The sequence below is a fragment of the Cyphomyrmex costatus genome, unplaced genomic scaffold (genome assembly GCF_001594065.2).
Source record: "Cyphomyrmex costatus isolate MS0001 unplaced genomic scaffold, Ccosl1.0 scaffold398, whole genome shotgun sequence".
NCBI lineage: Eukaryota > Metazoa > Arthropoda > Insecta > Hymenoptera > Formicidae > Cyphomyrmex > Cyphomyrmex costatus.
The window spans coordinates 1,614,938-1,672,908 of record NW_017278185.1 but is presented as its reverse complement, the minus strand read 5'-3'; the positions used below and the strand labels follow the sequence as shown (position 1 = coordinate 1,672,908).

At 32.9% G+C, this 57,971-nt stretch overlaps 1 protein-coding gene across 1 annotated transcript; it reads right to left on the bottom strand.

Annotated features, from left to right (window-relative positions):
• Positions 1-8,960: 8,960 nt before the first annotated feature.
• On the bottom strand, positions 8,961-24,864 carry LOC108776944 (WD repeat-containing protein 63). The gene is made up of 13 exons (XM_018543699.1): positions 24,687-24,864; positions 22,931-23,127; positions 22,207-22,638; positions 20,595-20,918; positions 20,064-20,312; positions 19,073-19,231; positions 16,061-16,392; positions 13,329-13,663; positions 12,890-13,118; positions 11,502-11,802; positions 10,485-10,661; positions 9,948-10,237; positions 8,961-9,261 (listed from the first exon to the last, which is right to left on the bottom strand). Exons 1-13 carry the CDS (start codon positions 24,862-24,864, stop codon positions 8,961-8,963), a joined length of 3,504 nt encoding a protein of 1,167 aa, XP_018399201.1.
• Positions 24,865-57,971: the final 33,107 nt, after the last annotated feature.

Genomic DNA, 57,971 nt, shown 5'->3' with positions numbered 1-57,971 from the left:
GTGCGTGCGTGCGTGCGTGCGTGCGTGTGTGTGTGTAAAATATCAAGTAATAGACTCATAATCGTTATATAACGAATGGAACACACACACACACGGGCGGGTGCAAGGAGGTGGCCTTCGGCCAACCCCCCGCACCCACACCGTCACAGAGGTCTGCCCCGACAGTACTATCATAGCAACAGTACAATCGTAGAAGTCGTGTGCCCCTGTGCAGGGGAGGGGGGTGAAGGTTACTTCGCGTGGAAAGTTTAACGTTTCTGAACAGGGAAAGGTGTAGAATAGTACTTGATATTATACGTATATAGCAGAAATGAAACGTATATTTTAGAACTATGATTGTTAATAACTTTTTAACGAAGGACAAGCGACGGCTAAAACCTGTAAGAGGTTACTCAGGGTTATGACCTTGACAGCATATGTCAAGGTCAAGGTCATCGGAGGGTGGTTCCCTTTTGTAAAGGTTTACCCAATATTGTTTTGACATAATTGAATTTCTCGCATTTCAACGATCAAATTCTTTTTGGATTGCAATATGACAAACTGGATTGAGGAGACTGAATTTGAATTGAAAAGAAGAAAAACATCTAAAGAAGATTGTAAAATCAAGATCTTAATTTAAAAAATTATACTGATGTTGTTGTTTCCATGAAAAATTAACGATTATAAATTATTGTTCTACACTGATGAAGGCTCTGTGAAGCCGAAACGTTTCAGTTTTTACTAATGTATTATACAATTTTTGTTTTATGGATTAAATTAGATCTAATTATTGATTGTATAATTGATTAAATTATTAATTTCAACTTTTTATGCTCGTTGGTCGTATACTTAATGTTTTGTTTTTCAATATTATTTTGTCTATCTTTTATATATATAGCAAACACACACACGCATACACGCAATTTTCTTTTTAAAAATGTGTTGTTTTCTTCATTCATCTTCTACCGATTTTATAATTTCTTCAACATAACTGTTTACGTGCAGTAAACACATACCGCAACACCTACATTAAAAATGGCATCGTAAAAGTTAACAATTTATCCCGGTGACAATCTGCTTCGCATTGTCGACTGTAAGACAAATGTGCAAACTGATTGTATTTAAGAGAATTATGGAAATCCGCAGGCAGAAGGGTGCGACCGAGCTCTTAATCTTTTCCATGGTCGATTGCGCGGAGGAGTGGAGCCAGTGCAATTCCTTCATCCCTCTTCATTAATTATAGAGCTCGTTTGGGGAGTTAATTGCTTCTACGATACGTGTGAAATGTTAATGATCTGGGTAAGGTGACAACGATACCGAGGTTAATATCAAGCTTTTATGTCAACACCGTGCAGCAACGCTCAAATTACAGTCTGACCTTAAATAAAATTCCCTACTTAAAATAATTGACACATAAAACAATATTTTTATAATATAAGAACACGTTGAAAGCTAAAAAGGAAGATTAATATTTTTAATGTTATCTATTTTAAATTTTACAATAATTTGGTAATTTAAAATATATCACATATTTTTATATATACACTACTCAACAAAATTAAAGGATCACTTGTTCCACCCTGCAAAAATAGGCAAACTTTGAGATAAAATAACTTCGTCAAAAATCATCGAGATGTTTAAAAAAGCATTTTAAAGCTTGAAATCTCTACTTTTCAGACCTGTACTTCAAAAAACGGTCTTACTGATATTTCGTGAAGTTGCACAATCATAAATAAAAGTGTATCAAACCTGAAAATTTTATACGAAATTTAAGAAGTTCCACGGAGCCAAATAAAAATTGTGCACAAATGCGGTTTACAGCTTTCGAAAGAGTAAATCTTTACCTTCAATTTGCCTTTTTGTTGAGCTCTGTACGATTTTTTTTCACCGAGTTATTCAAAATTGAAATAAAAAGGCTATTTTTACTTAAACGTTAAATAACTCGGTGAAAAAAAATCGTACAGAGCTCAACAAAAAAACAAATTGAAGGTAAAGATTCACTCTTTCGAAAGCTGTAAACCACATATTGTGCATAATTTTTTCTTGGCTCAGTGAAACTTGGCAAATTTTGTAAAAAATTTTTAGGTTTGACACACTTTTATTTATAATGGTGCAACTTCACGAAATATCAGTAAGACCGTTTTTCGAAGTACAGGTTTGAAAAGTAGAGATTTCAAGCTTTAAAATGCTTTTTTAAACATCTCGATACGATGATTTTTGACGAACTTATTTTATCTCAAAGTTTGCATATTTTAGCAGGATGGAACAAATGATCCTTTAATTTTGTTGAGTAGTGTAGTATAACTGTATAAATATGTACTTTACACACACACACACACACACACACGCACGCACGCACGCACGCACGCACGCACGCACACACACACACACACACACACACACACACCACACAAATTATTAATCTTTTCTAGACTGATTGAAAAGTTAGCAGAAAAAAATTAGATTTTTGTTAATTTATTGAACAGAATAATATGGTAAAACCAGTGAAATACAAGAACAAAGTATAAAAACAGTGATTTTCTTTTAAATGTATAAGATTACATTTTCAAATTACATTTTCAAATAATTATTGGCAACATGAATTTTAATTCTTTTGTCAGCAATAGAGATTTTCGGAAAATAAGACATTTTTTATTCCGAATTATATGTATAAAAGCTGAAAAATTCTGATATACTTATCATAGTTTTAACAATGAGGTTTTACCACCATCTCTCTCTCTCTCTCTCTCTCTCTCTCTCTCTCTCTCTCTCTCTCTCTCTCCCCCCTCCCCCTCTCTCCCTCTCTCAAAGTCGGATTGTATTTCACTTTATATTTTATTTTATTTTTTAGATGTTTTATCTATTAAAATTTACAGTCAAAATATGGATGATGCCCTACTTGCTAAACGAGGGTTAAATCATAGATGTTATTTATTTATAAATAAAATTGAACGGACAACAAGCGTGTTAAGTACCAAAAGAAAGCATGTCATAGCGCAATCTTTTGCAAGGATGCTGCCACAATATTTTCGCGGGAAATTTCAATTGTCGCAATAGAGATAGTAAAATATCGGAAGAAGAGGATCGATGTAATCGTTTGAAATAATCGATGATATCCTTTTTTTTTCTTCTTGTGACGAACTACATCTCTCGTTACCGATTCGCGAAGGGTATTGTTAAAAATTGATCCGCCGAAGTAAATACCGGACGAAGTGAACAGAATGGTCGACGGTTTTTATACTGGATTTTGGTATCGGGCAAATCCCAGCTGCGTCAATAATCGACGCGCCCATCGTTCACCGTAGCAATTTTACGAGCCTCGTTATCACTCGCGCGTACCGGCGCGACGGTATCGCCGAAAAGCCTCCTCCTCTCGCACGCTCCCGCCCATGGACAGCTGTGGTTCCCGAATCGGGACTAATTCATGGATTCGAGAGAGATTAATTGGCAGAGAATTAAAAGTGCCTCGCGCCTGTCGCACTGTCAGCGTCGATATTACGGCGCGACGGAAAAGAAACCGCTCTTTTTTTTCCACATCCATCACCCGTGTTTTTATACACGAAGAGATCATTTTTGGATCGAAAGATAGTAGACTTGCGTATTTATATTTATGATAAAGAACGTATAATGGCTTAATATCTATAAAAATCGGATAATATTTTTTGCATTCCCGCGTTAAAAATATAAAACGCTGCTGTTTCACGATAAAATTAAATGTATTACAGGGTAGATTCATAAAACAGTAAGTTAATATGACACTAATTCTATTTTTTTATTTCCCTTTTATAGCGTTAATCAAAATAGTAATTCTATCTTTAAACTATCGCACTATGTTGAGTAATTCAAAATCAATATGTTAGATTTTTTATATTTAGATAAGAATGTCAAATTTTGAATAATATTTGAAAATTGAAAGATTTTTCACAAAAATTAAATTAGTTCATTTTATTGTAATCTGAGCTATAATATGACATTAAATCGTTTTCCATCGTTACATTATAAATTTGCTCTAGCAAAGATCACAAATAGAAAATTGAAAATAAAAGAATTGAATATTTACAAAGAATGCTTTTGTTAAGAAGATTTGTAAGACACTTTTACGAAGTACACGAGTTGCTGCAAATAATAGAAATACACGCAAGTGGATAAGTAACATGACACTCAAAGAAATGGAACAAACGCATCTTCTTACATAATCAATCCAAGAGTGTGATGCATCGGCCGATTTATCATCGTATACATCACGCTGATCGTGTAATAGAAGAATTTTTACTACCACATATGCGGCTTTTCTTGCCAATTCTTCTCCGATTTACTTTCCCGATGCAGTAGAATATCATAGTATATGTACGTAACATCCGGTTGTTTAATCGCCCAATGGATTATACGAACGTGAGATTTGAACTAATGCCCGAATGTTCCGTATTGTCGATGATTTTCAGTTGGATAAACGGACCGAATGCTCGAGGGCGGAAGGAAGCGACGCGGGAGAAAAGTTGCGAAAACGATTGTCCCGCACGGCGCATACTGTTCATGACCGGCCCGGGGAAAACTTTGATCGTTCGGGACAAAGCGAATTCCAAAAAAGGAAGAGTATAAGAAGTAGAAAAGAGAGGAGGAGAAGGAAGCAAGCGTAGAGCCCGTGTCGCGAGAAAAATAGAGAAACACTTGTACGCAGGAACGAACGTGACCCACCCTCTGGGATGTTCCGAACTTAGGCAATAAGGCGACAGTCAGTTGCAGAAGGTCGTGCGGATAGTTTCGGAAACTTGCCGCGTGCCCGGCAGCCGTGTTCCGATTCCTACGTTTCGGTAATAATCCGTTGCTATTTATTAACCTATTCTCCTGATTCGCGTTCCATTCTTTCCGTCTCGCTCGTTTTCCTCACCTTCATCTAGTGAAGAGAAAACTCAATCCTAGGTGCACTAACTTCCCGAGTTATTATAAAGTTTATATGCACATAAAGGTGATTAAAAATCTGAACTGTTTCTATTCTCTTATCCCCTTTGGTTATATATTGAGAATACATAGCAAAAAAACATTTTGTTTTTATATTAAAAGTTTTGTGTTAAATTTTAGTATTAGTTTAACAAGATATGATTGTTTTTTTTTTATTTGAATATTTAATATTTTTTAATATTAACATAATATATGATATGAGTAAGTAAATAAGTTGGCAATACAACAATAATGTACTTTTATTATAAAACGTAAATTAATAATACGTTAATTAATTATTGTTTAACATTTAACATTTAACACATTTTAAATGTTTATTTCACTGTGTAAGAAATATTTCATAATTTATTTTTTTTTAAATGATACTTTTTATTTAATATTTACATAATATTTGTATTACTTTCTAATACAGACATCTCGTGTTAAATTAATATAAAAATTTGGACCTTCAAGCTGTGTAATAAACAAATATAATTTTTGAATATTTATAGTATTTAAAATTGTACGGCAAAGTTATGTGCTTCAAGTTCTTTTAATAAACATTTTAAATTAATTGATTTATTATTATAAATTAATCTCTATGAAATAAAATAAATTAATAGAAGGCTCAACAAGTATAAAATAAATTGATTAAAAATAAGATCTCTATGAATTATATATATATATTTTTTTAAATACTTTTAATATATTTTTATAATTTTTTAATAATGCTTTGAGATGTGATTCTTAATAGATATCCGTGAAGCACCATTGCGTGAATGTAAATGGAGGGGATTTTTACTTCTTGTTGGATCAGACTCTTTTTGTTGCTCTTTGTTTTTAACCCGCGTGGCGTAATTTTTATACGGTCATTATTGCCATTACGGAAGCACGTGCAGACTCACCTTTCAACTCTCAGAATTACGCAGGGGTGGAAGGGTTGGGCGAAACGAGAGTCGGCATCCCGCGACGTCTGACACGCGGATTAGAACAAAGCACCGCTATTTCGAATAATTACAACTTGTTCTCATCCATACAAAACTATTTTCGACCTCGGTCGAAAACCGCTTTCGTTCTTTAGCCTCTCGTCCCGTCGCGTCGTTACAATGTTTCAAATATTGCACATAGCTGCTCTGCTGCTAAATCCAGCTATCTTGTATATCGGTACAAATCTAGAAAAACAATATATAGATATAGATAAAATATTGAAAAAAAAGTATCGCAACATTGATAATCGGGAACATTTTTTTACAATGTGTGCTCACATGTCTGTTTTATTTAGAGCTGCACCAACTTTTTAAGTAATAACGTTGTATAAGCTTTTACATAGTGTAGGTACAGTTGAACAATAGTGATGTACCATAAGCTTTTACACTGCGTGGAAGTTTATTTTATTCACAATTATAAATATTTTGTTAGAGTACATTCTGTGCTTTCCTGATTGACTATCTAATTCCAATTGTCAGGTAATTTTCAAAAGTCTCACTTTTGATTCCTATCTGTATGGAAAGAATAATTTTGCTGAAGTATCTAAAAGCTAGATACAGATTGAAAATAATTATGTAGAACGTTCGAGTGTAATAAGTAATATTACAAAAAATTTTGGATCTTCTATGTGGATGAGTAAATAAACAGTATTTTCCGTTATCTAGATAAAATTATCTAAATAATCATCTAGATGAAGAAATGGCTTTATCTTATCTTTATCTAGATTATTAAGAATATATACTATCTTTATCTTATCTTAGATTAAAAAAAAAAATTATCTTTTTCAATTTATCTAAGATTGTAGAAGAGTATTGTAAGAAATTTTTATGTAAACAGTCAACCTCCAGTAGTAGTAGTGATGAAGATTTTTTTCGCGATATAGACAAAAAATTGGGTAGTTCGACACCAATCATTCAAAGCGACATTGAAGTACTTTCATATTTAGAAAACAAATTAAAAGAGTTAGATATTCTGAATTTATATCCACACATTAAACAAATTTTTAAAAAATATAATACATTATTGTGCCATCATCAGCACCAGTAGAACGTCTTTTTAGTTGCGGATAACAAATATTAATTCCATGTAGAAACCGTTTATTAGATGATATATTCGAAAAACTTTTATTTAAAAAAGATACAAGATTTATAAAATATGATATTTATAAAATATTTATGAAATATTTATAAAAATAATGAATTTTTTTGTATCCTAAATCGTTTTACTACCAAATAATTACTTAAAAACAAAATTATCTTTATAAAAATTATCTAGATAAAAATTTTTTTAATTTCATCTTTTATCTAAATTAGTATAAAATGAATCATCTTCATCTTATTTAAAATACATTTTTGTGTCATTTATCTTATCTATATCTAGATAATTTTGAATTATCTAAGCGCAACACTGTCAATATATATAATCTTAATCGTACACCTTTATTTAAGAGAGCAAAGTTAAGATTACTTATTGATTTATCATAGCAATTAGAATCTTAAACATCCTACACAATTATTCTGATGGTCAATCATATTATTTTTAAATCTTTATCTAGCTAAATTTTTAGATATTCTAGCAAAACTGTTCTTTTTGTATGTGCTTGAACATTGAAAGTATCATTCGTGTCAAAGGAGTAGGCAGTAAATTAAATCGGAGAAGTGTGTTACTCCGGGGAAATAAAAGCAGATAAACCCGCCATACAAGTTGCGCCACGGTAACCACGGTCCCTCGCAGATCCGTTTATGATGGGAAAGAATGACAAAAGGAGAGCGGGAACGCGACGGAGAAGCGAAGGCGAGCGTACCTAGTTTGAAATTTCAAATTCATTTACGGTCCCGCTGCTGAGTTTTAATCCGCTTTAATTATGAAAAATCGTCGAGTGCTGCCGACTCGCCTCCTACTTTTCATCCTTTCGTCCTCTCTGCTCCCAGACATTCCTTTACGTCACTTTTATCGCCGAAGCGAAGATCGTCAGTCACCGTTAACTGCCGCATTTTCCCTTTTACCCGCGCGATGTCTCATTACTGTAATTATTATTGTAATTCGTAAATATTGATTACAGTGTATGATCAGAGATTGTCACAAATAAACTAGAAAAATATAAATGATATATATATATACTTAAAATTAATACAATTAGCATTTATATAATTTCCTCTCTTATAATCGCTTTAAGATTGATGATATATGAAGTTGAATTTCCATATATAATAACCTAAGATCCCTAACTGAAAATATTACAGTCTTTTATCTTATCCAGTCGTTCTATTTTCTTTGCTATCATGTACGAGTATGCCTTCTATTTATATAGATATTTAATTATCGTAACAACGTGTACATTAGATTCTGCAACACTTCGAAGGCATATAAAAATACGTATTCTTTTTCCTTTCAGATAGAGTGATAAAAGAATTATCCGTAATACTTTGTTCTTTTCTTATATGGTACTTTTATTCGGTAAACTCACAAAATCAGGTTATATTTGCAGACTCTGGGCTTTCCTTGTTTCAAAGGTAGCCATTACAGTTGCAAGTAGTGTAGCGGTACTGATTAAAGGGATTAAAAGGAACCCCTAAGAGTATAAACTTGCATGACACTCACGAGGATACGTGGTTTCATTTTCCGACAATACTATTACATTAGGACATACATTATCAGAAATACAATCAAAATTATGAATGTAATTTTAGAGTCACAAAGGTATTTCTAGAAAGAAAAATGGCTGTAGCTCTGTTAAAATGTATTACGACGGTAGATTCATGGAACAACGCTACAGAATTATGATACATCGCATGTAGTTACCTAAACTTATCAAAAATTGTTGTTGCACGTTCGAACTTTTAGCATCGTGCAACTGGAAAATAAATTGATACAGAAATTGCTATGTCATGCTGTTTAGCACATCAAATTAATCTTCTGTCCAGAGAATTCTCTTCGTAAATATAACGAGCACAATAAAACAAATTCACATAAATCTGAGTTGCAAATCTGGTATCTCAGGAATGAAAAAAAACACAAATCAAAATGTAAAATAGAGCTGTATCTTCGTACACGTTTTATACGTTGCCGGCAAGACGTGATGCATCGTTTACAGCATCGTCCACTTTGCACGTCTTCTTCAGCCTGTTTAACTTCTTGAGTTCGATGTCCATCGATCTTCTCCTAGACTTCCCTTGTGCGAGTACTTTGCGCCAGTCGAACGTGCGTTCGAAAGGCGTGCTCTTTAATTTGACCAGAACCTCGGCTTGTACTTCCAGAAAATTGTATATAATTTCTTCCTCAGGATCGGCAAAAACATCCTTTTTACAGAAGAAATAATTAGCGTCTAATATTGTTCGCACACTTATGTTTGAAGATAAATATTTTGATACATACAATTTTTATGTAATAGAGAGTGCGAGTTAAAGACATTTAGACATATTATAATATCTTTCATTTATACATTATTCTTTCTTGCTCATATATTTTGACGTTTTCATTTTTATATATATTTATTGTTAAAATGTTAAATATCTTTATAAAATAGAAAGATTCGTAATATGTTTTTTTATATATACTTTTTTAAAACATTAAAGTTATAAATTATAAAATAAAATTTTTTTATTAAAGTTATAATTAATTTTTTTATTTCAATGATATATTAAACAGTTGTTTAAACATACAGAATCTTCTTTAGCAGAAAAATAAATAAATAAAAAATAAAAATACAAATAAATATAAACCAATTAGCGAAACAACGATACATAAACGTAAAAATGACAAACAAAAGGACATAAATAATATAAAACATATTTTTCGTTTTACAGAGTCTCTGAAATGTCATTATAATATATTTAATTGTTTCTGCGCAATCACATCGATATTTTACGTCGTAATGTACATTCTATTTGAGCGTGTGTTTTTTATATTATTTATGGAGCACAATACCGTGCTAATTATTTGCAAAGGATGGCCGTAAGATTAATTGTTTCCCTTGACGTACTTCTTTTCGAAGAGCGGTTTCTTCCTTAATGAACTCGTCGATCGTTAAGCGTCTGTCGGCCGCAGAGACTGGCAAAGGCGGCAACAAAGTTTCTCTGCGCTCCTGATGCTGCTCCGGGAAGAGGAACACGACGGTTTCCTCAAAGATTCTGTCCTGCAGACTCAGGATCTCGCGTATCTTACGCTTCTTTGTCCTCGCCTCCTGTCGCAATCTAAGAACCGGCGCGCGCTGCCTCTCGAGGACGTCCTTTCTGAGCCCTTTTTTTTCCAGGATCAGTCGTTGCATGCGCTTTACTTCCATTGACATCCATCGTTCTCTGGCTTCCTCGATGAATTGCCAGGGCTTCCGACGCTATGAATAGTACGAAATTAACTTAGCAAAAGAAAGAGAGATCGGTTTCCTTTTCTCTGCTCTGGATGTGCAGAGACTGAACCGACCAGGGATTCACGAGAGGCATCGCCGTTATTTACGCGGCTGTAAACGTTCGATTCGCTCAGGTGCGATAACGTAGTGCGAACTGCCGCTTGAAGCGGCGCTATGAATGGAACGAAAATCATTGAATTATTTATCGATGTGGAATATTAGGTTGATCGCATACCGCAGGCCTCGTAGGTGTAGTTACACGAACCGCCACATCAACCGTGTCAGCTTTAATCTTCTCTTCAGCCTCCAGAAGCTTTTTCTCCTCTTTCATTTTTCTCAATTTCTTCTTCATCTCAATGTCCTCGATATTTGATTCGCGCCACGTCTTCTGCCAGTCTCGAAACTCGCTTATCTGATCATATGTGCGGAAATAGACAATTATACACGGATGCAATGTATGAACAAATTTTTATTGCCGTTAGCAATAAAATTTATGGTGAGTTCATATAAAAATAACACAACAAAGAAAGAAGAATCTTTTTACGAATGATAAGTTCAGGTACATTTTCGTCTTGTATGTAGAAGCATATAGTTTTGTGAAGCGGGTAAATACAAATACGTGTTGAGATTCACATCTCAGTAAACACCAACTAGAGACAACATAACGTCAACGTTATAATTCACACTCAATAACATAAATGTAATGTAACACGTGTTGTACGTAATGTTGTGAAATTATGGGATTCATGCTGTGTGAAATGACTTTCTCGTACGATATCTCAAATGAAAATACATCATTGCTAGACGGAAAAAATGATTTTACTGAAGTATCTAAAAAATTTAAGTATAGATACAGGTCTGAGTATATTTTTCTTGAATTATCAAAATAATTTTGTAGGATGCTTAAACAGGTTATCAGTCAAAACTTTTGCAGCATTGCTCATCAAGTATGAATTTCCTACATTATTATTTTCATGGTCCAATAAAATTATTTTCAGATCCGTATCTATCTAAATTTTTGAATACTTCAGCAAAATTTTCTTTTTGTATACAATAAAACTCAGATAATTATTCCGTTACGGAATCATTGGATTTGATAACTGGTATGATAACTATCTTTTTAATATGTAATACGATACTTTTTATTTAATAAGACACTTTGCTTTTGATATTATAAGCTTCAAGTTACTTCGTACAGACGTTTAATCGATATCATTCTGGATATATCGCTGTCACACTTCTTTTATCTCACCCTTTGAACCTGTCGGTCGATGAACTTTTTCATCCACTCGACGTCGCCCACGTCGTACGTCAATAAGACACGCGGTGCTGTGAACGTCCTTAAGGAGCCATTAAAGTCGCAAAATCCGATACACTGCGGCTCCAGCGGTAGCTCGTGAGTATAGATGCCCGTAATTATTCGTCCAGACAAACTCTGCATGAAGCTCGGCTCGTGACTCTTGGTTTCGAGATCCCAAATTTCTATAGTACCGTCCATTCGTCCCAAGATCAAAACGGTCGGACGTATAATTCCCCATGAGCACGCCGAATAGCTGCATTTAATAAAAGACGACGTGAATCAGCATTAATCCAATGTTGTTTCCCGCTCTTTAATCCAATGTTGTTTACGTTAATAAAGCGAGCCTATATGAAAGCTCAGCTGGTTATTTAATTGAATGTTAATTATACTATAATATATTTCTTGGTATTTAACAAAACATAACTATAATGATAGTTCAGAATTTACTTTTTATAAATACACACGTTTCTAATAATTTGATTAAATACAAAACTATAACTAAATTTTTTGTTATCCTGTGTATTGACAGCTGATTTTTTTTAGATAATTTTAAATGGAAGATATTTGTCGTTGTCTCTCCAAAATTACGAAAAATTTATAGAGTTAACGAGATGAAATAGACCTCGGAAATATCTGTTGAGTGTTAGAATTGTGAGAACGTGGGCATACTTGACAACATCCGATAATGACTGTTGGGTCAACCGTGCGCGACTGAAAATACTTCGACAATAGCTGTTATTAATGAAATAGTAAAGCGCGAGAGCTTTCATTAACGGAATAGCAAAGCGCGCAGGCTGTAAATGTAACTTATAATCATATTGTCACACAGATCATACCGAAAGTTCGACTTTCGCCAAAACGCTATGTGCGACGCGTGAAACGAGCGAACAAAACGGGCGTCAATGCTTGTACGTCGGGTAATACCAAATGCTATCGTCGCAATTACACGCTGTACACCGCGGCAATTTATTGCGCGCGCTCGTGCTCGTTATTTTTATTCCGAATGAAACGCGAGCGGAACCTGCGCGAGAGCCGTGTGTTCATGCCGCGCGTTCATGTATATTCATGATCTATGTTTCGTTAACTCTCGCGATATTGACGTTTCTTCTTGAGTAGTAATTTCGCTCCGCGAGCAATTTCGCGCGGTCTCGCCCGTGTCCGCGGTTATTTCAAGACGAACAACTCTCTTCTACTTCTTTCCCATTTTTATCATCATTGCCATTCTCTCTTCTCCGTGCATGACAAGAATCACTTAGCGCTCGGACGTATACTCTATGACGTGGAAGCGAAGGTTCAGTTTGCTCTAGTCGGACGATGCCGCGCGAATTTCTTTTTCCTACCCGACGTTGGATTTTTTCCAAATGAGCGGCTCGCCGAAGTCGTCCCGCCACACGGCGAAGATCTTGCCGCCTATCGTGACCACCACCTGATGGTAGTAATTGGATCTGACCGTGTGCGTAACCGGTCCGTCGTGCATCTTCTTCATCCAGAGCCACCGTGCCATTTCGCGATTCATGCCCACGTCGGTGGCGAATTCGTAGCCGGTCCACGTTACGCAACCAAAATCACCTGTTGCCGTCGTTTACGCTTTAATCCACTTTACTGTCGTTAATATCAAATTAGATCAATCTTGTTTAGGGCGATTTAAGTATAATTAATTGTGTTTATCGCATCTGAATCGCATTAACATTAATGAACTCGGGTATAGTCGTGTCGTGTCTCTCAACTTGCCAACGAAAATTTCAGTTGTAAGAAAACGTTAAATAAGTCACTTTTTACCTTCGACAGTACCGATGAGGATCTTTGGCTCCATGACGTAGTTCGCTTTCTCGATTATAGGTCTGTAGTACTTTCTAATTGTGGGGTCGTCTCTTGTCATCGGGAACGGTTCGACTTGTTCCTTGCGAAACTTCGGATTGTACATGCTGAGAGTCGTTATCACGAGCTGCCGACTCTCGTCCGGATATTGAATCACGAGGATGTAGTGGGGAGTGAAGACATGATCGAGAATTTTGAAGGGTGACGTCGGCTGCGCCATGGATTTCTGTATACGTGGATGAATCTTCTTCTTTTCTTTACGAGCTTGCTGAATGTCCTTCTCCGTAGGTCGCCACCTTTCAAATCAACGTTCCTTTCGTCAGGAAAAAAATATTTCTATGCGTTATCTCGTAAATAAAAACGAGATATTATTAAAATGAAGGTACACAGTAAACACATTTTATATTTGTGTTACAAACTAATTAAGTTAAATTAAAAAATTTAGATAGATTGTTTGAAACAAGTGAAACGTATTAAATGTAACATTGTAATTTAACAAATTTTCCATCTATACAGTTACTAGAACTAGAAGATTATAGCACTTGTTTTATATGTACACGGAATAAAATAGATTCGATGATAAAAGCTATAGCTTACTGCGCGAATTCCAACATCTATAACTAAGAAGATTTGATGGTTTAACAAGTCGCTAATATTATTCAGCTACCAACTTTATTACTTCAACATAGAAAACTGACTGTTCGTATATTACGATGGTAGGTTTGCTCAATCAGTGAAGTTTTTAGCTATTTTTTTCTGTGTATACTTTTTATTTAAATATCTTGTAGAAAAAAAAAACAGAAAAACGAAATTTTATAATCGACTATTAAATTTATATCTATTACAAGATTTGTTTTATTAATTACTATTTGTTCGAAAATTTATCTCTGTCGGTGTAATTTCGCGCAAACATGCTCATTTCTCTCAGCAAGACGTAGAATGCGGTGTAATCTCGTAAATATCGCACCAATTTCGAATCAAGTGAGGAAACAATTCACTAGTATTGGAACATCTACATAGTCATTGTGGCACAGCCGAAATGAAGAGCGACTCTCCCTCTCACCCTACTAAGCGTGCACAGAGATCGACGAGGCCAAGGAGTGCTTGGGAGTTAGTAGGTCCGGAGGACTACTACTCTGGACTACGGCAAGGGACGCGGGAAGGGTTAGAAGCGAGCGAGGACTGAATACCGATCAACGATTATGGAGGGATGGTCTATCCATTTTCGGACCATATAAACGCCAACTTCGGAGAATCGAGGAGCGACGGTGAGTCAAGTCGCAGGACCATTACGGTTCCGGGAGAGTTTCTCGAGAAGGATGGATGGACGGGGTGTGGGGAGAAAACGGAAGGCGGTTCGTCGTCCCGCGTCCGGAGCGAAGGACTTGAAAGGCAAGAGACGGAGCTCGGCTCTTTAACGTTTCGCTTGCGACAAGTTTCGCGCCCGTCGAACATTCGAAGTCGCTAACTTCCAGTCTCGGGAGATACGACGGCTCCGGACCTTGGTTACCAATTGCTGGGTTCAGGTCGAGACCAGCCCGACCGTCATACGCCAGCCGATGTTTTTGCATTTTTAAGAAAAAATGACGTAGCATTTTTACTGACACCAGGACGCAGAGTATTGCGAAAATGAAAGATAAAGAGAACAATCGTCTTCCACTATTCTCTTGAATATTTTATTTCTTATTCTTCTGAGTCGAATGGCGCCGTAGTTCATAAGAAAATTCGTTCGATGAATCGACATCGATTCGATGCGACTCCTCGGGGGTCACGTTTAGTTTAATCCTCAACCAATGGAACTGTTCGCGTAATGCGACAGAATATCAATAATGTTAATATCTGCCCTAATTCTTACGGAACCACTAATAATACTGTCAAACCTCAATATTAAAAATAAGTAATAATATATTAAATATTTTACTTATAAGGAATACTGTCCAATATGTATACACCGGTTTGATGAAACTTCTATTGTTAAAAGTATTTGCAAAATGATAAACAACGACATTCATTTCATCGCCAATAGTTAATATTTAATAGGAAAAATTAGTAGAATGTTTATAGAAAACTGAGTAGACAAAAGTAAAAAATATGAGTATGTTACATGGTCTAATTTCGTTTTGCAACATGTGAATATGGATAATTATATCCGACATATTTTTGCTTAATGAACACGAATTTTATGAAAATTTGATATGATTTTTCGAGATATAGCAATTTGAAAATAATTCTTTCCTCATATAATACATGAAAAAAGCATTTTCCATCTTAATAATGCTTTATGTGAAAAATAAATGCTTTTTTGTACTTATATAATTATAATCGGATCTCTTAATCAAAAAGGAATACGAAATTGACAAAATACAAAGTGGCAGGAAGATTATGATCTTTATTTTATAATCTTCCTATCATGTTATATTTTGTCAATTTCATATTCCTTCTTGATTTAATATCCGATTATATTATGTAAATACAAAAGCACTTACTTTCTACATAATGCAGCATTAAGAAGAAATAAAATGCTTTTTCCACGTATTACATGAGAAATTGTTTTATTATACATTGAATATTATTCTCATCAGTAAATTAAGACTTGTTAACAATTTTAAAAAGGTTATATTATACATGAAAAATAAGAGCATCTGTTAAATAATAAATACGTTAAAAGGTCGACAGGCAAAGACGATGCTTACTTAAGATCCCAAAAAGCGACGGTGCCGTCCTTGCTGGCGGTTACGAACTGATAGCTTAGATTGTCCAGGGACGCGTCTTCCGGCAAGGACGAGATCCGGCCGTTTTTGTCGACCTTGTGATGCGAGGGCACCCAGACTATCTGGGTGATGCCCGCCTTCTGGCTGTACTTGAGGGCGGACATCGCCGTTGGACTGATCAACGACGTCGCCGTCGTCTCGCGCATCCATGTCATCAAGCTCTTCATCGCGATGCTGTACTTCACTTGGTCGCTCGTCTGTGTCACCACCGTCTCCACCTGCTCGATTTTGCCGGGAATGTGCCAGATGGCGATCTACGGCAAGGATATGGATGGATTTTATCGTCGTTCGCTCATCCTCTCTCCTCTCGTCTCGTTTTACTGTAGTCTAGACTTTTGAGTTTCACGGTTACAGCTTGCAACGAGATGTTTTCCCATACATTTTCCCAGACACGCTCCCCTTCTTGTTCAAAATTTGCTAATTTCAGCTCACAAATAGTGTTAGGTAATTAAGAAAATTCGCGCAGTTTTCAATTTAGACAGTAGAGTGTTGATAAAAATTAGAGAAATATGAAACAATACTGGCTAACAAACTTACAATAAAAATAAATTTTTTTGCAATAAAAGAAAATGAAATTTTACTTTTTTCGATAATAGAAGTAAGCCTGAATAAAACTGATCGAACTTTATGTTGTTACAATATCTTCGTGCAACAATCTATTTGAAAAAGTATATGAAAAGTTTAATATTTCGGACATTCGCCGTTCCTTTTACTTGATTTTTACGAACAGGAATGCGTTTCTCGGCATTGTTCACATTCGTCGCGCATTTTCGACGCATTTCACAATATTTAATTGTCCGATCAATGAGCGTCTCGGGTCATCTGGTATCCAGAACATCGAGAGGAGCAACGAGAGAATCGTCGCGATGAATTAATGGAAATAGGAGATCCCGCTTGCATACGATATTCACGTTACGTTTGTTGTTCGCGTTCGCCATGATTGCCGACGCACTTTTCGAATTTTCACGTCTGAAACGGGAACGGCACGCAGTGACAAGCTGGGAACACCCGGTGGATCCACGGCACCATCGCGATGTGTTTTTCGATATACGTGATTGATACCGATCGTGTTCCATCGGATTGCCGTGTCCATCGGAAGAATTTGTTTACGAACACACGCGTGTCGCGTTATTCATTCGCGGGGATGACATGTCAAGCGAATGCGAATGCTTCGGGGTACATCGCAGTAACGGGTTAATCGATATTGGTGGATAGCCATTGATCGTTTGTGAAATGAGAAAAATATTAAATTCATACGTGTTTTTGCTACCAAATTATTTTCCGATTTTTTTCCAATTTTCTTAACCTCCGAAAAAGATGTATCCTGTTAAATTCATGATATCAATCTATACTCAATTTGAGTTATTTTTAACCATTTCTATAGATCGCTACTGCTCTTATTCAATATGTCGTTAATTTAATTAAATAATGTGTGTGTGGAATTATAAAATTTAACTGAAGAAATGTATTAGATTCATCTAATTAAATAAGAGAATTCTTATATTTAGTCTGAAATTGGATATCAGTACTTAAATATAGTATTAATTATAAAATAGATATTAAATTTAGTTTAATGATTAACACAAAAGCGCACACACATTAATATGAATGTGCTTTAAAATTAAGAAATTTTAACACAAAAATAGATTGATTAGTTTGATTTTTACGTGTACTGTATTAAAATTTTGATACATTTAAAAGATCAAAATAACAAAATATATTATTTAACTTAAGAAATCGATTTAAATTTGATTGAATATTTAAAAGTATTGCAACTGCATCATTTTTTATCAATAGGGGAGAGTGGTCTAAATCGGATCTATTTGCAGTTTTCGTTTCCTATAAGGTGTAAATAAAGTCCGATCATAAAATCAATGGTGACGTTCGAAAGATCATTTAATTGCCTTCAATTTTGCTTGAGACCATTTTAACGTATCTCTACCTGTGTCGAACTACAATGGAAAATGTAAAAATGCATTTTCTGATCCGATTTGGAACTATGAGTTCCAAATCGGATCTCTCCTATTTTTATGGACTTTTAGATAGAATTTTTAAATATTTCAATTAATTTTTGTTAGTATCGAGTGGAAACGAGCAATTTAAGACTCAAAGATAAAAATACAGTTTATATTATTAGAATTAAAATCAATAAAAAATTTCATCAATCTGAGTCTGATGACACATATGATATTTTATTGATTTAGTGTTCCTTAGACCAGATCTGATCGGTCGATTACCAGTACTACAACCAGGCGAACCTTCTTTTTTCGATGAATTAGCTAACTTACTCGTCTTTTTAGTGTTTTTTGTATGGGTCCGATTTGGACACCTAAAAAGAGGTCCGATTTGGACACGGGTTCTTTCGGATGATTGGAACAAATTTTACAATAAACCGTAAAAGTAATCACAAAACTCTGATATTTTTGAATTCGACACTCTTTAATTATCTTAAATGAATTATCGTTCAAATTTTTGACATCCTTTAAACAAGAATTTTCTTTTTTAAAAAAATGTTCGCATGATAGCCGAAAATATACACCATATTGCGTCTATTTTATGAACGTCATGACAGAGTACTGCCAAACCATGCTGTCACATGTTCGCTGTCTTATAAAGACTTTACATTATAAATAGCACGCAAATCTGCTTAACTGTATTTATTTAAATTAAAAGGTCCGATTTAGGACATTCTCTCCTACTCTATCTAATAATCAAAAAGCCATTCAAAATATATGAAGCAAACAGTAAAAAAGTAGTAGTTTTAAAGTTTTATACTTTTTACACCCTTGCAATGCGAAGGATGTGTACGAATAATCTTCGAAGACTAATGAATAGCCATTTGGTTTCAAGTAATTCAGCTATCAGTCAAAGATTTATTTCCCCCTCAAAAAAACATATGATAAAATAAGAAAAAAGAAAATTTATTTTTATCACCTGGCCATTTATGCAGCCACCTATGATGATGCTACTATCGATAGGACAGACAGAAACGGATGTCACTTCTCGTGGACATTCAAGAATTAGTTTAGGTGACAAGCAGTCGTTGAAAGACCATATTAGTACTTTATTGTTTCCCTCGCAGGCTAAGGATACCTGTTCATGAGAACGTACGATTTTCAGCAGGGTTGACAACGTTACCTCATAAAAATAACTAGTTACCGTTACCGTTCTTTTTCCTGAAAAGTAATTCGTTACCGTACACTCGTTACTGATTTGCAAAAGTAATTAGTTACCGTTCCTCTACTAAAAAATATAACGAGTCGTTATTTTTTTCGTTACTTTTTTTATACTTACACAATATTATATGCAGATTTTTGCAGTACATATTAAAATTTAACAGAGATTTCTATCTTTTAGTAGAAGATTAAAGGTCAAAAACTGAAATGTATATATATAAATTCCCAAATAAATTATTTACAAAATCATTACTCACAAATCAAATAATGCAGAATATTGCGTCTTATAAAATCGTATCAACTGTCATTACATGATACGTAATATGTACTCGTATCGCAAACTACAAACAGCAGCAGAAAGCTACAATAAAGCAAAGAACCTACCTAACTTACATAAAGTAACGATAAAAGTAACTAGTGAAATCGTTACCATCACCTCAAAAATGTAACTGCGTTACCAAAAACGTTACTCAGAAGAAAATATAACGCCGTTATCCATTCGTTACCGAAAAAAGTAACTTGTAACGGTAACGACGTTACAAATAACGCGTTACTTGCCAATCCTGCGATTTTGTATACATTATATTTTATTATGATTATAATACACATGTGTGTTTTTGTCAATAGAAAAATATATTCTGCATTAACAATAAATTTTTCTTTGAGATTGAAAATATCAGTTTATATCAATGTTATGAATAAAATAAATACAATTTTTTTAGAAGTATAATAATTTGCATTTGCCAAACCTCATCGTAAGTTTTGGGACCTGTTAAATGCTCGCCCTTCGCATGCTGAGTATAAGTAGCTATCGTTATTCCGGTCCAAAATGGATGCCAGCAGAGATCATTGATAACTTTATCCAGAATGATCTTTCCATCGTAGTAGCTTTGATGTTCTTCATAGCCTATAGGCATAGGTGTCTGCGTGTCCTTTTCACTGCGCACCAAATTTGCATAATCATTCGTATATATATCCCACGTAGAATTCATTAAAACCTATATGACAAAATAATTAATAAATTAGAAATATCATTATCTCTTGAGCTCTCATAAAAAAAAATTAAATATTTTAATAATTAATCTTGTAATTAAATTATGATAACATATATTATATTTCAATTATAATTATAATTATATTTTATTATATTTTGACTGTATTTTAATTATACGTTATTTAAAGTGTGGTATAAATAAGTCAATAAATTTATATTATAACGTATTATATTTTAATTATATATTATCTAAAAAACTATAAAATTAATGAATTTGTAATATTACCTGATCGCATATGTCATCAGTGTAGCGTTCCAGGAAATCTTTCAAGGACTCTATCTTCTCTTCGGTATAAGTAGACAAATCGACTGTCTCGTATTCGTACAGATATTGGTACCAAGAATTGACAGATATCGATGGTGCCGTTTGCGCCTCGTTGTGTCGTACGATCGGCGTCACTTGCGTATACCTGCTTACCAATTTACGCTGTACATTCTCAAATATTTGCCGGCTGTTCGGTAGCAGCTCAATGTATCCGTCCCTCTGATCATCCGCCTTCCTGTCCGTTAGATTTATCGACACGTTCAGCAAATCAGCGGTAGACGTAACCTGATCGTATAATTAAATACGAAAGATATGAATCGCCCGGTGCATCATCGACGGTGCGGGCTATACGATATATCTCCCATACAGTACCTCTCATAAATACGATTAAACAATCGCGAGCATTGTGGGATTTATAAACTGCTTCTTGCCTGATTGAAATCAGGATAAAATGATTAATAAATAATTTATTGCGATTTGTGAACACCGCTGCAATATTATTGTTGAATCACTGAGGCTAATATTTATAGAGGCGAGATTAATAGAAATTTACGATAATCGCTGTAATACTGCGTTTCAGTGTTAGTGAATGCGAACTATATCAACGCTTGCATAATACGGGCTGTCGAGACGTAATAAAAATTTTGAAAAAATTGCGGATTGTGTTGCTTGATGCTTGAACATGAAATCAAATTGATATGCAAGTCGCAGAAAGATATGCAGAAAATGTTGACAATGGCGCAATGAAAGTTGCGATGCATCGTTTGACGAAAATTACAAGAACACTCATGTCAGAATTCGCTAATGCGATATGCAACATGCTCTGTCAATTTTTATTAACAACTGAGGAATTTAGTATAGTATTTTTCAATTCACTTATTTTATAAAAAGTTCATTCAAGTTTAATTTCTGGAAAAAGCTTTAATTTTTTCAAGTTCTCAAAATATTAAATTATTGTAGATATTATTGTACTTAATCCTCTAATTATTTATTAGATTATTTTATCTTTTGTAAATTAATAAATGATGTTTTATATCAATTTTTATTCTTTGGGAATAGTAGATTGACCAGATTGTGATTCTTTAATTTCAAACCGCAAATGTAATTTTTAATGTGTCCAAACCAAAACTATGACTGTTTAATGAATTAGATTATGAGTTTTTAATGCTTTGTATCGAGAAAAAGGTATTTATAACTGATAAAATAATTACGATCAAAAGTTGTATTTTTATAGTTATTGCTTTAATGTGAATAATAATAATATTTATAATGAGGGTTTTAACACTTTATTTGCGCTAAATTGTGTACACAAAGAAAAGGATATTTCGCACGTTATATAAAGTAAAACGCAAGACGCACATAAAAAAAAAGGCAGGGAAGAAGAAGTGGCGAGCGCCAACAAAAATCAAAAGGAAAGGTACAGCGAGTGTTACCAACCTACGCCATACTTACAAGGGCGCCAAATATAAAACTAACATATAATTCTACCAAAAAAAGTGTAATTGGTACTGAAAAAAACTATAAATTACAGTTAAATTATGATAATTAAAATTTTTTTTTTCTGTACGCAAACCTCAATCTCGAATAGCGGCCTTGTGTTCTTAGCGACATTGGCATCAACGTCGGCACCGCTTCCCAAGTCGCGCCATTGGCCAGGAGACTTGTAAATTGCATTTTTTACGCGATTTTCATGTTCCTCCCTTTGCTCATGTATATGTCTCACTACAGCGTCCCTGCCTTCCTCGGTGAGGACAATGTAGAATTGGCCCTCTTCAATTAGGGACGGTGCGTAGCCGATGAAAATCTTATCGTCAGGAAACGCATGAACCTCGTCCTTTACCGGCAAAAAGTCACTGCTCTCAGAGTGTAAGTCTATGTTGTCCTCTATGATATCCTTTCTAACGCGCATCCAAGGAAATTCCGTGGTAACATCTTCCCCAATGATACAACCCACGATCTTCTGTGTCAACGATGACAGATCGATTCTTGCGAGCCCCGGTATTCCCTAATTGTAAGTTTAATTCAACAGAAATTTAATTTTATACATTAATATTCTTTTTTCTCTCCTAAAGTGATGCCTCTTTTGTCGAAATATTGTAAAAATATAAATAAATATTATATATATCTGATACATTATAGAGATGTGTTTAAAATTAATAACGTCTTATCTCTTATCCAGATATAATTCTGTAGAATCTTTGTCGTGAATACTTTTAAAATCTTACGTTTGACAGAACAATTCAATAACCCGAAAGTTTTGAAAATAGAATAAATCGCTTGCACGCTGAAATATTCACCATCGACACGGAATATCGAATTTTCTTTGATGGCTCTGTGGTTATCTGCGTCGTGTTAGATTTCCAAATGTCGCTCACGGACGGTCGGGAAGAGGAGTAAGCATTGAGATCATAGACAGTTCTCCGTCTTCCCATTGACGGATCATCCATTTCTATACGAATTTTCTTCTTCGCTTCTCTTTCCCAATCTTGTACAGCTGACAGAACAATGAAACAAATAAAATAATTCACGACTACTCTTTAGACAGTAAGAAAATTATAGTAAACAGTTTCCTGCGATTTTTTTAATTTTTAAGATAACATAGCAAGGTTTTATTTATTAGACAAATTAATTATGCTATTATAAAATATTAAAAATTTTCTGATTAATAGACTTATATATATATATAAAATGTATATGAAATCTTGTATAATAATTGCTTTAAAACCTTTATAGTTGTTGCTGCTATGTTTTTTTCTGAGCGCGGTCAACATTTTTATCGAATTCGCATGATTCACATTTAAATAAGTCAAAATCAATAATGTTTTTCATTATTTTTGCCAACTCTGTGCTTTAAATCGCGTCATTCATATTTGAACATATTTACGGTCGGCTAAGTTTACGTTTCATTGTTAACACTATGCGTACTTCCACCCGACACACGTATCCGATACGCATCATCGATCTTCGTCCGACACATAATTTTAACCCATTCGTTACAAAGTTTCAATATTTCTACATTTGACGTTATTGACGTTGTTTCTTCGAACGTGCTTGTTGTATGCTTTAACAGAATGTATTTCTATTAAAAAGTACTTGTTTTGTTTTTGAGTTAACAAACGGAATATTTTTATTACACAAATTCAAAAAAATATACACTTAACAATGTCTTAAACTCTGTATTTAGTTTTGTTTTAACTTTAGCTTTCTCCTCACACACACAGTGAGGAGGCGAAATAATTAATAAATGTGTTAATAATAATAAGTTAAACTAGATATTATAAATAATACAAATAATTAGTACAAAAGGAGCGCCAAATACGATTAAGGCTAAATCTTAACACCTAATAATTTTTTAAAATATTTCTAAAATATTAGCCATGATTAGCAGGCTATTCATTTTATAAAAAGTTCTTTGCAATTTAAATACAAATCTGAAAATAATTTTGTTGGATTATTGAAACCATGTATATTATAGAACGCACAAACTAGTTAATATCTATAAAGTAAAATATTGCTGTGTTAACAATGAATCGTAAATTTAACCGACCGTAAATATGAATGATATGATTAAGTATCAAACCGGCAAAAGTTATGAAAAAAATTATTAATTTTTGTTTATATAAATGTGTATTTTTGCAGCATTACTCATTATGCTTAAAATTTATACGTAATTATTTTGATCCAATATAATATTATTTAGTTCAATTTTTAGATACTTCAGTAAAATTATTTTTCCGTATGTTACAATCATTATTAAATTGATTATTAATTTATTTTAAGATATTATTTCAGCTTTAATTTATAATTATGTTTTAAGTCTGACAGTTAATCTGTTTATTGAAAAGCGTATTTAAAATTTATATAAATAAATATTATATTAGATACCAAGATTCAATCTTCACCGTATTTTGCGTTTTTTTTTATTTGAGAATGCATTAGGATATTTTTCGATGCGGTTCTAAAAGAAATATATGTATCATTAATAACAAATGTATCATAATATATTCATCAGTTATCATTATGTCAAATTTCCTCTCAGGGACTATAACCTACATGGTTTTTTCTCTTCTTCCCATTCTCTTTCCTCGAAAGGTTTTTCCTCTTCCGAGTCGAGGGATTGTTCCACTTCGAAAAAGTCATCATATCTATACTCGTGTTCAGAATCGATCTTCAGAAACTTTCCATTCTCCGCCATTCTTTCCACATTTTCCTCGTACACTTCCTCCTCCATGATGTAAACTGCCCGTTCGATTATTTTACGTTTCAGGGACTATCAGGGACTGCGTTGATGCGATCGACGTGCGAAGATATACATGTAGTATGTACAACTACATGCATTTGTGGAATACGTATGTATGTATACACGTAATGCACGTATACGATCGATACAACATGCGAGGAATATAACTCGAGTGCGATACGAGATGATAGACAGAAGAAGTTTTCACGTCCGATCGGCAAAACGAGTGCAAGGCTCATGCCAGCGCGTAACAATTTTTTAATTTGTATATTGTAGGTATATTAACATATCAGTAACACGGCTGACGATGCACGTCAAAATTTAATGAAATTTCAAGTCGGATACATTTACAGTTTGATTAAATATTGAAATCTCGGATTCTATCGTTGAGAATCTGATGTCTCCTCTCTCTCTCTCTTTCTCTCTCTCTTATTTGTTTCCCCGTTCATCGCGAAGTGGATGGATATTTTGGAATATTAAAATTTTCCCTCGAAATTTTTACGTGCAAACGACGAGGACTATTTAATTGTTTTTATATCACACGAATAAAAAAGGGTCGTTCGTGCACTTAACCCATTTTGCAAACTCGATATATCGCAAGTATTGTTAGCGTTAATGGAACGTTTTGTAACCCAATGAGTAATTTAATAGCGCGATGATCGATTTGTTGTTTAAATGCGATACATTGACAATTGATAATACAAATTAACAATAGATTTATCGTAACAAATAATGATGATATTAGGAAAAAGAAAAAATAATTTATGATATAATTACCATTATACAAATTAAGAGTTTTTATTACAAATATTGTTAAAAATAAATAAATATGGTTATAAAACAATACAAATATAAGAAGGGCGAAGAGCCAAGTAAGTTTATCGAATAATATAAATTTAATAAAACGCTTTAATAAGATCTTTAAAAATTACATACGTTTCGACTCCGATCGGGTCATTTTCAATGTACAAATTATTGGAATTGAAAAGAATATCAAATACATTCTTCTTCTGCTAGCAAATATTCGGTATAGATATGAGTCATATGTTGATATAATAAGTATAAATTGATCCTAATGAAAATTATATAAGAATTAACAAATTTCAAAACAATAAAATATAAATACAAAAATTCCATTACCTTGTCAAAAATACATAAGAAGCAACAAGTCCATGATTAAAGTTCTTCGAAGTCAATTATAATAATATAAAATTAAACTGTGTAAGATATTTTACGGTTATAAGAATATCATTATCTTTGTGATGTCAAAAGAGGTAATGTAGTTGGAATAGGAAGTTAAGCGAGGGAAAAGAAGAAAATAACAAGGAAAGAAGAAGAGGAAAAGGAATGTATCATATTGGTATATATCTCGGGCAATAACTCCGTGTCATTTTGTTTGTTTATGCCGTGTGTCTGTTTTTTAATATGAACCATCTCAGATATTAATCTTTTTTTTGAAAGAAGATTCTATATTTAAGATCTCAACATTGTCCCATTTGAAATTGTGATTCAATTTTGATCTGTGGTCAGTTATTACAGAAAGGGATTTTGAACCTTTATTAATATCTGAGACATGTTCTTGTAATCTAGTTTTTAACTGTCTCTTAGTTTGTCCCACATAACTAGCTTCACAATTCTCACAGGATATCTTATATACAACGTTTTGATTGTATGGTTATGTTAATATATTAGCGTTGATACAATTTTTATTAATTTTAATTATAGATGTTTGACTCTTATTAGCTTTTTTTATTAAATACTTTTTAAACGCGATTGTATATTTCAAAAATAAATAATTGCAAAGAAATAGAACTTTCTTTTTTTGAATTTTTAAAAGATAATGCCATTGCAGCCTTGAAATTGGAAACAGCTTGCATAATATTTTGGGATTGTAATTAAAAGGTTTCCATCGGCCGGCTGTTGAAATGCAATTACACTTAGCATAAAATATTATTCATTCGCCAAAGCAAACTTTTATTCGTCAAATACCCGTATAAATTATTACAGTAATATAAATCTGATATCGACACTACAAATATTTGGCAATATTTTTATTCCAATAACTAGAAACAATATAACGCGTTAATTAACATTAATCAATATTAATTTATAATTGATGTCATGCTTTTAAGAAACTTTTGTTCTTCATTGTATAATAATGATTTTATTTATTATTTATAAAAAATGCATATACATTAGCAATTTTATAAATTCTAGAATACTTTTAAAAATAAAATAAAACACGCTGTACTGTGTAATATTTTATTTTGATAACATAATTATAATAATTTAGTTTTTTTAATTAAAAAATTCCAAAAATTTTTGTTACGGATTAATGTATAATAAACATTGTTTGGAAAACTTTTTTTTATTTTATTTTTTCTCATCACTAATTTTTCTTTTCATAAAGTCCTTTTACTTCTATTACATATTTTGGACACTCTGTTAATTAATTTTTCAAACATACTTAATATATAATATATAATGACATTTTTTTTCCCAGTCATTTTAGAGACGCTGCCAGAGTTATGATATGATCCATGAAGCCACTTTTCACACCCGTCTATCATCAGAGATTTTTGGATAAAAAGATTGTAAATTTTCTAGGCAACATGTCAAGCCGTGACAGATATTTTTATAGTTATTTTACAGTCAAAAAGAATCGAATTACGTTTTCATATTAAAAATATAAAAAAATTCTACAAGAATATACGTTTTATTTAATTTTTAAGAATTTCCGGGGATTTATGAACTTACTTATATATTTAGCAAAATCCGAGAAAAGATGCGGAGTTAAATGTGTATTGTATTATGAAAGTATTATATATAGCTACTTTAAATTCCCTACTTTTAACCAAATTTATAATTCATCATAATTCGTGATATGGCATTGAGATAAACGTTTTTATACCCCCATGCATATTGTATACATCTTAATTTTTTGTCACGATGTCATGATCGCGCAGTAGAGTCGTTTTCTACGTTAAATACGAGGCAAATATTTATCAAGATTATGGCGACACGAACGTAGATGACAACTTCATTCTGCACACAATACAGTCAATATTTTCGTGGTTTGCGTATTTATACATACGTATACATATTTCGAATAGATAGTACAGTTTATGCGCTCTAATTGTCAACGAAATTTATGACTTTCGCGAATGCGCGTGGAGCGAGTTCCAAACAATGCGTTCAGTTGTCAAATATTCGACAAATTCAAATGCGCTGCATTTACGTGTGATGGATTTAACTGTATTGTCACGCACAATTAGAACATTGTCACGGCGACATGCATTATCGTGTCCGCATGATGTGACGCTTGTCTCAACTTAACGATTATTTATTGAGTTGAAAACGAACAAATAAATAATAGTGAGAAAAAACGAAAAATAGATAGTTTTACTAGAGTATTTAAAAATTTAGTTAGATGACGTCAAAATGATTTTGAAATTAGAACTCTATGTACTACAAGAGTAGCACAATATGTTTTTATCTAAACCAAATGTCGTCGACTTCCTTATTGACTATTTCGACCGTTGTTTTTGATGATCTATCGCCTAATAGTAAATAATAAATAATAAATCGAGTAACTGTCAAAAGTCAGATAATAAATAATAAGTAAACTTAATAAATAAGCTGATAAATAAGTAGATAAGTGAACCTTTTAATTCTTTATATGATATGATTATTAGATTAAACATGGCGGACCTTTGCGCTACTCGTTTATATACAGAGTTTTATTCAAAATAATTATTAAAAGCCACTTTTCTATCAACCATAATTTATTCTAACATTATTTCGACGTTATCGTGACCTGCTGGTCTGCTTACATCATATATTTTACTTTTTAGTTTTAAGTATTCATAATGAGCGGTTATTAGAAGGAATAAGTATAATTTTTACGACTTATCTTTGCGTTTTCAATTCCTTTTGATGTCGGGCACTTTTCTGAAAAATGTATCTTGCAGCCGGTGGATGTCCGTAAATCGTAAAGAGAAAGAAGTGCTAGCCGCGCTTTTTTTAAGAGCGTTCTTTTAACGGCGGGAAATTCAGAATTTTGTGCAGAATGATATTGCTTAGCTCGCGACTCACAATTTCGCGTCTTTTTATATTTGAGAGTTTCTTTATACTGCTCTCACTTATGCGCTGTAAAATACGTGTATTACGTCGTAAGATAGATCAGTACCGTGAAAATGGAAACTTTGACTGCCGGCTTTATTATTCCGTGTCGTTATACGCGATGTTAAAGCGATGCCGGTGTATCCAGTATTCATATCAATTGCGATGCTTTTAGTAGAAAAATTTTTAATTAAATTATTACCATTTCGCAGACATATGCGACGACCGCGTATTTTGTATGCGCTTCGACGATCGTTATTTTCAGTGTTCGGACGGTAAAACCGGTAATCGGCGATTCGCACGCCCGTTGGAAAAATAGATTCCGGCGTTTAGACAATTTGGCCTCGCGGCCGGACCGTACGGTGATTAATCAATTGCAAATATATACCGTACATAGATTGGAAATACACGCTGCCTATTTCCTGTTTAATCGAATCAAATTGAGATGGTATTTTCCCTGTGTCCGGTCTCCCCATTTATCGGGTCGAAATGTCGAGTGGTGCTTTCCTCTTCGCCCAATGTAGAACGTAAACGATCCGAAATGCGCTCACTGACGATTGATCGGTCAAAGGGAAAACCACCAGAAAGTCCTCGCCATTTTTGGCAGAAATGCAGAAAAAATAGCGAGTGAAATGAAATCTTTGAGAGGCTCGTTACATTTTTCCGATCGATACATGTAATATTAATATCTTGTATACACTATCGAATATTGTATATAGCTTTCTTCGGTAAAAGTTTAAGTGGAACGGATAATTTTGCAAAAGTATTTAGAAATTTAAGTAGAATTTTTAGATAGATACGGAAAATTTAATTAAATCTGAAAATAATGTTGTTGGACCATCAAAATAATTATGTAGGACGCTTAAGCTGGTTATTAAAATTTCAAAACTTTTTGCAGCATTGCTCATTATGCTTGAAATTCCTACGTAATTATCTCTAACAAAGTTATTTTCAGATCTGTATCTAACTAAATTTTTAGATATTTCAACAAAATCATTCTATCCGTGTATATTCTTGGCACTTTTAAATTATAACCCGGATACTTCCTATTCTACGTAAATATATTCTACGTAATAACATATATTTCATATTTTATGTAAATAAATTTTCACACACACACACGAAGCTGTCCTATACCTTTATTTTTATTATAATACTTCTGTGTGTCGTTAAATTTATCACTCCTAACGCCACAGGAAGCTGAAGATAATTTATTTATAAATAATGTGGAAAAGAATGTAAGAGGAAAGAGAAAGAGGAGAGAGTAGCCGGGCGCAGGGCTTTAAGTGGCACTTTCTTTCGCGAAGATGCAAAGAATGCTCCGCTGCGAACGAATGTTAAAACACCCGGAGTCTTACAAGGGCGCGGCGTTTACTGCCGCGCGTTTATTTCGAAAATTTAGAATAGAGCGCTTTTTTAAGTCGTCGGACAGAATTTTTACGCTATTTTTGTAGTAGTCGGCACAGCCACGCGGAGCGAACACTTTATCGTTCTAGCTTTTATTCAGAACACTCGTTCGCCCGTGCGAACGAATTCGGAGCTCCCTATGGATATAGAGAATCGTCGAGATGAACAGTGCGGCGCACAAGCGGTGCATTGAAAATATTGAGTTGTTTTTAACGCCACCGTTCATCCCGACGACATGAATTTTTACGACAATCTGACAACCGTGAGATTTTCATATGAAAGCGTCTCCTGTCGAGCCCACTAGAAAATTATTTGAGATTTATGTTCGGGTTCTGAATTTTTGGAAAAGGCACTGCCGACGTATAAACGCTTCAAAGAAGATATATACCGACTCTGCCTGTTAGATACTTAATAAGCTATTTTTTCAGAAAAGGATTCTATTTTTCCACATCCTAAAAATTATATAAAAAATTTGTGTTATTGACAAATTTTCAAAAGACATAATACAAAGAGATATTTAACAAAGTTAGTTTCTTTTTTTAAGAAAAGATTAATTTTTCTAAAAATTATTTAAGAATATTGATATAACAAGCAAATTTTAAAGAGATTCAAATAAGTAATTTTATTTATTTAGTATATGTATATGTATTTATAATATTTATTGTATAACAATAATTATGCTTATACACGCAATACATAAAGTTATACGCTGTAGAGTTAAATTACATATATTTCACTAATTACTCAATTTCTGACGTGCTATTTATGTATCTATTTTGACAGGATTATATGTCGTACAAGCCCTCACTTCGTTTATCTAGCTCGCGGTAAAGGTTTTTCGAAATTGAATCGTTCCTATTTCGCTGCGAAAACAGATCGCAGCGTCGTTCGTACTTTTGAAATTTTCATTCAGAGCGCTTCGAATGTCTGACGCGAAGCGGCGAGCCCGAAATATTGCAGCAACCGATATACATCGAACAGACAACTGATTTAATTTCGTCCTGTCACTCGCCATCACGCGCGCCAACATTTAGATTTAGTAAGCGAGTTGCGTTCTATTTTCATTTTCATTATAAATAATGCCTAGGCAATTTGCATATTAACGATATCGCAGCGTATTATGTCGCATAATATCTTGCGCATAACATTTTTTATCTCTAATGACAAAAACGATATTTTTTCATTATTTAAAAAAATTTTACCTATAGTTGGAACTGTCAAAAGTGACGTCTGAAACGCTATTATCCTTATTTCCATTTTGGTTTTATTGTATTAATTGGTAAAATTTTTTATAAAGTCAAAGTTTATATATATTAACGATGAAAAAGGAAATAAAAAAAATTTGAGAATAGTGAAAATTTGTCTTCCTTCAGAACGCTTTCGGCACAAAACGTTTTCGACAGTTACATATGGCAGTATAGATTGACTATCTCGAACTACAATTCTCTGGTAGATCGACAATAAAGTATAAGTGAAAATGTGGGGAAGAGTACCTGTGCCAGGGCACCTATCATGGAACAAGTCGGAATGGATTCCGATTGGAATTGTTCAATTATTTCCTAGATTTCTATTGTGTTTTCTAGGGAATAATTCCGATCGGAATCTATTTCGAACAATTCCATAACAGTTCCCCAAAAGTGGAGGAATTTGAGTTTGAGATACTTAAATATTTGGCTAATTGTAAAATATTGTTGCAATAAATTTATTACAAAGAATAAATCATAGGAAAAAATAGATTCGATGATTCAGCAAAGTTATAACTTCCAATGCGAGTTCAACATCTATAACGAAAAATGCTCGATAAATCATTTGATGATTTAATAAAGAAATTATGTTTGTTAGTTATTATCAGTAAGGGAGACCGGGGCATCATGAGTCACAAAAATTCAAACAGTAGAAAATACATTAAAATGTAAGATTTTTTATTTCAATTTTTTTATATAATTAGGGATAGTGTATATTGTAAGATTTATCGAGCATTTTTCATAAATATTGATTTGTTTTTTTAAATAAAAATTGAAAAAGTAATTTTTAGAAATGACCCATGGTACCCCATGCCCGGGGTATCATGAATCAGACACGTATATACCCTTAAACGACCTTTTTTTATATTTTTTAACCATTTTTATCGTGTTTTCTGAAAAAATCTAAAAGAATTTGTATTGCCCAATTTCATCACGAAGACTTAACCTGATCTAAACCAATGAGAACCTATCCAGACGCATAGTTTATACATAACCATATATATATAAAGAGATTTAGGGTAAACCCGGTATATACGCCGCACCTATCGAAAACTTAATTTATCAATTATTATTTACTATGTTTAAAGTAAATTAATTATATAAATAGAAACTTTGTATCATCTACTACTGTAAAAAAAATATTAGAAATCTAAAATAATTTATTTTCCATATTAAAAAGTAACTTTTTCAAACCCCTGCATTTTTGCCATTTATCCCATAGGGGGGGGATAATATGGCCACTCATATATAATTCATAAGAAAATCACAAATAATCTATAAATAAGATGTAAAATGACGACGTAACTTGCATTGTTTATTAATATATGACAATTTTTATTGTACAGAATGAAAATTGGAATACAAATAGGACTTAATACAATTTTTTTAAATAGCTTCAAATCTTTGAAAATAATCTTTAAACGTTTAAGATTTATCAACATTTATGCATTAATGCAAAATATAATTGTTAGAATTAACAAAAACTTCTTAAATAGATCGTCTGTGCTGCGGCACAGCATTCCGCTCGCTGAAAATACCGTATATCCCAAATAGATGGGATATATATGACAACTAATTAAACAAACAATACAGGAGCAAAGCACTTGTATTTTGCTATACAACATGCTTTACTATTCCTCTACACATATGTATTGCAAAATAATCACTAAGTCTTTTACACGCTCTATAATAATCATTTTATGTAGATTATAAATTATGATGGCACTACTTATTACAGTAAAAAATCGATTTAACTCGCAATAATTTCATTAATATTAACAGTAAAGAACTGAAATCATAACATAATACTAATATACCATAAAGGCATGTAACAAAGTAATTGACGGAAAATTATCCCCACTCCTTCTATTTTTTCTGACTTCTGCGGCGTATTTCCTGACGCGGCGTATACAATACCGGGTTTACCCTATCTAATTTATTTTTATCATAAAGACATCCGTAAAATACGATTACATAATTTTTTATGCGTATACGGTTCTGCAGCTACACAAATTGTTCGAAACGCCTGTTAGTATATGACCCATGGTGCCCCAGTAAGAGATGGCCCATGGTATCCCCGATGTGTTTAGTATAAAAGACGGTAAAATATACAATATTGAAGTAAACAATAAATGATTACCTGTACTGCAGAGAAAATGCGGAAAGATCGCGTATGTAACTCGTAATAAGTATATTATACTTTGTAGAAACAACGTAATAAGAAATTTTGACAGGTAAAATAATCACTTTCGCACTACGAGATTTTTTAACAGCATATGTACGGAAAAATAACAGAAGAATGGGTAACTAAATAACAATTATATGATACCAATTGCACCAATCTAAACATTCTGGATTTCCCTAAACAGTCAATGACCTATGATACTCCGTGACCCATGGAGTCCCGGTCTCCCCTATACTAATTCAGCGAATACAGCTAATGCTTCATTACAATGAAAATTATTAATGTAACAATTAAATTTTTTTCATCATACAGCAAAAGTACATCTATGTTATCTTAGCATATTTTGTTAATAATTTTGATCTGTATTCTGAATTGTGTGATTTTCATAGAAAGTTTTCTGTGCTGTATTAACAAATTTACTATAGTATTCCAACAAATATATGGTATTATTCTATCTCATATCGATCGTTATCTACTTTTTGTATGTAAAGAATTGCAAAAAAACATGCTACAACGACAATGGTCGGTGAGCGCGCTTGCGGAAATACTTGCTGTGTTCAAACCGCGTAACCGGAATAAGATCAACGCACATTTTACGGAGGAAGATGCGAGCGATATAATCCTGAAAGTCGGATGCAACGACGACGATACGATGCAAAAGTAGCATACTACGTGGTTGTAGTATGGCGCAAAGGTTGGGTGGGAGGGATCCAGGGGTTAGATAGAGCGGTATCGCATCGTCGGCTCGTAAAATCTCATGAGGTCGCTGTCTCGGTATCGGAAGATGTCTCGTGGGCAAAGTAAGAGCGGCGGGATGGAGAGAAAGTAGACGCCGCACCGCAGTTACGACGAGGGGGATGGGAGGATGGAATGTCGCGAGATGTATATTCGATCTGAGTGAGGTAAGTCTGATCGAATGGGCAGGATGGCGGTCCATCACAATTTCGCATTTCACGAGCTGCTGGTTGCTGCTGGTGCTGGCGCTGCTACTGCAGCGAGCGACGGCATTTTGCCGCATCTGCCGCTCACTCGCGGTAGCGATTTCCACGCGAGTTTCTGGAGCTGAGCGGATATTTTAAGGGAAAGCTCGTCGACATGCCGACACGCCATATCCCGCGTTTTCCTGCGCAGAAAATCTCTTTTCGCAGCCTCGCTGAAGAAGTCGACGTCGTCGTTTTTTCAAAATCTAATTCTGTATTTCATCTGCTCGCGTCTATGCTAAACTCACACGTAAAAATTGTTGCAAATGAAGACGGAAAACAGAGATAATTGTTTCTGGAGTAATCTCAGTTATTTAATCCGAGAGAGTCGTTCTTGTTTTATAAATTGGACGCATATTGCATTCATTCGTCGTATAATGCGAATGGACATAGATTTATGTACATACATATGTAGAATACGTATGTATATATGCATTATGTATGTTTATATGTAGATATATATATAAACGTAAAATACTATGTGCTTTGTGTGTGCATTGCTATCTATACTATTTCATGTAAATTATTGGTATGGTTACGTACTTCGATATATCTATATCAATTCATATAATAAATCATAATGTGAAAACAGATTCTACAATTTTTAAATTAATATAAATAACAAAAAAAAAGTTAAATAATTTTTTTAATTAATAAAGATATACAGATAAAGGCAGTGACAACAATAAAGCTTAGAGGTTCATTTAAAATACAGAAAACTGTTTAAATAAGAAATAATGATAGAATCATCAGATAGTATTAACTGCACATAGACAGTTTTTTAAACGAAATATCTAAAAATTTTATTATATAAATATGGGTTTAAACATAAACCATCAAAATAATTATATGATCGAGCTAGTTGCTATCATGGAATGTCAAAATTTTTTGCAGCATTGTTTAATTACGTGTATGAGTTTTATATATAATTATTTTGACAGTCCACCAAAATTATTTTCAGATTTGTATTTAGCTAAAATCTCTTTTTAGGGAAGAAGAGACTAACCCACAGCTTAAAGAAGTTGCTTGAGAGAAAAATTAAAGAAACAAAAAGTAATTCAGCAAAACAGCAACCGTACTCTCTCCACTAAAATCTATTTTTTACACTTGCGCTCTCTGGCTGTGTCCATTTTGTTCGTTTTCATGATAAATTATTTACTTTGAACCGACTGTAAAACAGAATGACAGTAAAAGAAGTAAACTTTGTTAAACAGAAAGAGCCTTTTCGTTTTCAGTGCAAACGGAGAAAGTATAAATAAGATTATGGTCCTTTTTTTTTTACTTAATTCTATATAGTAGAGTGACACATCAAAGATCTCGAACCCCCATATAATGGCACGCCAGACGAAAGAATTGTCATCACCTATGTTTTAGAGAGACTTCAGCAAAAGCATTCTTTTCGTTTGTAGAAGTGCTAATAAACCTTCTACTGAAAATATTTCAAACATTTCTCTTATTAGAATGTCACGTCTGGCATTTGAGTATAGTTGCGACGAAATCCTTTGTTCTATGAACGAAAATTTCAAGCATCCGAGTGTTAACTCTTATCTCGCGCGATATTCCTACGGTTGATCGCACGTGCGCGCGTACACAAACAGGTAGCAGATAGGTATCTTGTTAATGACGGGAGAAAGAGGAGGCCAATCCCCGATCATCGAGATGGAAGCTGGATCGCGTAACACGATGCGTATCTGCGACGACGCGTAAGCCCGATTTACTTATCGACGCTGCGAGGCCCCGGTCGTAGGTAGCGGATGATGCATATCGGGTTAACGAGAGAACGTGCAACCGGGAGAAACGTGATTAGAGCACGGGCGGAGGCCCGTGTGCACAGATGGACGACGGTTGGTTAATTTTCAATTAACCGAGGGAGCGAGCGCAGCCTCTCGTTCGCTGGACGGGACGGGGGGAGGGCGGGAGGGGACTACCGGATTATATCCCGACGACGGCGATCGGCACGTCGGATAGCCAGGTGACTGCCGACCTCTAGGCCGGTTGTGTAATGTACATCCCCGGGTATAAGCTACGCGTTGCGAGCTTCTCTTTCCGATCACAGCCTCCCCCAGGATTGATTGGACACAGCCGTGCGCGCCGTACTCGATTAAATCGTCGCGCGAATACGGACTCGCGCGCATCTCTCTCTCCTTCTCTGTTGATCTGTCTCTCCCTGCCCTCACTCTCTTCTCCAAAAACCCTTCTCAAAGCCGAGTCTCTTCAAAGCGCTCGGTGTGCATCATGTCGACGTAATCGCTAATTCATCGAGGGCTCGTGATCGGCGTTGCTATCATCTTCGCGTAATACCGCTAACGAAGTAATCGGGGATGTGGCAGAAGCTATAACGTGATATACGCATTACGTGCGACGCGACGTGTTGCAGTTCTGATGCCGTTTACCTTCGTTTCCCTAATGTTTACTATAGCGATACGAGATATTTTTAGATGCTAAGTTTATGCAACAAATAAATATGTCTGCATTCTTTACTTTTTTTTATGCGTTACTAAATTTTTCAACGTCAGTTTGACTTTATTATAATAATAATTAAAATTTAAAAGAAGTATTTATAATTTAAAACAATAATTTTCTCCTACTAAATCTCGGTATCTACACTGTTAGAAATTTTTGTGAATATTTTCAGAAACGTGTGACTGAAACTTTATTCAGTTACCGTTTTTGAAATTTACTAAGTGAGAACGAAAATTTCAGAAACGCAACTGCATAAAGCTTCAGTCACACGTTTCTGAAAATTCTGTTCCTTTAACTGAAAATTTAAAGGATTAAAAAATTATTTATCGGTTTATATATTAATTTTAATATATATACAATTTATAATTACCTTGGCACATAAATGTAAATATTTATTTAGTAAGATTATATGAGCAAAGTATGTTTATGTAAACAATTACGTACATTAGTGTGTTATACGTTTAGTTAACTTAAATATAGTATATTTAATATGTCAAATGTATAGTAAAAATTATTTTTAATAAAAACAATTTTTGATTATACATTGTATAACACACGTATAACGTACGCAGCTGTTTGTATAAACATACTTCGCTCATATTACTTTACTATTTATGTGCCAAGGTATAAACTGCATATATACATTAAAATCAATAAACCGATAAAAATTTTTTTTTTAATCATTTATTGCAAATTGTATTTGAATTATATTTAACGCATTAGAATTACATTTAACACTAATAACATTTAATGCTGAAAATACTGCATATTTAATGCATTTAATGTATTAAGAATACTGTACGCACTTAGTTATTTAATATTTATGAAGAAGCAAAATATATATCTATAATTAAAACGAAGGAACAAAATTTTCGATTGTCGCAGATAACTTTTTCTCTCTTGTTTGTTGGTCTTTCTCCATCTTCACAAGAACTAATTTTCATAAAATTCCTAAAATAAAAGTAATTGATATTAACAAGTATGTTTAGTAAACATATATACTCTAATGGAATATTATCACACTTCGCGTAGAAAGTCGAAATCCATGTGCAATAGTAGAATTATAAACTTTGTTTCGCCTCTGTGACAGATTTACTATTTTAATAATCGTCAACTTTAACGCTTAATATCTCAATTCGCGGGGCAGAGCGATACTTTTTTCTGCCGATTCGTTCACTTCGTGCAAAAACGCATCGAATAAGCCTAATTTCATCGAAATCGGTGAGTAAGACTGTTTCCTTCATGATTACCTTATTGAATTACAATAAATTTATTTATACTTACTTTGGATGTATAAAATTGTAAATAACACTTATGTATCTTAAATATAACGGAATTTTCCGAACATTTCTAACAGTATATTAGAATAAAATATAGTATGGAGGTTATTCTTATTTTTCATTTTTAAGGCATTTTGAAAAGTATCCTATTTTGGGAGTACTTTTTTTTTCCCTTAGACCGTGTCAGTAATCAGTGGACCGCTATTCCATTTCCGATTTCTTGTTACGTTTTATTTTTCCTCTGTCAGTCGTTTACACGAATTTTTATTCCCGTTGCTTTCTTACAATCAGGATGGAAAACACACCATGGCCGACGTTCAATTTCCCTTTTCTTCCTCCTGTGAACACAATGCGAGTCGAGCCGCCATCTCGTTAGTAACGCGATCTTTTTTACGCGCGAGACAAGTAATTTTCTTGTCTTCTTTTTTTTTCGTCCATCGCGCCGAAATTGCCGGAGCTCTCGCGTTACCGCAATTAATTTTCCGCCGGGTAGAAGCGCGACTATCAATCGGGCGACGGTAAGGACGTCCTTTTTCATGGCGCGAACGTCGCCCATCCTTCAAGCGAAACTGAATCTTTATTACAACGAAATACTATCCTCACTCAGTAAGACGGAAACTTGTTTCGCCGGAAGATCTATGTACGCGATGTGGCGCCAATGTCTTCAGTTTCATCTCGGATCTAGTGGATGCTTTGCTGTTAGAGCGTAGAACTCTGTTGTTAAAACAGGATAAGCTTGACGAAACGATAACTTCGTCGACAAGCGAATACGGACACGTCGTAAAATGAATGTAAACCTGACACGCAACGATAAAATTGCAAAATTCGACGCACATTTAAATCCCGACAAATCGCACAATATATCGCTCCCTTACTTTAAAAGTAACACAAGTCATAAAACATAATTTTGGACCCTAATAGAATTGTTTACCTCATTGTTTTTTCTAATATTTTATGTTATGCTTAGCATGATATTTCAGTCGTGATAATGACAGGGCAACGTTCTTGTTCGTTTTAAATTGTAATTGCTTAAAAAATGAAATTTACGAATTATATAGTTATGTGATTTTAACATCCACAATTTTATTCATGGTTCTGAGATTCTTGTTGATTTGTGAGGTATGTCACTTGAATTTAATAATGAATTTGTATTGAATTTTATAATAATTGGTACAATTTACTTTTCAACAGAATACTTTATAACATCCTATCTGCCAATTCGATGTGACATGTCTCACAAAAAAAAAAAAATTTTGTTTTATTATATTTTATATGGTAATGTACTGAAGATGAATCTATATGATTCGAAACGTTTATATATTGTTCATTATTGAATAAATGAAACTTGGAAATTCTATTCAATAATAAGTTTTACTGCGTACCAATATCAACGCTGCACTCTCATTTGCCTTTGAGGATTGTACTATTTTTGAAACCACAAGAGTCCATTGAAGAAGATCTCAATTTGTAAAATTTTTTATAATTTTGGAGTTATTACTATATGAATGAATTCATAGTAATAAACATTACTCATTAATTATCAAAATAAGATGAACTAACTTAACTTCATAAAGAATCATGAAAATTATCACGATTCAGAAAAAGAGCGATTTAAAAAAAAATAGTTTAAACAAGATTATTAATAAAAAATAACTTAGACAAGGTTTTTAAAGATTGTAAAATATAAAAATGGCAAAGATGACATTCGATTGTGTTACAAATATATTTTTTAGTCGAAATTATTTTATTTGTTAGTTTTAGAATTATTATAATAATTCTTTGTTAAATTGAAAAATAGACTTCCGCAGTCCAAATAAGATGAGGAAGTACATTAAAGTACAGAAAGATATACGCCCAAAAAACTCGAAGAACAATGTTGTATATAAAATCTCTTGCGGAGATTGTGATGCGTCTTACTTTGGACAGACGAGGAGACAACTTAAAACTAGAATCGCAGAACATAGGAATCACATTCGACATAACACGTCTACACGTTCTGTTATCACTGACCACAGGTTGCAACATGACCATGAATTTTGTTGGGATGATGTTGAGATATTAGACGAAGAACCGTGCTACAGAAAACGTATAATTTCGGAGATGATCAATATAAAAAGACAAAATAACAGTTTGAATTTACAAACGGACACAGAAGGTCTCCATTATGCATATTATCCCATCATAAACAAAGTTTAACTTTGTCGTTTTGTAGTCTGTGTCAGTTGTCATCGAGCATTCATTGTGATAACATGTACTAATTATATTTGTCAGATGATTTATTATATGAATTTTCTGTGTAATCTGTAACAATAGTATAATCAGTTTTTATAATTTTTATATATTGACGATCTGATTTTTATTGATATACATTTTTTAAGTTTTTGTGGGGATAAAATAATGATGTCCATCTCTAAAGGTTAGACAGTTTTATATTTTTAACACAATTTATACGTAGTATGAGATTTACTAATCGTTTGTTAATTTATTTTACTTATTAGCTTGTTTTTTCATTCGATCTTTCAATCGCTTGGTCAACAATAAGACATGGAGATGTTCACATTAGATTTTTCCAATTAACGAATAACTTTCAATTATCATGATGTTACTTCTGAGGATGGCTCAATCCGAGAGCCATTTGTAATCATTTTTGTTTTTGTTTTATTAATGTATAATTCAGAATTATGTAAGATGATATTTTATTATATATGACAGTTATGTTTTATCTATCGTTTTAAAAATTTATTTTGTATGACTCTTACGACGTCCTTTGCTCATTTCGTTTGTTGAAAAATAGATTTTCTTTCTTTTAAGAAACTTAATTTTCTAAATTGTGTTATTTCTGAGATGTAAGGGAACGATGTGTAATCATATATAAATCTAAATTTAATCTTCATAAGGTCTATACAAACTTAATAAAAATTAAGAAGAAACAAAAATTAATCGTGCATTCCAGTGACACAAACATATTTATATTTAACTAGATTAATATTTTTAATTCGTGCTTTTCCTATCTTTTTTAGTTGCTGTTATATAATGATATAGTGAAAAAAATGAAAATTCTGAAATTGACAGAAGTACGCGAGTATTGTAGCAGAGTCTGCAGAATATCGAACTGGAATAATCATCGGAGTTTCGTGTGCTCGCTAAACGCGGGAAAGTTGCTTTATAAATCGTCCTTCATGCAATCTGCTACTCTGTTGTCGTTTTACGAGGCAACTTCCAGGCGAGAGGATCCTTCAGGAATTCCAGTCATGTCTCGTCGATGGAATGCCGCATCGTGAAGGCAAGTCTCGGTAGGAGAAGCAGGCAGATAAAGGCGATCAACTATGAAGACGGCCCCTTACCGCACCTTATATATATATATATATATGTGTAATAACGATTAACATCGATGGTGCACCTGTCGCTCCTGTATATTGTCGCAGTTTACTCTCATTGACGACGCCGTTAGCTACCGACGTTATCTCTCCGTATGCAGGTATTTTCGACCGACCTACTTCCGCGTAAATATTCAGCTTCTCGGATCTGTCAAGTGTAGGTAAAATTGATTAATTTCTGTGCATACAAACACGTTTCTCTTTCTCTCTGTGTTCCCTCCCTTTTCCTTTCCCTCGTAGTTTGTAAATTTAAATATTACTTTTGTGGAAACCACTGTCGCGGTTGAATGTGGCAAAAGTTCAAGTTAAATATCACATTCGCCTGTTACGTTTTTGTGTATTTAACTTGCACCCTACCGGTCGTGTGGTTATTGCGGTATCGCTGACGCCCAAATTTTAGTTTAATAGACATCTGCGTGCTGCAATTGCCGGTCTGCCGGCTCTTCTATTCATGCACACATCACACTAACTCTTTTTGTATCAAACTTATTGATCTCATATGTTAATGCTACAAAAATGATGGTAAATGCTGTGCGGCTAATTTTATATTCAACAAATTTTAATTAAATTTAACTGTTAAAATTTTATCAACATTTTTTGTATAAATTTGTCAGTCAACTGTATTAAATTATCTAATTTGAGAAAACTTCGCTTTCTTAACGAGTTTAAATGCCCTTAAAAATATCTTTTGATCGTGAAAATGCTAGATAGAAAGATTATTTTTGACATAATAAACGCCACGAGATACTTTCTACTATGAGTTTTATTTGATACTATAGTTTTATTTGATATTTTTAAAAAACCAACTAATTCCGGTAGATACCTCAATTATCATTCCAATCATCCTTTATGTCATAAAAGGGGCGTGATTACATCACTTTTCGATCGCATCCTTTTGCTTTCACATCCAAAATTCCACATTAAGAACATCCAAGAATTAATTAACACTTTAACTAATAATGGTTATCCTCTCGATTTCTTATTTGCATCAATAAATAATAGAATCAAATCTTTTATACATAGTCAAAATAATGATAATATACATAATAAAGATACATATGCAAATAAGAAAAAATTTTTCTGTGTACCGTACCATAATAAGGTGTCTGAAAAATTTAAAGGAATTTTTGGTGTTGACTCTGAGATCAAGATAGCTTACAAACCAATCAATAAATTAAATCAAATCATTAAATTGGGTAAAGATAAGTTGGATAAATTTAACAACACTAACGTAGTTTATAAAATTGACTGTCTTAATTGCGATTGCTCATATGTTTGTCAAACAAAAAGGAACCTAAAAACTAGAATTAAAGAACATAAAGCAGACATTAAAAAACTACAAAATAAATCCGTTGTTAGTAAGCATCAAATAGAATATAACCATACAATGGATTGGGATAATGTCCATATTTTAGATAATGAACTATTATACATTAAAAGGTCAATTTCTGAAATGATATTCATAAAAAAACAATTAAACGGTTTAAATTTACAGAACGACACGGAAAGATTTCCAGAAAATTACATAACGACACTTTTAAATCATCCCTACCATCCTACTTTAGTTTCCCACTCCTAAAAATATTCTTTGTTTAATGTAAAGAGGTTACTTGTAATAACAAATTCATACCACATTCTCTTTTTGTAACGACCAACGTTTAGTCCTTTCACATGGATGTCGTCGAAATTCCTTTGAGACAGAGGTATTTATTAATTATCAACTTAAAATTTTTTGTTCCTTTTTTTTTTTTTTTTTTTTATTTTTATTTTTAATTAAAAGTCAGAAAGAAAAAAGAAAATATCTATTATAAAAAAAATTTTTTAGTCTGGAAACTTTTGTTCTCAAATCACAGTTGATGCCAATACTTTAACAAACTCATCATCTGAATTGTAAGGACATGAAGAAAATTATATTGTATACTGTTACGTTATGCGAATCACTTTTTAATTTTGACACCATTTTATTGCGAATTGACTTTTATATTTTGACAAATTATAACTGTTTAATATCTTATAGTATAGAATAATTGACAAACATGCGAAAAGTTGTGCTCTAGCACTTAGTTTCATTTAAAATATATTAGGGAATTAAATTATAAGTTTTTATATACTGAAGATGGTCACATTAATGACCGAAACGTTTATTATAATTATGTAAATTTAGTAGTATTAAATATACGAAATTTTCGCTACTTTTAACCAGCGTGTGGTATATGCTCCTTCTTCTTATTTTTATTTCTACTATGATTTGTTTGAAGTAACCAATCTGGTGTAACTTTCTCTCGCATAGAGATGAATATTGAGTTTATAACTGATATTATCTACCTCAAGTATATAGTTTGTTCTTAGACAAGATAGTAGAGTTGCTTAATAGTTGACTACACAGATCAATGATGTGAAGAAAGCATAAGGTACTTTATTTAAATTAATTTTACAAATGTATATGCTGTGACGGTTATTGATGCAGTCAGCGCAGAGTTTAAATCAACATTATCTTCAAAGTGGTGATCAGTTTATATTTTCAAATTACAGTTTGCATTACTAAAAAGAAAGAATAACATCATGTATACAAAATAAATATTTCGTTACATCGTATTTTTATTTATTATATAAAATCATGTAAAATTTGTATATAAATAGACCTAGACAGAGTTTCTTTACTTTAAAGAAAATTAATTTTATTATTATATTTTATAGAAGAAGGTATATAAAAATGTATCTTTTGTAAATTAATAAACTTATTTTATAAATTATTTTGTTACTAATAAGAATTAGCTACGGCACAATTCTATTTTCTTGTAAATATTCTGTGTCTTTCTATAATTTGAGATATTTTTACGCGGTGCGAACGCGATATAAATTACATTGATACGACTCACGGTTCAACGTTTAGATAATTTATTCGTGCAAATATTTCCGAATATGTGAAACCGAATATTTTGAATTAAACGCGAATTAAATTAAAAACCATGTCATTATTTTATTAAAATCTCATCTTTTTTATTTTAATAGACAATATAGTCTTGATCAAAAATATATGGTACATAAAATTCCTTCATAAATTGATATAAAAGTTTTATATTTAACAAAAAATAAGTAGTTTTATTAAAAAATAATATTTATTTTATAATATTTTAATTTTTTTTTTATTTATTTATTATTATATAATAAATTGAAAAAGACTCTTTTATATAATAATAATCAATAAGTTAAACAAGAGCGAAGTAAGAGTCAAATTACAATTAAAAATCTAAATAACTCTGATAATTTATTCTAATATATTGCGAAGAATATCACGTAATTTTTGGCGTTTCGTCCCGTATATTAGAATAAATTTTTTTTCGCAATCATGGTCATTTGAACATTGTTATTCAAATGTATGGAGCTTGAAAGTTACAGTACCGCCGGCATTAGTATTAAGCCTATCTAAGGCTGGCGTCCCATGGAGCGGAAATCTGCAGCAAAATGAAACAGCGAGACCAATCACAATCGCAGTATGGCGGTCCGCCACCAGAGGTCCAAAAAGGAAAAGACTCAAAGGAAGAGACTCGTGCCAATTCTCGCATGTACTCGAGATACGTGAGATCTATTCATATAGCACCTCGCTCTAAAAGACACCTCCAGGCGTCTAAGGAAGGCTCCCACTACAATGCCTTACTGATGAGTCTAGTAGTGAGGGCCGGGACGAAACGCAGCAGTGGATGACAACAATATTTTCACATAGACTACCACACGGAGCCAAAGCAGAAAAGCTCCATTGACTCATGCATAAGAAAATGGGCCAATGAAATTCTTTGTGCACATGCTTTATGCGTTATGCAAAAGTGTGTGCTGCGGCTTTAAATCGAGCAGTAATAAGATGTTTTCATAAAATAAATTTCAAGTTTATTTTACAATGAAGTACAGCATAAAAATAATATATAAATACAATATAAAAATAATATATAAATACAATATAAAAAATAATATAATGGTATCGAACGTTTCTGAACTCACATGTCCTTCTTCAACGATTCTTGAAGATGTTACAAAGTCGTAGAGATGAATAATCTTACGATCTAATTGTAAGTAACATAGTGTGGTACAATTGTTTCGAAAAATTGATTCTCACTGCAAATGTTTTGCGCTCAACAGTATGAGACAAATATGTAAAGATGCTCTTGTTTTTTACACAATTTTACACAATTCACATAAAAATAGGAGAATCAATTCTTCGAAATAATTGTACCACACTATGTTATTTAGACCGTAAGATTATTCACTTATATAAAAAATAATATAATATAACTGAGATATATTATTTATAAAATATATTTAATAGAAATGTACAAATTTTAAAAATAATGTTTTTTCGTTTCTTAATCATTTTATTTTTTAATTTCTAGAAATTCTAGCGATGGAAACCAAAAAACAAAGAAAACGCGATTTGGAAAGTACATAGGTAAGTACATACATATATACTAGATAAGATAAAATATCATTTTCAATTAATATGTTATGAACTTTTTTATTTCTTATTTGTATTAAAAACCGATATATGTATTATTTATAAAATATATTTAATAGAAATGTATAAAAAATAAGGTAGGCTCTAAGGTAGGCTCCCACTACATTACCTTACTGATGAGTCTAGTAGTGGAAGCCGGGACGAAACGCCAACTCGTGATATTCTTCACAATTCTTATTTTTCTTAGATTTAAATTTATTTCTACTTTAAATATTATAACTTAATAATTTAATATGTCTTTCAACATATTATTAAGATCCAATTTTAGATGCTATAAGCTTCAAAAATTGTGATATTACTACGGTAGTTGATTAGATTTGCGTTTTAAGTCCGACGAACGTTCGGCGCGCAATGGGGGGGAACTACTTACGTAGTATATAATATTCACACTTTAATATATCTTATATATGATCGCACTAACAACAGCTGAAATAGCTCTCATTAGCCTAATTATTCTTGTTATTTGTATAAAAAATAATATTTGTCATTCTGTTTTGTAATTTTCAGAAATCAACATGCATATATATATTATATCAATCTAAATAACAGATAACTGTTAATATGGGGATCGAACTCGGAATTAAAGTTCCGAGTCGATCCACTTCGTCGTGGAGCCACTATTCACCTGTAATAATAAGGCTCGTTAAGTTTTTAAATGAATAAAGAGAGAAAAGGGTTTACGAGCCAATAAATTCGTTAAAATCTTTAATTTTTATTCTAATATATTGCGAAGAATATCACGTAATTTTTGGCGTTTTGTCCCGTATACATATATTAGAATAAATTATCAAAGTTATTTAGATTTTTAATTGTAATTTAACTCTTACTTAGCCCTTATTTAACTTATTGATATATTATAATATTATTATATAATATTTATTTTATTGTTAGTATTTCTTTGAATTTTATTACTGCCTTTTTTAAAAAAAATTCAATAAATTGAGGGTGCTTTATGTATTTATGGCCAAGATAGTATTTTTTTAGATTGACATAACTCAGTGAAAAATTACCGTATCAAGTTCCGCAAAAGCGCAAGAAGAGACTTTGAACTTTTACACGCTTTTTATCTCATTATAAGCTACGTCAACTGCTTCATTCTGTGTAACATGGAAGACTGGACTTTTTATGTATCAATTTTGCAGGTCTTCACTCTGTCATACGCGCCATCGGAAAATTAATTATCTCATTCAATTGGCATTAAAAGTTCCTCAGAACATAGACTTCAAACTATCATAATTATTTACTGCGTTACAAGCATTTGCTTAAGAATGTAATTGAGTTTGCTTGAAAAATAAATTGAGCTGAATGCCTAATACTTACAAGCAAGGCTGTATATCTACTATCTAATTTAATGGTATCATGCAAATTATCGAAGGCGCGCTAATATGCATTATGCATTGGCATATATACTTGGTACAATATTATTACAATTATTTACAAGTGGCGGAGGTCAACAGCTTGTAGCGAACGTTCATTTACTTGGCAGACGCTCTGATTACCATACCCTTGATGAGCGCGCCGGTTTCTGTCGACGTGAGTTTGTAAACAGCCGGTTCGTGGAATACCGACGCACCGTCAAAGTGATTAGGTGTTTGTCATTCGTGCGGGCGATAGTTCGATTGAATTCCTAACTCCAAAAAGTGGTTTTAATTATCGGCTGCTCACCGTTGAGTGCGGAGGGATAGTGGAGAAGCAATTAGCTTTTTGCGCGCCCCCGAGGTTGGTCCCCTTTCCCACATCCACCGCCGCGCCGTTCAAAGGAGAGAAATTCTTGCGAGAATTAAATGTCAATCAGCCATGACGTTCATTAAGCGGCACCGTTTGTTCTAGGTTTTTTATTCCCCTCCTCCATCCTCTCCATGCACAAAAGAGTAAGGGCTTATACTTTTGTCTGATTCTATTCTGAATTGCAGGTATCAATTTCCGCCGATACTTTCCGTCGATAATTTCTTGGCAACATCAATAATTTCTGGATACGGTGGTTAGTTTCATTTAAATTTGCAAAATTGACAAAATTTAAGTACGGCATTAATTGCGTACTAATATTTTATCAGCAATTAGCAAGATCGATACGGAATATCAACCATCCGAAATTGACGGTGGATTCATTGGGCCCACTCAATTATCAATCTTTTTGTTGAAAGTATTAAACAATTTGATTTTCTGTATATGTTATATTTGTTAAATTTTTCTTATAAACCTCAGTATATACACGATGATTCTTCAGTTTTTCTTTATTATACACAATATCATTTGTGTTTTAACTTAATTGTCATCATTTAATTTTCATTATTTTTATTAGTAGAGCAAAAATTATTAAGTAATTCTCACACATACTTTAACATTTTTAGAAAGTATCGCATTTATAAGATTGTATTTAAAAAACTGTATATATTACCTATATATATATATTGCTTCTATTTTTTCAAAGAAAAAAAATGCAGAACACGAATGACCTAACCGTGCACATTAAGAATTATAATATACTTGGCATCCATTCTTTTCATACACAGGTAAGTTTGTCGTTTTGATTTCTTAAAATCAATTAGTGCCATTTAATTAACATGAATAAATCGTATAGATCTAGCGTCAATAATTGTACACTTTTCATTTTAACTTCGGAAGTTAAAGAAGCGACGTTCATATTATACGCCGTCATATTTGATCTTTTCTGAGTGATTTTCAGTGTATTTACCGCGGTTTACGGCGAATACGGTTTCGCATGAATATTCCAAGCGACTCCGTAATGCAACAATATTTTTTAGACTTTCTTGCGACGGGGCGAACACTTGCGCTTTGCGGCAATATAGACACGTTGTAGCTTTGATAAATGGTAACGCGAGAACAGTCATTTCTCGGTACGGCGCTTCTTTGCGCGCTGTCTTTTCATGGCGAGGTAGGCTGCCGTTTTCCTTTGCATAAAACATAATTACTTAGAGAGAGAGAGAGAGTAATGCTGAGTGCTCTCGCATCACAAAAGACGACGAACACGCGCTTCAAGATTTCCCAGGTAGTGAGCGCGACCCGAAGTGTCTCTTAGCGAGAACATAACAGCGCGTTCAAGATCAGATGCGCATCTATTTCCGCGGAAACGAGTTCATTCTCTGTTCCTGTAAATTTCGTACAACACCTGCGTCTCGGAGATGTAACGCGACCTAATTTACGATTCGTCGCGTATCAGAGTGCTGTTAAATGAAATGTTTTGTTGTATCTCTCACGTAAAATTAGAAAAATTGCAATTTAACTTCAAGACCTCTTTGCGCTTGTCACTATACTATTCTGTGAGAGAGGTCCGGATACTTTTCTTTAATAATACTTTTAACATTACAAGTACCGACGTTTCTTTATACTCATTAAAAAGACCAAGCGAATAAATTACTTTGAAAATAAAGAAAGTGATAAAAAACCAGGAATGGCAAGTAATGCGTAAAATTTCTTTTTCACAGAGATAGCAAGCAATTACTTACCATCTCTGTAAAAAAGAAATTTCATTAGTATAAAAGACACATTATTGATAAATCTAAAAATATTTCAGAATCTTATCTTTTATATGAGAAACATAATATTAATAAAAAGGGATAGAAATGATCAGTAATGGTTGCTTGGTATTTCTAATATTTTTATTTGGATATCCAATTTGACTATTATGGAAAAGAATCTGTATATCTAATCTTCATAATATATTATTATATTTCTGTAAATAGTAATCATTAAATTGTCATAAAAAAAGTAACGACGTGGTTTTTATAACGATAAAATTATGGCACAACTATATGAAATATGTGTAACAATAATGTAAGATACAACTTATTTTTCCGTCGAATAAATAGCTATAATGAATAAATAATGGAATAACATTATTAATTACTGTTTTCCTTAATTAGGCATTAATTGCAAGCAAATAAGTATATATACCTATTTACTTACAATTATTACTTAATTAAGAAAAATAGTAATTAATTATATTATCCATTATTTATTCATTAAATATAACTTAAATTGTCGATTAAATGACAATATATTTATAATGAATTAAATGATAATATAACAACACAAACGTTACGTTTATTTCATGTCATTATTCAGTCCATTGCCATGAAATGATAAAAAATAATCTTAAATCATCATTTTTTTTTACAATAACGACATCTTTCTACTTGAGATGTTTTCTTTCAACTTCACGATTCGTAATTTTTTATTTTATTTGAGGTAAAGAGAATAATCTCGCTTTCTCCAACGGATCCTTAAAAAATTCTTCACGAATATCACGACTCGAACGATATCCTCGGTGACGGGAAAATGCTTCCCCGTCATTTCAACATCGTCATCGATCCGACCTTCCTCTCGCAGTCGAAAGCGTAGAAATGGCCGCGCGTGCCTATTCGTATTCACGGTTACATCCCCGATGGCAATTCTCATAAGTTTTTCCCTCAACTTTTCCGTATTCAATTTGCGTGCCACGTTGCGGTAGTCCTTCTCATATTTTTCTTTATACTTCCGCGAGAGACCGTTCAGTGGCAACTCAGGTAGGTATCGCGTATTCACTTTCGGCGAGCGCATTTTTGTTTCGGAGGTAGGTTGGAAGAAGTGCAAGGGGAGAGGGTATCAAGCAAGGAGTATCCCTCACATACGAGCCATTCGTTCTCCTTCGATTTTATAATTGTATCGTTGAAATTTACGTCCCGAAAGAAACTATCGTCGAGAGAGAAAATGAGAGAGAGAGAGAGAGAGAGAACATTTTCTACCGTGTGGAAAATTTCAAGCGCCGGTTTGCGAAAATTTGCGACCGACGACCGATGAATCTGACATCCGCCACGCTCTCGTGTGATGCATCGACCTTCGCCTTCGTGTCTGCGCTTGCGTGTACATGCCCGCATATATATGCAGAGAATTACGTATCGTCAGGTATACATTACGTACACATACAATACCGCCATCCGGGGGCTTTTGTGCGAGAACCTAAGTCCGCGCCTCCTCCCCGCCGCCGTTTGCGGGAAGAAGCGTCGCTCGTAATGGATGTAAAACGTATGCGGCTTGGTCCATTCTTTATCTTATACGTTCTCGTGTATATGTACTCGCGCGCACAACACTTACGTACACACACACACCTGCAACCGTGGATGCCTCGAAGTAAGCGTGCATTCGTGGCAATATACTTCGCTCGTGGAAATGGAAATAGAATCGCTTCTGCAGCGCAGCCCCGGACTCGTATCGTGTTTCGACAGTGTAAATGGGCCAGTCGGCAAATTTATATGACCATCATGTGTATGTATATGTGTGTGTGTATATATATCACACATACATACATACATTATAATTATATATCTATATATGTATGTATATTAATATAATATTATAAAGAAAGCTGTGTTGTCATGACATGTTTAAACTGTAGCAACCTCATTTTTATAAAATTTTCCAACGAAATAATTTGCTCGCTTAAAATCCGTTTAAATCAAGAAATTTTTGAGTCATACATATATGTATGTCCCTTGTTGCTATTATAGAGAGAAAAGGACAGACGAGATATGTAGATAAAGATGTTTATATTAATATTCTAGACCAAGCCCTCTAAAAACATAGAAGGAAAAAGAAGACATGAAGAATAAAAGCAAAGGAACCTAAAATACCAATAAAAAGGTAATGCAAATAAAATGAAAACCACAGATTATGTAAACTATGTAAAAGTAAAGAAAAGAAAATAGAAGAGAGAGGGAGGGGGGAGAGACTCCAAGGTATGATACGATAAAATATAATAGTTGCAACTTTATAAAAATTTTTGCAAAAACCTCGTTCCATTAAAATCGCGCTACATCAGATTAAATACGTATTCACCGAGGAGCGACTCAAATTCAGTCGAAAATTCCTATCGATAGTCAGTATAATAGGTTTCCATTGTAGCGAAAGTATTTCATGTGAAACGAAATCATGATATTGCCGTATTGCAGAAAGCAAAGCGTATCAAAACGTAAGAATACACAATTCAATGGAGACATTTATATTCTACTGTAATTTACTGTTCCATGTGTAACTTTTATTACGCATAATTGTATCCTCATACAGGTACTTAATGTTACAGATCAAAAATTATACGATGTGCTGTTACGCGCGTCAAACGCATATCATTAAATTACAATATCGTTTTAAATAATTATCTCAAATAATATTAATGACTTTCATAAAAATGTTGCTGTTACGATCATAAGCATTATATGGTGAATAATGAAAACATAATGGGGCGATGCGTTACAGAGGCCGATTAAATATGAATATAGTATAAAATAATAGGAACGCGATAAACGTTAATTTAATTTAAAGCTTTTATGCTATCGTTGATCGCTCATTGTGTATTAGCAGCTTCAATAGCTTCGCGGCAGCTTTTTGTCCGCCAAATATAGTAGACTGTACGTTCATTAGCTATTGTTGTGTACATGTATGTACGAATTTATTATGTTATTCGCAAATTACTGTCGCAAAACATTTTTTACTCGCTTAACAATAAATTAATGAACGTAGCAACTGATTAAACCTCATTATTTTTATCAAAACGTTAATTACACTGAACAACAACTTTTGTTTTTTAACAAATAATAAGTATTTCTTTTATAAAATTATACTGATTTAAAAGAGGTTTCTTATATTGAGAAATAGAGATTAACTTGTACATTCAATGTTATTTGATTTACCGCAGGCACATGAGTTAAATGTATTAATTTAACAATATTTCTATCGTTATCACTATTGATTCTGTGATTCGGTCGCAAACAAAAATTTGTGGTGAAAAATGCAAAATTTCGAGATACCCCGAGGTACGACGTACTATTTCCGTCCTCGTGCTTCGTCGGTATTTTCCTACGCGAAACGAAATATATATGGCCGTGCCTATAGTAACAACATAAACAGAAACTCTGAAACTTCAGCCCGTGTTACAATCGCAAACAACAGCGGCTAACTCTATTATTTGCTCAAAACTCCTTTCATACTCTTAAATAAATACAAGGAAAAAACGGTACACTCGTATATTAAAGACAATTATCTTAAATTGTTCGACAGTTTCGATTTCAAAGTTACTTTTCTATTGTATTATTACTTTACAGGAATATATTTGAATATAATACGAAAATGTTAATTGATATCACAGCGTGAATACAATATATAATATTAATATCTTTATATTAGCAATTTAAACATTTCTAGTTTTAACTTTTTGTGGACGAGGGAGGAAAGGCGATCAGTTTGGGGCCACCTATTTTATTTTATAAATTGATTGTTCAATTTTTATGAAACGTAGCTATAGGATAATTTAATAATGCTTCATTAAAATCCGAGATCAAATATAATAAATTTATAATGGATTCAATACAGCGGACAGACTTTCAAACGAATAATTTGATCAGAAAACTCGGTTTTGGATTTAGAGTTTGCAAAGTAACATCAAGTTTCTAGTTTTGCTTTATTTAAAGCTTATCAATCAGGACCGGTTTTAGACGGAAAGTAGGGAATAAGTTGCGCATCGGGATGTCTTGAAGTGAAGGCGCCTTTCTTAGTATTTAAATAATTTATATTGTTTAAAAATTGTATCGTACAATTTACATTTACATATGATGTGTAAGATATATCGTATATGTTATGTAAATTTGAAAATTTTACAATTCATGTTTATTTATTCAGAATAAAAATACAGAATTACTTATTCTGTATTTTAAAAGATTGTTCAGTATACCTACATAATTTATAGTACAAACATCGGCAGATGTTGCAAATAAATTTTGATATACATTGATATTTTGTGTGAAATAATTATTATTTTAGAAATTTGTTATTATTATACGGGTGTCCCATTTTAAATAATCCAGCCAAATATCTCGAAAACTAAATCCAGTAGACAAAAATGTTTCAGACAGAAGTTGTTTGACTCGAAGGGGGACATAAGATGGTGCCATCGATTTGACCTTGGATAGTCCTCTGAAGGTCACGTGAAGGTCACCTTTAATTTTTAAAATGGAACCCCTTATTTATCATTATACATTCTTACAGTTCATCTCGAGAGCTTTCCAAAACACTATAATTAAGTTACTTTTCGTTAAGTACTAGTTAAGTTATAAAGCAAGATCGGGGCTGATCCGGCAAAACTTTTTTTGCTAAATAATTATTACATTTACAAATAATAACTTTTATATTTATGAATTTAACGTACAAAAATTTATTATTAACATATTAAATTGTGTAAAGTAATTACACAGTGATAATCATAGCACATACAACCATTTACTTTACTTTATTAGGAACTCTATTTCTTATAATTCATAAAGAAATAAATAACATTATTTTTAGAAATATTAATATTTATTCCCTAAAGTTTAGATGATATTCTTTTTCACTGTTATAACTTAACTAGTACTTAATGAAAAGTAACTTAATTATAGTGTTTTGGGAAGCTCTCGAGATGAGCTGTAAGAATGTGCAATGAGAAATAAGGGGTTCCATTTAAAAAATTAAAGATGACCTTTACGTGACCTTCAGATTACTATCCAATGTCAAATCGATGGCACCATCTTATGTTTCCCTTCGAGTTAAACAACTTTTGTCTGAAACATTTCAGTATGTCACAAATGTTGGAACCGATTCCGTCATCAGTGATATATATGTATATATAAACAGAGAGAGTTAATATTAATTTAATATATAATATATATGTAAACAATATATATTTAATACATAATGTAAACAGTTAGTACTAATTTCCCAACTAACTTTCAAATTTTGATTACGAATTCTGTTTCTTTTTCATGGAGGTCACTATTCTTTTAAAATTTCATATTTTTAGTTTACATTCAAACAGTAATACCAGAAAATTTTTAAAACCGAGTTTGATGATAATTACATTTTTTTTTTTATGTTTGAACTTAAAAATTGAGAGCTCAGAGTTAAAACCAGGAACCCGTTCACTTCTAGAAAGCAAGATCTTCTATGAAAGTTATTCTCAAAGGGTTAAATCGTTTGACTTAATAAACACATTTAATTAATAAATCCTTTTAACGACTGAGAATATTTTAACGGACATCGTCAGTTTGTTAGAAGTCGCGTTGCTGTAATAACAAGCATGATATTATTTCCATATATAATGTCGTGAAACTTTTACTCTTTCTCTCTCTCTCCCTCTCCTTCTCTCCAGCCGAGATTTTCCCAACAAAATTAATCTCAGCTTGAATTCATCTTGTAGACATAACTCCGCATATGCGTAATTTTCTCGGCATAACTCACAATCGTTGCACTTCAAATGTCACATTGTTTCTCGAATTACTTCATTTTCTCGCGTGACAATTACACTGGCGCCTCTTGCATTATCTGTACAAAGCCGGCCGTCTGTTTATTACGCAAACATAAATATTAATACTAATTCTCTGTATACGCGAGCTCGCGCGTAGGTAACCGGCAGTTATTGTTTCTCGCGTTTCACCTTTTGCATACAAACCGTTGCGGCCGTTGCGTAACCACATAATCGATTTCCGCGTATCTGAGTGGTGATGGATGACTTTCGAAGAGGTATTTGGGATAAATAAACATTTTGCATTGAAAATGTTACCTAAAGCCGCGATGCCGTTTTGATCGATCGCTCTGTTTGCCGATCGATTGCTGTACGGTAACGTACCGTCGAGTGTGATAACATAATATCAATTCTCGGACAAGATTATATACACAGAAAGAACAGTTTTACTGAAGTATTTAAAAATTTAGCTGGATGCAGATTTGAAAAAAAAAATATTTCTTGGATTGGATTTATTGAAATGGGAAAGTTTATTGGATAAAGATGTTTATGTAAATTTTGAACATATAACGTATATAATTTAATTAGCACTTCATTAGCTGCTCTTGACTCCCTTTGCCTTTTACGTTTTCTTTTAAATTTATTGGATTATTGAAATAATTACAGTGAATGCAAGACGTATTTAGTATACATAGTACAGAAAGAACAGTTTTACTGAAGTATTTAAAAATTTAGCTGGATGCAGATTTGAAAAAAAAAATATTTCTTGGATTGGATTTATTGAAATGGGAAAGTTTATTGGATAAAGATGTTTATGTAAATTTTGAACATATAACGTATATAATTTAATTAGCACTTCATTAGCTGCTCTTGACTCCCTTTGCCTTTTACGTTTTCTTTTAAATTTATTGGATTATTGAAATAATTACAGTGAATGCAAGACGTATTTAGTATACATAGGGGAGATACTTCCAAAAAACCTTAGTTTTGAAAGTTAAATATTAATTAGCAATTTATTAATAGAAAATGAAATAGACTATATTTCTCAAAATTTACTTAAAAAGCTGTGCAATTTAAAATGTTATTTTAAAAATAAGCGAAAATAAAAAATTTTATTATTTTAACATACAAAAAGTATTCCTATTACTTAAAAAATTTAGCTTTTACAAGATTAGAAACACAAAAAGTTTTTATTTATAATGTTCACATACACACATCTACAAATATCTTTTTTTAATTTTTCCTCTGTGTATAATAATTATTCTAACTTTCATTATTTTATTTACGTTTTCGTGGTTTAAGACATAAGCCACGTGTATTATTTACCGTCCAAATAGGATTATTATATTTCGCGCCGTGCGCGATCTCGCGTTGTGATCACAAACATCTATACTATACTAGACCGCTAGCCTCGACTCCCTAGATGTCCCGGAATATAATGTACAAATTGCACATGACATAGGACCCGATTGGAATGTGTCGTCTGCTCTACGTAATCCGTGATAGCAGCTAAGTGTTTCAATATATATATGTTTAGTATTTTGTACTGTATAGAAAAGTCATAAATGTTATCAATTATACAATAATTAGGGTAAACCCGGTATATACGCCGCGTCAGCAAATACGCCGCAGAAGTCAGAAAAAATAGAAGGAGTGGGGATAAGTTTCCGTCAATTACTTTGTTACATGCCTTTATGGTATATTAGTATTATGTTATGATTTCAGTTCTTTACTGTTAATATTAATGAAATTATTGCGAGTTAAATCGATTTTTTACTGTAATAAGTAGTGCCATCATAATTTATAATCTACATAAAATGATTATTATAGAGCGTGTAAAAGACTTAGTGGTTATTTTGCAATACATATGTGTAGAGGAATAGTAAAGCATGTTGTATAGCAAAATACAATGCTTTGCTCCTGTATTGTTTGTTTAATTAGTTGTCATATCCCATCTATTTGGAATATACGGCATTTTTAGCGAGCGGGATGCTGTGCCGCAGCACAGACGCTCTATTAAAGAAGTTTTTGTTAATTCTAACAATTATATTTTGCATTAATGCATAAATGTTGATAAATCTTAAACGGTTAAAGATTATTTTCAAAAATTTGAAGCTATTTTTAAAAATTGTATTAAATCCTATTTGTATTCCAATTTTCATTCTGAACAATAAAAATTGTCATATATTAATAAACAATGCAAGTTACGTCGTCATTTTACATCTTATTTATAGATTATTTGTGATTTTCTTATGAATTATATAT

Bases quoted from the DNA above. Each gene is read 5' to 3' on its own strand.
- LOC108776944 (XM_018543699.1), bottom strand. From the start codon at position 24,864: ATGGAGGAGGAAGTGTACGAGGAAAATGTGGAAAGAATGGCGGAGAAT. The intron at 20,313-20,594 runs GTAATATTACAA...TTTGTCATATAG, and splicing joins CTGATGACATATGCGATCAG to GTTTTAATGAATTCTACGTG. The intron at 16,393-19,072 runs GTGATAAAAATA...TCCTTGCCGTAG, and splicing joins GTGGCTGCATAAATGGCCAG to ATCGCCATCTGGCACATTCC.